This window comes from Cebus imitator, unplaced genomic scaffold (genome assembly GCF_001604975.1).
Source record: "Cebus imitator isolate Cc_AM_T3 unplaced genomic scaffold, Cebus_imitator-1.0 Scaffold28, whole genome shotgun sequence".
Lineage (NCBI taxonomy): Eukaryota > Metazoa > Chordata > Mammalia > Primates > Cebidae > Cebus > Cebus imitator.
In genome coordinates this window covers 10521358-10583330 of record NW_016107343.1, presented here as the reverse complement: position 1 = coordinate 10583330, position 61973 = coordinate 10521358, and the positions used below count along the sequence as shown (strand labels likewise).

At 42.6% G+C, this 61973-nt stretch overlaps 1 protein-coding gene across 1 annotated transcript; it reads right to left on the bottom strand.

The window, feature by feature from the left end:
* Window positions 1-7681: 7681 nt before the first annotated feature.
* On the bottom strand, window positions 7682-40415 carry CRTAM (cytotoxic and regulatory T cell molecule). The gene is made up of 10 exons (XM_017523575.2): window positions 40273-40415; window positions 30672-30818; window positions 27545-27697; window positions 25298-25441; window positions 23816-23977; window positions 18269-18349; window positions 16160-16243; window positions 12953-13099; window positions 12104-12190; window positions 7682-9054 (listed from the first exon to the last, which is right to left on the bottom strand). The coding sequence occupies exons 1-10, from the start codon at window positions 40316-40318 to the stop codon at window positions 8924-8926; spliced, it is 1182 nt and encodes a 393-aa protein (XP_017379064.1). The 5' UTR covers window positions 40319-40415; the 3' UTR covers window positions 7682-8923.
* Window positions 40416-61973: the final 21558 nt, after the last annotated feature.

Here is a 61973-nt window from a genome sequence, read left to right as displayed (position 1 = left end):
TTGGAGACCAACCTGGGAAAGATAGCAAGACTCTGTCTCTACTAAAAATATAAAAATTAGCTGGACATGGTGGCGTGTGCCTGTAATCCTAGCTAATTGGGAGACTGAGGCAGGAGACTCTCCTGAACCCTGGAGGGAGTAGGTTGCAGTGAGCTGAGATTGTGCCACTGCACTCCCGCCAGGGTGACAGAATGAGTAACAGCCTCAAAATAAAATAAAATAACAGCTTTATTGAGGCATAATACACATACTACACAGTTCACCCTCTTAAAATGCACAATTGAGTAGTTTTTAGAATAGCCACAGAGTTGCGCAATCATCATGACCCACTATCTCCAGACGGTCTCCCCAAAGGAAGCCCCACACCCATTAGCAGCCACTCCTCATTCCCCACCTCCCTCAGCCCTTCACAGCCATTTATCTCTTTTCTGTCTGTTTGGATTAGCGTATTCTGGACATTTCATATAAATGGCATCATACAACATGTATTTTGTGAACATGTGTCTGGTTTTTCTCACTTAGATAATGTTTTCAAAGTTCATCCATGTGACAGCATGTACAGCGCTCCATTTCTTTTTATTCCCAAATAATATTTCACTTTATGAATATATCATATTTTACTTATTCATTAACCATCTGATGGCGATTTGGGTTGTTTTCACCTTTGACTATCATAAATAGTCAAAAAGTATTTAAGAACTCATTTTTAATGTATTTAACATATTTCAATCGTTACTTTTTTTTTTTTTTTTTTTTGAGGCAAAGTCTCTCTCTGTTGCCAGGCTGGAGTGCAGAGACATGATCTCGGCTCACTGCAAACCCCACCTCCCAGGTTCAAGGGATTCTCCTGCCTCAGCCTCCCGAGTAGCTGGAACTACAGGTGTGAGTCACCACGCCCAGCTAATTTTTGTATTTTAGTAGAGATGATGTTTCACCATGTTGGCCAGGATGGTCTCGATTTCTTGACCTCGTGATCTGCCCACCTCAGTTTCCCAAGTGCTGGGATTACAGGCATGAGCCACCATACTTGGCCCAATCACTACTCTTTTTTAATGCTCAGCTTATCCCATCTTTGGGCACTGAAAGTCCCTGGAGGGTATACACAGATTGATTTCTTGGCCCTTTAACACGGTCCCAGAAGAGTCTTTGATATCTTCTTTGCTTTCTAGTATAAAACATTCTAGGCTCGTTGATGTGGTTTGGATATTTGTGCCCTCTAAATCTCATGTTGAAATGTAATCTCCAGTGTTGGAGGTGTGGACTGGTGGAAGGTATTTTGATCACAGGGGTAGATCCCTCATGAATAGCTTGGCACCATCCCCTTGGTAATGGGTGAGTTCTTGCTTTGTGTTCACTGAGATCTGGTTGTTTAAAAGTGTGTGGGCCAGGCTAACAGCTCATGCCTGTAATCCCAGCATTTTGGAAGGCTAAGGCGGGCAGATCGCTTGAGCCCAGGAGTTTGAGATCAACCTAGGCAAGATGGCCTTTGGTGAGAATAAAGACATTTTTGCAGCCTTAGTTTTTGTTTGTTTCTAACTGAAAATAAGACATAGAGCAGAAAACATAGGAAAAAATTAACTCTTTCTTTTTTATTTTTATTTTTTTGAGATGGAGTTTGCACTGTCGCCCTTGCTGGAGTGAAGAGGCACAATCTCGGCTCACTGCAGTCTCCACCTCCTGGGGTTCAAGCAATTCTCCTGCCTCAGCCTCCTGAGTAACTCGGATTACAGGTGCTCACCACCACATCCAGCTAATTTGTGTATTTTTAGTAGAGGGGAGGTTTCACCATCTTGGCCAAGCTGGTCTTGAACTCCTGACCTCGTGATCCATCTGCCTTGGCCTCCCAAAGTGCTGGGATTACAGGCATGAGCCACTGTGCCTGGCCTAAAAATTAACATAGTTTAACAGGTCTAGAGTAATTATCAATTATAACAAATTTGTTCTTGAACAAATTTGTTCAAAGCAATCATAGGAAGGAAGAGGTCTTCTCTTTTGGAAGGTACAACACTGAAAAATAGAACTACATTTTATGTAGATCAAAACCCCATTATATGCTGGGCACGGAGGCTCACACCTGTAATCCCAGCACTCTGGTAGGCTGAGGAGGGTGGATCACCTAAGATCAGGAGTTCAAGACCAGCCTGCCAACATGGTAAAACCCTGTCTCTACTAAAAAATACAAAAATTAGCTGAGTATGGTAGTGGGTGCCTGTAATCTCAACTACTCAGGAGGCTGAGGTTGCAGTGAGCCGAGATTGAGCCACTACATTCCAGCCTGGAAGATGGAGAGAGATCCTGTCTCAAAAAAAAAAGTTCTGAAATAGCAACTTAACAAAATCATCAGGTTTGCACATTAACTCTGTCTCTTTTCTGTGGTGTCTTTACCACAGTAGCTCAGAGCTCTTGATGGGGATAAAATGGCTGTGGTGATTCCAGGTATTATTCATTGTTATGACAACCTTTCGGGGGAAGGATAATTTTGTTTTTGTTCTAAGTATCTCTTTTTATCATTAAGAAAAAAATTTTCTGGACACTCATATTTCAATGGCCAGCATTGTTTTTTTATAGCCATGTCAAGATTGACCACCAGCACAAAGGTGGTACAAAGCGATCAAATTGTCTCCTTTCGGCTAGGAGGAAGCCCACCTTTCCTGAAGCACATGACTGCCTAGTGTGGGGAGAACACTAGAACTAAGTTATAGATCCATTAGAAAAGAGGAAGAAATTGGCAAATTATGATTGGGTAGGCCATGGTCCTGAATGGCTAGATATATTGCTAAGGAAGTTGGAGAAGTGTTGGGTTCAACAAAGCAAAACAGATTCCTTTATGAGATGGCTTTTTAGAGCTTTTGCTATGCTAATGTGCTTATCTCTATGAGGGAGATAGAGTGTTCAACATTTTTCAGACTTATTTAACTCCATAAAATTATGTTTTTTTCCTCACACAATACCTATGAACATTTCTAGGGCTCCGGCATTCTTTGTTTTATTTATTTATTTATTTTGAGATGGAGTCTCGCTCTGTTGTCCAGGCTGGAGCGCAATGGCACCAGCTCCTTTCACTGCGACCTCCGCCTTTTGGGTTCAAGTGATTCTCCTGCCTCAGCCTCCCAAGTAAGCTCGGATTACAGGCGCACACCACCACACCTGCCTAATTTTTTCTATTTTTAGTAGAGATGGGGTTTCACCATGTTGGCCTGGCTGGTCTTGAACTCCTGATCTCAAGTGATCCACCCACCTTGCCTCCCAAAGTGCTGGGATTACAGGCATGAGCCACCGTGCCCGGCCCAGCATTCTTCAAAATATATTTTAGGAAATGCTTGAGATGAACACTAAAGTCCTTCCGAGTTACAACATTCTATAATTATCTATAAAACCAGTTCACGTTTGTTGGGATGCAAGAAATCTGTAACTACTGTTTCTGAAGGAGACATTATATACTCAAATTGGGTAATTTGAGGAGATTTTACAAGTGAACTAGATACAAAGCTTTGGAGAAACCGCAAAGATAGAGCATAATCTTCCTAGGCCTGGTTAGGTGAAGGAAACAAGTAGATTTTAGAACCAGATATGGAAAGAAATACTTGACCAGAATTGTGACCTCCACTCAGGGAACACAGTCAGTCTCTAGCATGCGGTGCTCTCTGTTCAGCTATTGATTGGTGCTGTACATTTCCCCGCTGAATTCCAGAGAGAGGGCTAGAGAGCCCACTGATGCTGCCCAAAGTGTCCGTCTCCCAGGGTGCCCAGCAGACATCTCATTTCATCTTCATTGTCTTACTGGAGTCATCGTAATATAGCAATAGAAAAGGCACAGCATTGCTGGGTGTGGTGGTGTGAGCCTGTAGTTCCAGTCACTTGGGTGGCTGAGGTGGGAGGATTGCTTGAGCCCAGGAAGTCAAGGCTGTGAGCCATGATGGAGATGGAGCTATGGTTCCAGGCTGGGTTACAGAATGAGACCCTGTCTCAGAAAAAAGCAGGAAGGCAGGAAGGCAGGCAGGAAGGAAGGAAGGCAAGAAGCCATGAAGGAAAGAGGGTAGGAAGGCAGGAATGCAGGAATGCAGGCAGGCAGGCAGGCAGGCAGGCAGGCAGGAAGGCAGGAAGGCAAGCAGGCACAGAATCGAAGCCAGACAGAAACTGGATCGGCCTCTGGGTTCTACCCTTAGCTGGCTATATAATCTTTTTAGACTTCTAATCTGTTTTGTAGAGTTTAGAGGATCTCTTATGTATCAGCTAAGCATTATAATACCAACTTTGCAATATTGTTAGCATGATTAAATTAGAATACCCATAAAAAGTGTCTGACTAACAGTAGGTCTTTTATAAATGTCATTTTTCTTTTTTCTGTCTTCCCTCTGCTATTTGCCAAATATAAATTGAGAAATTACCACGGGGTAGACACTGTGCAAGTTAGATGTTCTTTGACCACAGAAAGTATTTGGCCAGCACATTAGGGTATGGTTCCACACCAGGCAAGATTAAATGACACATAAGGTCATTCTGCCTCCAAGAAACGGCTGGGAGAGGTGGCTCACACCTGTACTTGGGAGGCCAATGTGAACGGATCACTTGAGGTCAGGAGTTCGGGACTAGCCTGGCCAACAGGGTGAAACCCCGTCTCTACTAAAAATACAAAAAATTAGCTGGGTGTGTTGGTGCACGCCTGTAATCCCAAGTATTCGGGAGGCTGAGGTAGGAGAATCCCTTGAACCCAGGAGTTGGAGGTTGCAGTGAGCCGAGATCATACCACTGCACTTTAGCCTGGGCAACAGAGCGAGACCCTGTCACTCTTATTATGAAAGAAAGGAAGAAATGATGATTGGCCTTTTGGCTGAGATCAAATGTAAAGTGATCACCAGGAGACTACAATTACCTTAAAGATAATATTTATAACTCAGCTGTGCTTTGAAAAATTTTGTTTTGTGCCACATCAGGGTTCCCCAGCTATTGGAATAACTCAGGGACTTTATAAAATGCAGACTCCAAAACTCCACCTCGGGTCTGCTGAGACCACTCCTTGAGAACAGACGTGGAATCTCTGCTTTATGAAATCCTCTCAGGTGATTCTGGCAATTGGCTAAGTCTACTTATCTCTGCTTTGCATGTTACTGAACTGTTGGACCCTAAGTTTGGCCTCTTTAGTAGAAGGAACTGAATACATGGGAGCAGTCACAGTGAACATCCCTTAGGAAGACAAACTTGCAAACATAGACTCAAAGTAGACAGCATAGCAAGGCTTAATCAGCTGTGACAAGCACCATCTCTGAAGTGAGTGTGTTCTTCCCTCTGGACTGTTTTTAGAATACGAATGACTCGGTGAATGTTTTCTGACTTAGAGAGAGTCTCTGTCGCCCAGGTTGGAGTGCAGTGTGACTCAATCTCACTTCACTGCAACCTCCACCTCTCGGTTTCAAGCAATTCTCCTGCCTCGGCCTCCTGAGTAGCTGGGACTACAGGCGTGTGAAACCACACCCAGCTAATGTTTGCATTTTCAGTAGAGACAGGGTTTTACCATGTTGGCCAGGTTGGTCTTGAATTGCTGACCTCAGGTGATCCATCCATCTTGGCCTCACAAAGTGCTGGGATTACAGGTGTGAGCCACCATACCCAGCTGCAGTGCCAAATCTTGATGTCCTTACACTTTAATCTTGATGTCCTTCAAGTGAGGCAGTTAGGAGAAGTGGGATGAGCCAAATGGCTCTCTTAGAAAGCAGACCATTTGGCTCAACCTGCTTCTCCTAACTCCCTCACTTCGATTCTCTTCTGGAAAAATTTAGTCCTAAAGTCATTAGGTGGGGTACAGCAAGGTAGATACTCCCTGTGGTGCTGGTGGGGAAGCTGGTGGGGAAGCCTGGTGAGGAGGCAGTACATCTCCAAGGGCTGCCCAGCACACGGCGACCGGGCCTGCATGGTGAGAAGGGTGACTGCACAGCAGCGTGGGTGTGTCACTGTGTGCTGAAGGCTTCCACACAGTGGGATAGCCTGGTGTGGGGTGTGAGAGCCCAAGCTTGGCGAGGAGATTATCCATATGGCAGGGGCAGGAATGGGAACACACAATGAGGAGTCAGAGGCCGAGCAAGAAGAGGAGGACATCTTCAAGGAGAATGGAATGGTAACAAAGATGGGTGATCAGTTACATGCAGGAATTGAGCAAAAAAGGAAATTTATTAAGGATAACAAAAGCTGGGTGTCTCAGAGAAGGGAGTTACAAATACAGAATAGGAGAAAACACAAATTCATGATTTTCAATAGATAGATTTAAATATATGCATACATGTACACACATATATACATATACATACACACACATATACATATACACATAGACACAGACACATAAATTATCACACATTCCCTAGCTCTGTCCATTGAGAAGACTTGAGAACAATGATACCTCCAAAGCCATGAGTACACCCAGCATCTGCATCTTGGCTTCTAAATACCATTTTCTACTAAATGGAACCAGGGATTTTGGGGAAAAATCGCTGATTCCAGGGTTGGGACAGGAAAAGTTCAAGATGAGCCTGGAATACCTTGTACCAGAAAGCAAGAAAGTCCTAGAAGATTAGGCAGCACATGTCAAAAAAAAACACAGAAGGCAGCTTCTGCAATTTGATCATCAAATTAGCCATGAATTAATTTGATAGTAACGAATTTTAACTCGTTGACCAACAGAGGAAATCGTGAGCCCATATAGACAGAAATAAAAAATGAATAACTTGAAAGTTTGATGAGGAACAGGATATTGGCAGTTTTATGGTATTTCCTCATGAAATCTGGCAGACACTATCTCAATCATGTGATCAAAATGAATATCATCAATTATGGGATAAGTAAAATGCAATGAAATACACTTTTTTTTTTTTGAGATGGAGTCTCTCTCTGTCTCCCAGGGTGGAGTACAGTGGTGCGATCTTGCCTCACTGCAACCTCTGCCTCCTGGGTTCAAGCGATTCTCCTGACCCAGCCTCCTAAGTAGCTGGGATTACGGGCATGCATCACCACACCCAGCTAATTTTCGCATTTTTAGCAGAGATGGGGTTTCACCATGTTGGCCAGGCTGGTCTCGAACTCCTGACCTCAGGTGATCCACCTGCCTCGGCCTCCTAAAATGCTAGGATTATAAGCATGAGCCATAGCTCCTGGCCCAATGAAGTAAACTTAACGTCGCTTCTGTGACAGTCCTATGAGAGTTGTATAACCTGAATCTAACCATGAGGAAACAGGCAAAGCCAAATTGAGGGATGATCTACAAAATAATCAGCCTGTAATCTTCAAAACTATCCAGGTCATGAAAGTCAAGCCAAGACTGAGGAACTGCTCCAAATTGAATGAGACTAAAAGTGTGACTCTGAACTGAATCCTTTGGGACAATTGGAGAAACCTGAATGGAGTCTGAGGCCTGTTCTGGAAGTAGACGGTGTTTATTTCCCACTTTTGATGGTTGCATTGTGTTTCTAAGGAGAGTGTTCTTATTTGTAGGAAGCACATACGCAAGGATTTGGGGGCCGATGGGCATTGTGTCAGCTTACTCTTAAATGATTCCAGGGGGAAAAGTGTTTATTCTGTCTTTACACTTTTCTGTAATTTTGTGATTGTCCAAAAAAATTTTGTCAAGAGAAAAAAAAATCAGTATGGTTGGACCTGGTCCGTATCACAAATTACAGACTTATAATGTGTGTGTGTTATTTTGTAATTGGTTTATTCAGATTCCAACAACGAGAAATGTTCCACATAAATGCCAGAGTTTGCTGTATACCTTAAATAAAGTGATCAAAAAAGAAAGGCATGTCCCATATTACTTTCACATGTGAAAACAGGAAGTATAACTTGGTATAACCACTAGAAAAACAAATATATATTCTGCTTTTTATTAAAGAATTTTTTTAAAGCCATCCATTAGGTCAATAATCAGTAAATTAAACTCATCGTTTTCTTTTGCACATGTATTTGTCATGGAATGTCCAGGTAAAAATCTTGTCTGACAGACAAAGTCAGCTCATGTGATTTCATAATCTAAGAAATTCAAATCTTGGGCCTACCTTGAGCTCCTCTTTGTGCCTTGGGGCATGGGTCCTGGGGCCTTCATGCCCACCTGACCCATTTATTGGTATATATCACTCCTCCCTGACATTGCTTTGTGCTGGTTGCATCTTAAAAGTCTGTCTTGGAAGTAACTTTTTTTTTTTTAGAGTCTCGCTCTGTCAATCAGGCTGGAGTGCAGTGGTGTGATCTTGACTCACTGCAATCTCCACCTCCCAGGTTCAAGCAATTCTCCTGCCTCAGCCTCCAGAGTAGCTCAGCCTATAGGTGTACACCACTATGCCTGGCTAATTTTTATATTTTTAGTAGAAACAGTGTTTCACCATGTTGGTCAGGCTGGTCTTGAACTCCTGACCTCAAGTGATCTGCCTGCCTCGGCTTCCCAAAGTGCTGGGATTACAGGCATGAGCCACCGCACCTGGCCAGAAGTAACTCCTTAGGATCAGAGATCTTTAGGTACATTGCATACCAAATTAATTTATTTTATGACCAGAAAGAAAAATTAAAAAAAAAAAAAAAAAAAAAAAAAAAAGATTTAAAGCAGTTCCATTAGAGCAAAGCATCTAAAACATTCTGTTCCCTTTGAGGTAAGATGTTAACTGGTCACATTGACCCTGATCCCCAAGGCTTCGTAGAATCCTCCTGCTCTCAAGTAGTGTCAGGCATAATTATTTTTTTTTTCTCTACGAGTTTTATGTGCATGGTTTGGTCCTCATGTTGCTGCCCTAGCTCCGGGGCAGATCATTATTCAAGGACACCATTTTGCATTGCACTGCGAGGTCATTGTTAATGTCTCAGCAATTAAGCTCCTTCTTCCAGGCTGGTCCACTGAGGTGACACTGCAGGAACCCTGAAGTCACATGTTCTATTACAGAGAGCACTACACAATACTCTCTGGTATTTGGGTGAGCTTTTCTTTTAATTTTGAATGCTGTACATTTTCCTTCCTCTTTGCTTTTGCTTCTGAGTACAACTTTGTGATGTAGTTCATGCAACGCATAGGATGGGAAGCTGAAAGAAAAAACAAGTTAAAGACAAATATTTATTTTGAATAACATTGCACCCATTTACTTGAAACACTTTGATTGGATGTCATATTTTTAGGTTCATGTATTGTTTTATAAAAACCTAAAACTCTGCTGGGTGCGGTGGCTCACTCCTGTAATCCCAGCACTTTGGGAGGCCGAGGCAGGCAGATCACGAGATCAGGAGATCGAGACCATCCTGGCCAACATGGTGAAACTCCGTCTCTACTAAAATACAAAAAAATAGACGGGAGTGGTGGTGAGCGCCTGTTGTCCCAGCTACTTAGGAGGCAGGGGAATCACTTGAAGTCAGGAGGCAGAGATTGCAGTGAGCTGAGATCACACCACTGTACTCCAGCCTGGCTACAAAGTGAGTCACTGTCTTAAAGAAAAAAAAAAACCTAAAACTTACTGGTACATATAAATGGCCTGAAGGCGTTATTACACTGTTTCTGTCTTTCTTTTTTTCGAGACAGGACCTCGCTCTGTCGCCCAGACTGAAGTGCAGTGGTGTAGTCACGGCTCACTGCATCATCAGCCTCCCCGGCTCAGGTGATTCGCTGACCTTAGCCTAGCTAGAACTACAGGCACACACCACCATGTCCAGCTAATTTTTAAATTATTTGTAGAGATGAGGTTTCACTATATTGCCTAGGCTGGTCTCAAACATGGGTTCAAGTGATCCACCCCCCTCAGCCTCCCGAAGTCCTGGGACTATAGGCATGAGCCACTGCACAGGCCTACACTATCATTTTGAAAGTCTTACTACATAAACATTATACTGGTAAACCTGGAATAAAACATACAGATATTTCTGCTGTGAAATAATCTGTTGCTGAACACAACGCATTGCCTCAGCAAAACTGCACACTAAAAATAACAGGGCTTACTGCAAAAGCAGGGTTGGGGTAGATCGCGCAAAGCCCATGTAACTGTACAAAGAGGCTAGAGACGGCCCCAGAGAATATGTTTAATATGTGCAAAACAACACAATTAAAATGCTGAATTTGCGGGTGCTAAGGCAAGGAGGGTGAAAAGTGAAGGTTTGAGCTCAGAAGAAAGTGAACCCCCCGGCAAACCCCTAAAGATGTACTTTTCATGGGGAGGAAGTCCTTGAGTAATGCAGGTACTCATTTTAAATTTTCTTAAAGTTGGCTGGCTGTGGTGGCTCACGCCTGTAATCCCAGCACCTTGGGAAGCTGAGGTGGGTGGATCACCTGAGGTCAGGAGTTTGAGACCAGCCTGACCAACATGGTGAAACCCCATCTCCACTAAAAATACAAAATTAGCTGGGTATGGTGGTGCATGCCTGTAAACCCAGCTACTTGGGAGGCTGAGGCAGGAGAACCGTTTGAATCTGGGAAGCGGAGGTTGCAGTGAGCCAAGACTGTGCCACTGCACTCCAGCCTGGCAACAAGAGGGAAAACTCCTTCTCAAATAAATAAATAAATAAATTTGAACTTCAAGGGCTTCCGCTAAAGGTCATAATTCTACTCCCACTGTTTTGGTTCCTTTTGCCTAGGAAAAACAGCACAGGGAGCAACCCAATTCACACATGATATTAACATAATTTTCCTATCCGCCAGGTGAGTATGTGATGACCGGCATTTAGAAACAGGGGTTGCAACACAATTGACATGCTGTTTACACACATTTACCCCTCCCACCCCCAGTTTTCACACAGTCAATTCACTTGTGTTCCTCTCCCAACTAATACATCTATTTGTTTTTTCCATCTCACACTCTAGCAGGTCAAAACTTAAAGAGGCAGAGGTGTTATAAAAGACAAGCTTCCTACCAAAACTTCAGTAAAACCAATAGAATAGAGCGGCAAAACTCTCTGTATCTCTTGCAACTTCTGGCAGGTAGAATAATGTAGTTTACATGGAGGAAATAATATGGTTGGAAGTGGAATATTCCTGCTTTTCTATAGTCCTAGCTTCTGCCTTCCAGATCTTTAACAAGAATACAACCCCCCCACCTCCACTTCCCCATACACAATCTCCTTCCCATCTGATTCTCTTCATTTTCTTTGCATATTTTGTCTGAAGAATTGCAATGAAGTCATCCAAAGGACCTGAAACATGCCTTCTTGAATTAGTTAAGCCTGTATTCATTCATTTATTATCAAATACCCTGTGCTAGAATCTGAGGATACACAGTAAATCTGATTACTCCCACCTAATGGAGTATTGTAGTAGCTATATAAAAACACCAAAAATTACAATATGTAGGAAGAAGTGCTTCAATGACAAAGGTGCCATAGAATCCTCTGGTGGTCTAGGGGTATCCCTGTGCGTGACATCAAAGAGTCAATGGTATATCTTCTGCTACATGAACCTAGCTGCTACTATTTATTTTTGCAGTTGAGCTTCCTTAAGTTCTACAAGATGATTTAGGAGATTTTCTAGTGCTAAAAAAAGAATCAAAATTTGATTCTTCTCCATCTTTTTAAGGGCAACTAATTCATTGTGATGGTTAATTTTAAGTGTTAACTTGGGTGGATTAAGAAATACCTCAAATCTGGTAAAGCATTATTTTAGGGTGTGTCTATGAGGTTGTTTCTAGAGGAGATTAGTGTGTGAGTCTAAGTGGAGTAGGTGGGCATCGAGATTTGCTCTTGATGTGAGGGGGCACCAAGCAATCCACTGGGGGCCGGAAAAAAACAAAATCAGAGACAAGGCAAGCACATTGATCTGTCTGCTGGAGCGGGAATACACTTCTCACCTCTTGTCCTTGGACAGCAGAACTCTAGGCTCCCTGACCTTTGGATTTCAGGACTTATATCAGTGGCCCCCTGCATTCTCAGGTCTTTGAACTTGGACTGAGCCAGGCTACCAGCATCGCAGGGTCTCCAGTTTGCAGACTTTCTATGCAGGCACTTGTCAGCCTCCATAATCTCAGGAGCCAATTCTCCTAATAAATCCCCTCTCATATAGATATATATATTCTGTTATCTCTGTCTCTCTGGAGAACTCTGACTAATCCATTAATGAACCTCATTGTTCAAATCTTAGGTCACACAGTTGACTTACATTGGCCATTTTTCTCTTGAGATGATGTTTCTTCATTATTTGACCTTGATCTGTAACTTTCTAGTGTGTGTTCTGAAACTTCGTTTTCTGCAAGAAAAGAAAATCAAGTGACTGATTTCTGATGCCACAGACATGTAGAAATGTATGTTTGAATAAGATAATACCTCTGTTAATGTGCAATAGTATACCATGCCCCTCCCATAACTCATGCCCTCATTAATTCAACACATGGTGTTTTGATTCCTGTAGGCACTGTGCTAGGCCGTCATGGGACTTTTATCCTGTGAATACAATTGTCTATCACTTAATGCCAATTTCTGGAGCTATGCTAGTTTCTATTGATTATGCACTTTTTTTTTTTTTTCTTTTTTTGAGGCAGTCTCATTCTGTCGCCAGGCTGGAGTTCAGTGGTGCCATCTTAGCTCACTGAAACCTGTGCTTCCTGGGTTCACGTGATTCCCCTGCCTCAGCCTCCTGAGTAGCTGGAACTACAGGCATGCGCCACCATGCCCAGCTAATTTTTGTATTTTTAGTAGAGACTGGGTTTCACCATGGTGGCCAGGATGGCCTCGATCTCTTGACCTCGTGATCTGCCTGCCTCAGCCTCCCAAAGTGCTGGGATTACAGGTGTGAGCCACCGCGCCTGGCTGATTATACACTCTTATACTATAGTCCCTGAAGATTCACACTTGAATTTACTAGAGAACAAACACTTGCTTATTTGAGTGACAGCACTTATCAAATAGATTATGCAGTGTCTGACAGAAAGCTTTAATGGACAGAATTTCCCTTTTTTTAGCCATTTGTTCTGGCATCTTATAGCCTCCATCAAGTTTCCTGCCCACTCACCTTTTTTCCATATGACATGTGCTTTCCGGAGCTTCATGATGAAGAGCTGGACTATGATGAAGAGTATGAAAATGAGGAAGGACACCAGTGTGAGCAGCAAAATGCCACTTTTCTTCCTTGCCAATCCTACATACTGAGGATTTGCTTCTATAAGGAAAATGTAAAAGAAGTTTAGATACATTGGTTTTTTTATTTGTCTTTTTGTTTTTGTTTTGTGTTTTTTTGGTCACTGGAGAATATGTAACAATACTTCTACCTTTATTTATTTCTTTATTTAGAGATGGAATTTTGCTCTTGCTGCCCAGGCTGGAGTGCAATGGTGTGATCTTGCAGGTAGAGACTGATCACTGCAATCTCTACCTCCTAGGTTCAAGTGTTTCTCCTGCCTCAGCCTCCCAAGCAGCTGGGATTACAGGCACCTGCCACCAACTCCGGCTAATTTTTGTATTTTTAGTAGAGACAGGGTTTCACCACGTTGGCCAGGCTGGTCTTGAATTCCTGACCTCGTGATCCACCTGCCTCTGCCTCCCAAAGTTCGGGTATTACTGGTGTGAGCCACCGTGCTCAGCCAACAATACTTATACAATGTGATATAAGCTAATAGACAGCTCAGGTGAAGAGATGAGAAAGAGCTTACCCTGAAGGTAAAGAGACTTGCACTGTTCATTCTCTGAGAACAAGCAAACAAGCATACAACAAACAAGGCAATTATGTGTGACAATTTGAAAAGATTTTTTAAGTTACGTAGTTATTGGACTAGTTATTTTTTATTTCTAGGAAAAGCGTACGAGAAAATCAACTTAAATTATACTCAGGGGATTCAAATTATCTGTAGAAATGATTTTTAGCAAAGTATAGTTAAGTAGCAAGACAGATTATTAAGGAGTTTAAAAATTATCCAAATAAAATGAAAATTTATTTATCTTGGTTAGGTTAAATATGGCCCTACAGGAAGGCATTTGGGCTAAATCAGATGAGCTCTTAAAAATATTTCCAGCCAGGTACAGCGGCTCAAGCCTGTAATCTCAACACTTCGAAAGGCTGGGGTGGGAGGGCTTCTTGAGGCCAGGTGTTTCAGACCAGCCTGGGCAACACAGTGAGACTCTGTCTCTACAAAAAAAAAAATTAGCCAGGAGCAGTGGTGCACACCTGTAGTCCTAGCTACTTGGGAGACTGAGGCAGGGGCATCACTTGAGTCCAAGAGTTTAAGGTTATGGTGAGCTATGATTGTGCCACTGCACTCCAACCTGGGGGCAGAGTGAGACCTGTCTCTTGAAAAAAAAAAAAAAAAAAAAGGCTTTCTAAACCTAGAATTCTGATTCTACAGGCTGTAGTTTTGCTAAATGTCCTGGTCACCTCATCTCAACCAACAAATAATTAAGGAGGACCAGCTATGTGTAGGACTTCATTCTTGGAGCTGCAGAAGGTACAGTTCCTATGCTTTGGGGATTAGTTCTCTGTATATGTAAGCAAATTAATAAAAACAAACAAAAGTAAGATATGTCAAATTCTACCTCCATATGTATTTATATCATAGTGTGTTCAGGGGTTCAGAGGCAAGAATGGTCTCTGAGGGGTGAGCTGGTCAAAAAAGTTTTCAGTGAGGATATTGGCCTTGGAGGAGGAGGAAGGAGAGGTGAGATGAGGTTTCCTCTTCCACCAGGGGCAGTTAGGATAAACGAGAACAGGGCGATTGAGAAAGAATGATGTACTGGGCGCAGTGGTGTGTGCCTGTAGTCCCAGCTACGCGGGGGGCTGAGGTGGAAGGATCGCTTGAGCCCAGGAGTTGTGGGCTGTAGAGCACTATGCCAATCGGGTGTCCGCACTAAGTTCGGTATCAATATGGTGACCTCCCAGGAGCGGGGGACCACCAGGTTGCCTAAGGAGGGGTGAACCGGCCCAGGTCGGAAACAGAGTAGGTCAAAACTCCTGTGCTGATCAGTAGTGGGATCCCACCTGTGAATAGCCACTGCATTCCAGCCTGGGCAACAAACATATCGAAACCCTGTCTCTAAAAAAAAAAAAAAAAATCAAAAGAAAGGATAAAAGAAAAAGGATGATGTTTTCAGAGAAAATATACATCTCATAGAGACTTTGTAGATACCAGACTGCAGAAGTAGGTAATACATGGCACCTAATTAGATGTTTGGGACTCCCGTCTGTGTTGTAGCCTTCAGGAAGCCGCAAAGGATTTTAGAACACAGGTATGCAGAGTGGAAAGAGATAGTTTGATGGTAGGGTGTTAAAAGTGAACCAGAATAGGAGAAACTGAAGTTATAATATCCCATGCAGGAGATGATAAGAGCCTAGATTGGGAAGTTAGCAATGATAATGGGCAAGATACCTGAAAGAGAAGACTCAAAAGTTCTTGGAAATTGACTGATTTTATATTGTGTGTGTGTACATATGCATATACATATACATATTTGTACACATACACACCAGTGAAAGAGAACACTAAGGTTTGGGGCCTGTGTGATGCTTTGGACAAGCTTATTTAGAGAGACCCTGTCTCTAGAAACAAAACAAAACCAGAAAAGAAAAAGAAAAAGAAAAATCTTCTTTTTTTTTTTTTTTTTTTAATTGAAACAGAGTCTTGCTCTGTCGCCCAGGCTGGAGTGCAGTGGCACGATCTTGGCTCACTGCAACCTCCATCTTCCAGGTTTAAGCCATTCTCCTGCCTCAGCCTCCTGAGTAGCTGGGATTACAGCTGTGAGCCACTAATTTTTGGATTTTTAGTAGCGACAGGGTTTCACCATGTTGGGCAGACTGGTCTCAAACTCCTGACCTTGTGATCCACCTGACTCAGCCTCCCAAAGTACTGGGATTACAGGAGTGATAAATCTTTTGCCTGGTGGCTACAGGAACCATCTTGGGAATGAGTAAACTCTTTAAAAAATAAGGGAAGAACAAAAGATAGAGAAGTGAAATCAGAGTATACACATTTATAAAAAGTCAGAAGAGGAAGATAAGTTAATTGATAGATACAGAGAAGTAATGGTTAGGAGTAAATAACAGAACCAGGAAAAGTATATCAAGAAGCCAAGAGGTAACTAACTCAAGGAGGGACTAAGGAGTAATTAACCAATCACGTCCTAAAGGGCAGAAAGGTCAAGAAAAGGGAGGACGGACAGAGGCCATTGGACTTAACCGATTAAGAGGTTAAAATGTCTAGTGTTTATTCTAAATGCAGTGGGTGACACTTACCGGTGGCCAAATCAGGATCTTGAGCAGTTTGTTCTTTGTCTTCCTTGTCAATCTCTGATGTACTAGAATCTTCCATTCCTGAGACTACAGTGAAAGAAAATAAAACATGAACTAGGCATACATTATACACATGTGACTATATACAACTGTGGTTATATAAGTCTTCCCAGAGCAGCTTGGGAAGCCAAATTAAAAAACAGCACGGAGATCATTTTTTAACTATGGATTTCTTGCAAAAATAGTTGCAAATGGCTAGGCTTACTTTGCCTTATTTTTTTAAGGCGAATGTTTTGAACACTTACTCTGTGCCTGGCCTTGAACTCAGCACTTGGTATATATTCTTTCTCACCACAGCTCTGAGAAAATGGAGGTTTAGAGCAGTTACGTAAACTACCTAAAGTGGTGTAGCAAGTAAGTGGCCAATCCAATGCATAAACTCTGTTTTATCTAACTCTAGAACCCAACATTTAAACCATTATTTCATATTTCCATCCTGAATCAGGCCTAATAGGGAGAAGGCTTTAGGATGCTTTAAGATAACAACAGAACGCCGAGGAATGGTGTTCCAAGCTTTATTTATGGAAAGCCTACAGCCTGAAATGCAGAAAGCAATGATTTTTATGTTGAAATATAGCTTCAGTTATCATTCAAACCTCTGCTTGCCTGCCCATTAGAAGTGGGATGTACTATGATGTTTTTGCCAGACAAGATAAATTATAAAAAATAAGAGACCTTTTTTTCCCTTCAGATTTTACTGCTTATATTTCCAATTTTTTTCCCTTCTGCAGTTTTTTGCTTTTTAGCCCATTGCACAGCGCCACTATGTGGCTCCTGAGGGGAATGAAGCCTCCTAGTCTATTGAAAATGGGTATTAAAGGTAATAAAATCGTAGAAATGGAAAGCCGAAAGGAATTTTAGAAACCATATTTTTAAAGTCTTATGTTATATATGAAAAAGCAGAGCAGAAAATTGAGTTGTTCAGTGGTGGTGCAAGCCATTAAAGATAACTAGATTCTAAACACGTTTACAAATATTGGATTATTAAAGCAAGTGATGTGGCTGTTCCACTTCATAATATTTTCAATTTCCACTGCCCTTCAAAAAATTGTATGGTATATGTTGTATTTATCAGTGTTTAGAAATCTCAAACATTTACTTTTAAATATTATTTAGGATACACATTTTTAAAAATGTGATCTGATACTCAGAACTATGAACATGATAATGATCTGAAAGCCCTTATTCCACCAAATGAAATTATTATAGAGACACTACATGAAATGGAAAGAGAATATGTAGGAATTTATGCCTTTCTGAATGAGGCTAATAGTCTTGCTCAAAGCACCATAACCAGTTCTTTCTCTTTCTCTTTCTTTTTCTTTTTTTCTTGCTTTTTCTTTCTTCCTTGCTTTCTTGCTTTCTTTCTTAATTCATTGAGCAGCTGCTATTGCCGGATACTATGCTAGGTAAAATATAAAGTTAAATTAAATATATGATCATTGCCCCGAGTTAACCTCTAGTGAATTCACTGTCTAAAAAACCTGGAATTATAATCCAAGCTTTCTAATATATTCTGCATTTGTAATTCAATCCTATCATCAAAAATGAGCTGAGTTCTTGACAACTAAGTAACTGATGTGCCTTCAAAGGTGATTTTGTTATTCAATGACAACACGAAATCTCCAGCTGCTGCTTCTTTTCTCTTTGTTGATATCAAGTCAGTGTTTTGTGTTTGGTGTGCTGCAGATGAGAAAACAAAGAAACGAGTCTCCCTCTAAATGAATTCAATCTTATCCTTTACTGCAGAGGAAATTCAAATGTCACAACCATGGATGTGTGTGTGTAGATGTGCACATCTCTATCTCAAGCAAACTGTAACTGAACTTACAAGGCTTTATGTCACCCTGAAGCCCATCCCACTAAGTAAGTACTCCTATGCCTGATGTGGTTCTACTCCACGATGCTACAAAACTGGAGCCAGTTGGAGGGGGCCTGTATGGTTTTCGTAGAAATTAAAACAAAACATATTCTTAAAACTTAGAATAAGAAAAATGACCTTCCCAATGAGGCACGATTTTTAAAAGAAGTTTTAATGATTTTGACACTTACCAGTACTAGTGGGCTGCTGTGGATCTTGAGAGGGTAGAGAGCTTCTCTCCAGAGCATCTGAAGCTGTCTCTTCATCAGCAACTAGGAAAGGGGAAAAACAAAATTCTGCTACTATGGAGAGCAGTTTTACCCACATTGCGCTCAGTAAAAGAGATTGGAGAATGTATTTGGCGGCTCCCTCCTTGTAGAGGTTGTGCAGAAACCCCAGAACTGTGTGTTCTGAGGCACTTGCTCTGGTTTTTGAAACTGCATCCCGCTGAGTGCCCATCTGCTCACCTGCCTGGCTTAAAAGCACAGCATGCTGGACTTCTGTGTGGTGGCAGTGGTAGGCAAAAGGTAGTCACTGTTTCTATCTGTGTCCTTTTATCCATCAATCAATCCCGCTGTCTGTTTATCTACCCATCCACCTATCTATCTACCTGTTAGTTAGATGGCTCTGGAACCAGCCTCAGACTGGGTTGACTTCTACTGTTGCTATTTACTTGCTCCTGAATGAGTTGGACAAGATGCCCAAACTCTCTAACACTGTTTTTCTTTTTTTAATCTGTAAAATGGAGATACTGACAGCATTTACCCCTTCAAGGGTTTCGTGAGAATCAATAAGTTCATTTTATAACATGTTTAGGACAATGCCTAGCTATTTAGAAAGCACGATGCTAAATGTTATTGTACAATATTAATCAATGCTTAGGAATGTTTCCAGAGGATCAACTTAGCATGGGTTTCACCAGTCAATGAACAGACCCACATCCAGGAAGCATGTAACAGCTGTTCCTGTCACTTTATAAATGCTAATACTGACATGTCAGGCTGGGCACGGTGGCTCATGCCTGTAATCCCAGCACTTTGGGAGGCTGAGGCGAACCAATCATGTGAAATCAGGAGTTTGAGACTAGCCTGGCCAAAATGGTGAAAACCCGTCTCTACTAAAAATACAAAAACCTAGTTGAGAGTGGTGGTGTGTTCCTGTAATCCCAGCTACTCAGGAGGCTGAAGCAAGAGAATCGCTTGAACCTGGAAGGCAGAGGTTGCAGTAAGCCAAGATCACACCACTGTACCCCAGCCTGGGCAACAGAGTGATGAGACTCCTTCTTGGAAAGAAACAAAAAACAAAAACAAAAAACTGACACGTTGCAGGTGGGTCATGTTTTTATAAAATTTGTGAATGCTTCTTGGTATTTATTTAATCAAATACTTTTCCATGGTTTTGAAAATGTATCTGGTTAATCAAACATTTAAAATGTATGAAAAATATAAAAATGCCTGAATTGTGTGTAAGAGCTCTGAGAAAAGAAAGAATTACTAAGGGGGCTAGGCACGTTGGCTCATACCTGTAATCCCAGCGTTTTGGGAGGCCGAGGCAGGTGGATCATGAGGTCAAGAGATCGAGACCATCCTGGCCAACATGGTGAAACCCCATCTCTACTAAAAATACAAAACATTAGCCAGGCATGGTGGTGTGTGCCTGTAGCCCCAGCTACTCGGGAGGCTGAGCAGAATTGCTTGAAACTGGAAAACGGAAGTTGCAGTGAGCCGAATCATGCCACTGCACTCTAGCCTGGCAATAGAGCGAGACTCCGTCTCAAAAAAAAAAAAAAAAGAAGGAAAGAATTACTAAGGAAACATTATAGAGATGGTAGTATAGACTATAAAGCTAAAATCAACTCTGACTGCACAGATGCCAGAGGAGATTGAAGAAAGAGGAGAGCTGCTGACAATGAAAAAAGGGAAAAGCTGAAATGCTAGTCAATTAGAAGTACTGGGAACAAATCACAAGAAGAATATGGGGCTAGGCACAGTGGCTCACCCCTCTATTCTCAGCACTGTGGGAGGCTGAGGCAGGCAGATTCCTTAAGCCCAGGAGTTTGAGACCAGCCTGGGGGACATGGCAAGACCGCCATGGGCATGATGGTGCACCCCTGTAGTTCCAACTACTCAGGAGGCCAAGGTAGGAGAATCATCTGAGCCCGGGGAGGTCGAGGCTGCAGTAAGCTGTGGTCACACCATTGTACTCCAGCCTGGATGACACAGTAAGATCCTGCCTCAAAATTTTAAAAAAGAAGGAAAACATGGGAAATACTGGGGACATATAGAATAAAATTTATCAATAGTGATTAAAATCTTCTAACATAGTGTATACTATGTGAATTCAGAAAATTATGTTTATGTACAAAACGTGTTTTATCTATACATATTTAAAACTAGATTCTGAACTAACTTGGCTTTATCCTCTCAATTAACAAGCTAGCAAATTGTTGCATTTAGACAATGTTGTTTTGATTAGGTGGATACCACTACATGATGATCTACCTTCCTAGCTGGTCAGAATATTATAACCTTTATGCACTAGCTGCAGTAACTATTTAAATTACAATTAACTAAAATGAAATAATATTAAAAATTTAGGCTGAGTGCAGTGGTTCACGCCTGCAATCCTAACACTTTGGGAGGCAAAGGTGGGCGGATTACCTGAGGTCAGGAGTTTGAGACCAGCCTGGCCAACACAATGAAACCTGTCTCTATTAAAAATACAAAAATTAACTGGGCATGGTGGCGGGTGTCTTTAATCCCAGTTACTCGGGAGGCTGAGGTAAGAGTACTGCTTGAATCCGGGAGGTGGAGGTTGCAGAGATTTTGCCGTTGCACTCCAGTCTGGGTGACAAGAGCGAGACTCCATAATCACACCACTGAACTCCAGCTTGGGTGACAGAGTGAGACCATGTCTCAAAAAAACAAAACAAAACAAAAAACCAAAGGTAGCCTGTTGGAAAATCAATTTCTGTTGCTCTGTTCTCTTTCTCCATACATCACACTGTGGCTTTCTCAGAGGAAGACACTGCTTTCCTCAGGACCACCCTACTCCTGGTGCTGGTATGACCCTCCCTTTCCCCAGGTCCTTCTGTGCAGAGCATCGGAATGAAAGGGGTCAGGGCCCTTATGTGTAAACATGTTTTAAAGCATCCTCAGCTAGTGATATTTTTTTTTTTTTTTTTTTTTGAGACGGAGTTTCGCTCTTGCTACCCAGGCTGGAGTGCAATGGCGCGATCTCGGCTCACCGCAACCTCCGCCTCCTGGGTTCAGGCAATTCTCCTGCCTCAGCCTCCTGAGTAGCTGGGATTACAGGCATGCGCCACCATGCCCAGCTGATTTTTTGTATTTTTAGTAGAGACGGGGTTTCACCATGTTGACCAGGATGGTCTCGATCTCTTGACCTCGTGATCCACCCGCCTCGGCCTCCCAAAGTGCTGGGATTACAGGCTTGAGCCACCGCGCCCGGCTGCTAGTGATATTTTTTACGTAATTGGTTGAACAAAATGTTTGTAATATCTGTATGTCAATGTAGTAGCAGCTAGCCAAATGGAAAAAACAATGAACCAATGGAAGCCATCAACAGCTGACACTGCTATTTCTCTTTGAATACTATTTGGAGACCTGGCAGTGAGTACAGAAAATAGATCACAAATAAAACTCAAGTCTTAGCCTATTATTATTATTATTATTATTATTTTGAGACGGAGTCTCGCTCTGTTGCCCAGGCTGGAGTACAGTGGCTCGATCTCAGCTCACTGCAACCTCCGCCCCTTGGGTTCAAGTGATTCTTTTGCCTCAGCCTCTCGAGTAGCTGGGACTACAGGTGCTTGCCATCATGCCCGGCTAATTTTTGTATTTTTAGTAGAGATGAGGTTTCACCATGTCAGCCAGGCTGGTCTCAAACTCCTGACCTCAGGTGATTCACCCGCCTTGGCCTCTCAAAGTGCTGGGATTACAGGCGTGAGCCATCGCGCTTGGCCTTAGCCTATTATTAAAAACATCTTTAGCTATAATTTTGAGTCATGTAGAGCTATAGCCATAAAAAGGGAGAATGGCCATTTCCCCCTTCATAGTCATTTTTGTAGATGGCTTGAACAATTGCTGAAAATTAAGAATGCATTTTTTTCAACATTGTTGGTTCTCCTATTGAAGAATCTGAATGTCTTTAGGAAGCTTTTAGATATAGCCTCATCCCCCACATGCCCTGTGCTCCAATTCTACTGCTGGAGGTGGAGGTGTGGGGTGGGGATGACTCACAGAGAGGGGCGGGGGTGGTTGTGTAAGGTTACTGTACAGCTCGGTCTGTGGGTCCCTGCATCTTGCGGTACAGCTTCTGCAATGACGACTTTTGGTTTGGTGAGAAAGTGACCCGTGGAAAGCACGCAGTAGTCAGAGGGGACCTGTTAACCACAGCCACAGCCTCTATAGGGCAGCATGGCAGCTTTCCCACAGTGAGATTCTCCTAAGCAAGCTTGCCTTTCAGCATCAGCTATTTCATTTGATAAAAGAGCTTTTTCAATAAATGCATTGTCATCTAACAGTTTCCTTTTTCACTAATGTGAATAATTCCTTATATTTCAGGAATCTATTACACTGAGAAGTACCTTGTAAAACAATGAAACTCAGAGTCCTACTAATTGCACACATCCTATAGGATTCATGCATCTTAAAGGATACCTCTTGGCTCAAAAGAGTTGTGTACAGTTTTAAGATTATTTCTTCGACTTTTGGGGAAAGAATCACAGAATAGAGGTTCTGAGAACGGAGGCAACTTCTCTTCACATTTAATATTGGATGTTTAAAATGGTGTTCAACTCAGAATATTAACATGGTTACACTAAAGTCTTCAAAGCAGTTATAACAATAAAATAGACCGGCATGGTGGCTCACACCTGTAATCCAAGCACTTTGGAGGCCAACGTGGGCGGATCACCTGAGGTCGGGAGTTCAAGACCAGCCTGACCAACATGGTGAAACCCTGTCTTAAAAAATAAATAAAATAAATCTAAACAGGAATCATGTCTTCCTGTAACTGTGTGTTTCATATTGACATAAAATGATATTGATAATTTCGGTTTATTTCAGCTAGTATTATCTCCTTCTGGGTCAAGTACAAAGATGTAGTATGTTTCATTTGATTGCTCCACAAACACAACTGCAATAAAACTATTTAAAGTCATTATCAAAAAGCAAGCATGACACTATTTGCATATGGCACCATATTGCTAGGCTTTCTGCTGAACTGGGGTTCTTTTTTTTTTGAGACGGAGTTTCGCTCTTGTTACCCAGGCTGGAGTGCAATGGCGCGATCTCGGCTTACCGCAACCTCCGCCTCCTGGGTTCAGGCAAGTCTCCTACCTCAGCCTCCTGAGTAGCTGGGATTACAGGCACGCACCACTATGCCCAGCTGATTTTTTGTATTTTTTAGTAAAGACGGGGTTTCACCATGTTGACCAGGATGGTCTCGATCTGTTGACCTCGTGATCCACCCGCCTCGGCCTCTCAAAGTGCTGGGATTACAGGCTTGAGCCACCGCACCCGGCCAGAACTGGGGTTCTTTTGAACGTTGGAACAGTTGAAATTCTGTCACTCACCAGGAGAAATTTGCTATTAGGAAGAGTTTTGTTGGCAGTAATCTCACTCTGAAGGACTTTGCCCACTGCATTTAATTTTGTTTGACAGTGTAATATTAAAGTAAATCAAAAATTATTAAAGACAATCATTAGTTCTTCTTACCCAAATCTTCAAACCGGAAGCGTGCTGCTAGTTTTCCCCCTTGCAGACCTCCGTGTCGGATAATGCAATCCACCGTTGAATTTTTGCCATATGTGTGAACCATGAGAGTGCTGGTAGAATTACATTTCTTCCCATCAGTTTCAAATTCATGGTGGGTTCCACCTATGTAGCAATTTAAAGACGTTATGGGTATGTAATGCTATTGGATGAGATTGGTTCTATTAGAGGCCAATGGCCTTGATTTCATGACAAACATTAGATTTCTAACCTCATTCTAACCTCAGCCAGTTGCTTTGTATATGCTTGGCTCTCATCACAAAGGCAAATAGATGTATGACAGTAGATGATGAGTTTCTACAAACTTTTCAGTACTGGAAAAAAATTCAAAGCTTAAGAAGATCAGCTTGATGTTGCTACAAAACACAAAGACCCAAGACCTTATTCTGGTTAAATGAATAAGATGAATTAAAGGGGAAGTCTTATAATGAAGTAGAATTGACACTACACTGGGAATCAGGTCTGGGTTTAGGTCTTTTCTCTCTAGAACTCCATTTGGCCCTCAGTGTTCTCAGCTGTAAAGGGTCCTTTGCAACTCTAAGAATGTTGATTAACCAGCCAGGCACAGTCCCAGCACTTTGGGAGACCGAGGCGGGTGGATCACCTGAAGTCAGGAGTTCGAGACCAACCTGGCCAAATGGTGAAACTCCGTCTTTACTAAAAATACAAAAACTAACTGGGTGTCGTGGCATGTGCCTGTAATCCCAGCTCCTCCTGAGGCTGAGGCAGGAGAATTGTTTCAATCCAGGAGGCAGAGGTTGTGGTGAGCCAAGATTGCACCACTGCACTTCAGCCAGGGAGACAGAGTGAGACGCCATCTCAAAAAAAAAAAAAAAAAAAAAAAAATGTTGATTACATAGATATCAAAGATAAGGTAATGCATATTGAAATGTAAGCAAACTTACTGTTAAAACAGTACCCAAGCACCATAATTAGTTGTCCTATTTCAAAGGCTCAACCTTTAGAGGCTTTGCTACAAGAATATTTTTAATCTGTCCTCGTGAGTATGGCACAATATAGTACTAAACAATATCGGGAAGACCATATCTGTTCCAATTACACGTATTATGTTAAATGTATTTTTGATTTTGTGTCGGGGAAAAAGTTTACGCTCAGAGATATTATACTTCTGTATTATACTTATTTTAGAAAATTTTGTGAAATTTTAAAAAGTCATCATATTTCACTTTAGATTTTTTTACCTGTTTTAAACAAAACATTTTCTTTATCTGTGATTAGCCTTACAAGATTAAGGCATAATATTGATTGGTTCTAAGAATAACTTGTCTGGAAAAGAACTAATGAAATATTAAATGATGTCTTCTGGCGCCTCCTGCCACCAGAGGGTGCCAAAACATTTAAAAATCCCCTGGAAATTTGAGTAGGAAGAAAGAAAGAAGAAAATAGAACCATTTCTGCACTTACTGGAGACCTCCATGCCATTCCCAAGTAGCCAGGTTATCTGCGGAGGGGGCTTGCTTCTCAAGGTGGAGCACATGAGTACAGCATGTTCTTCTCCATTTTCCTTTCTGATAACTGAAACTTCCAGGATTGGCTTGACAGGAGTTGCTAGAAAAAAATTGATATTTCTGTGTTTAATTAGATATGAGTCTGCATATCTCAACAAAGCACAGAGCCTAATAATCTGTAGGTGATTGTTGTAGAGTATACTCTAATTAATGAGCATGTATATATATATGTGTGTATATATATATATATATATATATATATAGAGAGAGAGAGAGAGAGAGAGAGAGAGAGAGAGAGAGAGACGGAGTTTCCCTGTGTCAACCAGGCTGGAGTGCAGTGGCATGATCTCGGCTCACTACAGCCTCTGCTTCCCAGGTTCAGGCAATTCTCCTGCCTCAGCCTTCTGAGTAGCTAGGATTACAGGCGCCTGCCACCATACCCAGCTAATTTTTGTGGTTTTAGTAGTGACGGGGGTTTCTCCATGTTGGCCAGGCTGCTCTCCAACTCAGGACCTCAAGTGATCTGGCCGCCTCCACCTCCCAAAGTGCTAGGATTACAAGCGTGAGCCACCACGCCCATCCCGTATTGTTAACTTAATCTCTTCCAGAATAGTCAAATGAAAGGGCTTTTATGTGCCTGCAAAGCTACTTTGGCTGAAGTCAGAATGTATATTACTCAGCATGTCATTAGTCTCTGAAAATTCCCAAACAAGCAATGTGGCAACAATTCTTAAAATGTGATCTATGACTGTATTTGGTGGGTACAGCACTAGATGAGGAAGAGAGATGTGAAATCTAGTACCACTTCTGCCACCAACTAGTTGTAAGAACTTGGGCAAGTCCTCCAGCTTCTTGGTATACTACTTTTCTTATCTGTAGCATGAGGGAGTGGACTCTTTCAGCTCTAAACTTTCGCGAGTCTATGACTCAGCTCAAGGAAAGCTTCTTCTGTCCCCTCCTAACATTAAAGGTGCATTTCTCTTATAAAGGGCACGTTTGTCCTTTTTCTTTATACACCTGTCTTGGAAATACTTTCCCGTTAGGCTTACTTCTTCCTCCTTCCGTTCTACTTCCACTTCAGTCCAGAACTGAACTCTTCCCCGTTTACTTAACTCATCCATCTGCCATCAAGACCTGGTAAAGGCACTTCTTAACCCCAAATATACATTAGATGTGTTACTTGCTGGCAATACAAAGATGAAAAAGACATGACCCTTCAGGTGGCTAGCAGTCTGGCTGTAGCTTCAGCCCTAAACTGTTAATGAATAGATTATGTGTTGAGAGCAATGACAGAGGTATGCATGGGGTGCAATGAGACCCCTGAAGGACACACAACCAGCCGAGCCAGGATGTGTGCTCCCTTACAAGGAGAAGACAACGCTGAGCTGAGTTCCCTTGGTTCACAAAACCCCCTGAAAGCCACCCCTTCTCAGCTATTTTCCCATGAGGCCTTCACTGCATGGCAGGCACCACACTGCAATAATTCAACAAGAGATGTCTAAGACATTCATTCGGGTGATATGTGGGATGACGTTACTTAGAGATCAATAAAAAGCAATGTTTTTAATTGATCTGTTCTGCCACATAAAGCAAAACAAGTAAGGATAGTAAGACACATACTGGACACGATTGACCATCTGTAGAGCTGAGTAAGTCCTAGGCAATTAGGAGGCTGTCACTTCCTATCTGCACCTCCCAATTCCACCCTCCTACAGAAAAGAGGAATTATTTGGCAGAGAGGATTTGAGCAGATTAAGCAGTGCAGCTACATCTGAATTCATTCTGTCTTAGGATTTGCTGTCACGAGGTTCCACTTCATTTACATACACGTTTTATTTCCCGAGCTAGTGTGCAAACTCCTTATGGGCAGAGATTGTGCCTAATTCATCTTTGATTCCCTAGGGCCTCACATGGTGCCTGGCACATAGTCGCAGCTCATCAAATATTAATTCTCTTTTCTTTTAGGTCCCTGGAGAGAAAATTTAGTTGCCGTCAAAGACAAATTTCACAAGTTCACAGTTCAATCTAGGGCTTGCTTCTCAAAATGCTCTCTTCTGTTTCCTTTCAATAAAAGATGGCAGAGGTGTCCCAGGCAATGCCTTGCTCTAGGCAACATTTTTAAACTAAAAGGTTAAGTTTTAAAATGTTATATCGTGTTCCTATCCATATTGCTCCCATGCTGGGTTTACTTGCAGGTACCTACCCAGCACAATCACTTTCACTTCCTTTGTGCTCACGGAGTCGCTGTAATGCAAACACTTGTACACGCCTTCATCTTGCAGGGTCACATTAGGCACACTGATGGAGAGCTGATTGGCCGAGTAATGAAGAAGCTGGTACTTGGAATTTTTAAAAGCTGTACAACAGGGAAATAGAGTGTCATGAGGAAAGGTATACGATGAACACGGATTGATCATTCACAGGAGTAGCTTTTGATTTTTAGACCTGTTTTTTTTTCGAGACAGAGTCTTGCTCTGTTGCCCAGGCTGGAGTACAGTGGCATGATCTCGGGTCACTGCAACCTTTGCCTCCCAGGTTCAAGCAATTCTCATGACAGCCTCCCAGGTAGCTGGGACTACAGGCATGCACCACCACACTTGGTTAATTTTTTATGTGTTAGTCGAGATAGGCTTTTACCACTTTGGCCAGGCTGGTCTAGAACTTATGAGCTCAAGCAATCCACCCACCTCGGCTCCCCAAAATGTTAGGATTACGGGCGTAAGCCACCATGCCTGGCCTGTTTTCACACTTTAAAGGCACAAATTGAGCTGCCTTCCAAATTCAACAGTCAGTAGTTGATGCCTCTCAAAGTTACTTTAGGAAATGGAATATTTTGATAGTGAGCTGTGTGACTTAAACAAGTTGTTTTATTTGTGCCTGTGGGAAGGTAAAAACACTATGCAGATGAGGGATTCAGGTTGCAGAAGTAGTTTCTATTTTAAAAATATTTTTAGGCCCGAGGCAGTGGCTCATACCTGTAATCCCAGCACTTTGGGAGACTGAGGCAGGCAGATCACCTGAGGTCGGGAGTTCAAGACCAGCCTGACCAACACGGAGAAACCCTGTCTCTACCAAACATACAAAATTAGCTGGGCATGGTGGCGCATGCCTGTAATCCCAGCTACTCGGGAGGCTGAGGCAGGAGAATCACTTTAACGAGGTAGAGGTGGCAGTGAGCAGAGATCGTGCCATTGCACTCCATCCTGGGCAGCAAAAGCAAAACTCCATCTCAAAACAAACAAACAAAAAAATTTAATGGAAAATGCCATTTACATCTTTGAAATCTGATTCATTTGAGATTATCCGGTCACAATGCGTGTGAAGAATGGAAGGTAAATGCATTAATAAATGCACCAATAAATGCACCAACCGATAAGTGTTTTTTATTTTGTATTTTAAAAGTTTGGAAAGTAAATGCCTTGATAAATGCACTAATTGATAAGTGCTTTGTATTTTTTATTTTAAAGTTTGTTATTATCTGAAATTTCCCACAGATTCTGACTTCATCCTTGCAGGCATTTAGCCAATGGCAAAAAATACTTAGCTCCAGAAAGTTCCAGCCGATATCAAGTGTTTCTCTTGATGGTGTAATGACCTGGGATTCCTATCTAAGGTCAAAACTCCTTTAGCAAATCAGAGGCTCCTGACATGAGTGTTTTCATCTGTTCATTTTTGTTTTCCACTGTTAAGATGTATAATATAAACAAGTCTACGATAGATAGCTAAGCCTTGAACAACTGATCAAGGAAGGTGTTCCTTATCTGGAACAATATGTGCCCTGGGGCACTGATAGTATATGAATTAGAATTTAGGGGTTCTCAGTCTCTGCTCCATTGACATTTGAGTCAATAGTTCTTTGGTTGTGGGGCTGCCCTGTACATTGCAGGATGTTTGCAGCATCCTTGGCCTCGACCCACTAGATGCCAGAAGCACTGCCTGCTTTCTACATGCGACACAATCAAAACTATCTCCAGACTGTCCGATGTCCCCTGGAAGGCAAGAGCAGTAACTGAGCTAGATCAAGCCATTCTGCTGCAGAAATCCAAGAGTGTCCCTCTTCTCCCAGTTTGCCAAAACCAAAGCCAAAACAGCAAAAAGCATTATTTCACAGAATTATCTCTATTTAAAATTTTTTTCTCTCAGAACTTTTAACAATTAGTGTTTACTTCTACTGGAATCTAGTATTACTAGTTGTTTTAGCTTGAAATAATATATTTCTTTATGTTAAAATATCAGTATCTAATAATGCTTTCAAAGCACATAACTTTTTTTTTGAGACAGAATCTTGCTCTGTTGCCCAGGCTGGAGTGCAGTGGCACTATTTCAGCATCCCTGCAACTGTCATCTCCTGGATTCCAGTGATTCTTCTGCCTCAGTCTTCCCCAGCAGTTGGGAGTATAGGGGTGTGCCACCACACTCAGCTAATATTTTTGTATTTTTAGTAGAGACTGGGTTTCACCATGTTGGCCAGGCTGGTCTTGAACTCCTGACCTCAAATGATCCCCCCCTCCTAAGCCTCCCATAGTGCTGGGATTATAAGCATGAGCCACGCTGCCCAGCCAGCATATGACATGTTTTAAGAGGCTCTGCTTTATAAATAAGAATGAAATGTGCTGTTTTAGACTTTTCCAAGTATTTGGTGGTTAAGAATATTAAATGGAAATAGAAAATGATCTAGGGTTTCGTAAAACCCTGCTTAAAGTCAAAGGGATGAAACCAAGAGATTTTTTTAGTCTTTTTCCATCTCAGACGTCTTGCACTTTCTTCGTGTGTGTTTGTGAAGAGAAAAATGACTGCCCTCATTTCCACTGTAATACCTCCTGTCTATTTCTGTTGCTTAGAAATCTTGATTTTATGTTAAGACCACCAGGAGAAAAAGAGCTATCTGGAAGGGAGCTTTGTAATGTGCCTTTGAATTGCACGGATGGAAAACGGAGCAGCTGGCTTCCTATGTGGGATGGCGGTGGCTGCATGAGGACGGTGCCCCCAGTCCGTTGGCTGCCTGTGGTTTATTGTGCTGTGGCTGTGTGATGGTTACCGAGAGCGAAAAAGTGATGTGAGTGTCGGGTGGGGACATGGAAATGTGCTTTGTAATTTGAGCCCCCTTTAACAACCATTCCAGTGGGGTTTCCATTTCACAGTTCCTGCCCCGCAGCAAGCAGCCTTGTCTAAAGCAACAGGATTCGGAGGTGTGATTCACGTGTAACAGTAGGTGGGCTGAGCCCACCCCTTGGGTGACTCATGCAGGCTTTCTCTCCCACCAACCTGTCCCACTGGAAAATCCCTCAGTTTGAAGTCTGGTGGCATTTCTTTCTCTTTCTTTCACTTACCAGGATACTCATTTAAAAAAATGGTGAAGCCTGTGGGGGTCAGCCACTGCAGGGAGGAGGTCTTCTTCAGATAAGTGACACACTTCAGCGTGAGTGTCTGGCCTTCCTCCACGGTGATGGTTTCTGTGTGGTTAGCCAGAGAGGCCTCTGTGGAGGAAGAGAAATGGGGGTGATCAGGCTGGGTGTGGGGTAGCACACTGTCTCAGGGATCTTGTCTCGTTCATTCATTCAATCACGTATTATCTATTTCTTTTAGAAACCAAAAAAATTAGCAAATACAAAAAAAAAAAAAACTGTGAGTTAAGAACTCAGAGTAGGAGCAGTAATGACGCCTCTTGAAGAAGGGAACCCTGGAACCAGGTCTGAAGGAAGGGGTAGGATTTTGATGGAAGAAAGGGAAGTTCAAACTACAGTTTGACAGGTGTGGGGCACTTGCTCTGCCATATGCCAGGAACTGTGCCAGGCCATTTACCTGTATTTAATTTAACTTTTTAAATATTTATTTATTTATTTTTGAGACAGAGTCTCGCTCTGTCACCCAGGCTGGAGTACAGTGGCGCAATCTCGACTCACTGCATCCTCCACGTCCCGGGTTCAAGCGACTCACATGCCTCAGCCTCCCAAGTAGCTAGGATTACAGGCATGCACCACCATGCCAGGCTAGTTTTTGTGTTTTTAGTAGAGATGCAGTTTCATCATGTTGGTCTGGCTGGTCTCGAACTCCTGACCTCAGTCTCAGTCTGAGGTCTCAGTCTCCCAAAGTGCTGGGATTACAGGTGTGAGCCACTGTGCTCGGCTGGAATTTAATTTTCAAACTAATCCTAGAAAGGAAGAACTATGCTCACTTTACAGACCAGGGAACAGAGGCTCAAGGTCACAGAGATCATGGAGCTGGGATCTGTACCCTGGGCTGTGGATGCCAAGGCATGCTTATGTAACTACGTCAGCCTATCTAAGCCACAAGACCCCAGAAAAGTAAGCCTTTCTGGCATCAGCTTATAAAATAAGCATCTAGTACTTTCAAGTTGTATGTCTAGGATTCTAAGAAAGAATATTACTATCGGGGTGCTCTGGTGAACTATGGAGTTGCCCCTCGGGGCAAGTAGCTAAGCCCCACCTGTCTGAGAGCATCTCCGCCACAGGGTGGATGATCTAAGATCTCATTCAGTTCCATATTCCATAGCCCAGATTTCTCCAGACAAACACAAGAGTCTAATTTCTCCAAATCACAACCCCCTGAGAATGATGAACAATTGGTTCTAAGCAGGTGCACATTTATCTCCCCAAGAAAGAAGTTGATGGAAAATAAACTGGCGTTCCTGCTGATTTGGCATGCTTATTGTCATTCATTATTTCCTCATATTTTAAATTATTTTTCCTGAGGAAAAGACAATTCTTATCAATGAAGGTATAAAACACGTTTAGAAACAGAAGAATGCCATGGGGTTATACGTTACGAATAGCAAACGTAACAAGTTTTACTGAATCATCTTAAACCTTAACAACGACGATGACAAAGAAACCAGGAGAGTTTATTTTTTTGTGATAATTTCCAAGTATGAGGAAAAGTGCTTTGGAGAGCTCTGGGAATTAATTGGTGTCTACTTTTTTGTTTGTTACATTCCTAGGTCATTAATTTGAATCTTGCCTCTAGCAGAAATAACTCAGAATTATTGTATTGTATTCACGTAAGCTTTCATGGGAAACCGTTTGCTTGAGTTCTAATGGAAAAACACCCATATCATCCACCAATACCATAATGAACAACAAGGAGGCAATACAAAGAGATCTGTGCTTTCAAAAAAAGCATTGAGGCATAAGGCCAGAATTCTGCTTAGGTTTGGCCATTTGGAAATATTCTCATCTGTGACACCAATCCATAATTGAGTAAGTAATAAGAATAATGTTAATAGAGAATGACAATAGAATTTCTTCTAAGGGATTTTGCTGATAATAAAGATTTAAAAAGCCATCAAGTCCCTATTCTGTGTCCTCATGACATCCATATCAGCCAGTGGTCCTCCACCTTGGCAGTATGCTAGACTCACTCAGGAAGTTTGTGTCCTGCCCTCCTCATTCACTACTAATTAACTTGGAATTCTTGGTGGGGCCCCCACATCAGTTCTCCTGACCCCACGCCTAAGTGTTCAGAGCATCCTGTTCCCAAAGCACACAGTTGCAACACAATGAATAAAATTCCAGAGGCCTGTGGATGCTCCTCAGATACTTGGGACCAACTCTCTGCTGCTTCAAGAACCACATGGAACAGGAAGATGAGTGTCCATCTTACTTTCAAAGACTTCCAGAAGACACTCTACCATACCACTGTGTCCAACCCCTTACGCCCTTAGTCGGACTGGGCCCTCTGAAGATAAATGTCTTTTCCATAGCATGGTCAAATAATTTAAAAAGCTACACCTTTAGTTTCATTATCATTTCTTCACCATTTCCCAACAGCCACATGTGAATATGCTGTAGTTTGTCGATGTCCTTCCTAAAATATACCTCTCTGCATGGGACAGGGGACTCACATGTCATCAGAGCTGGCTAGAGCATAGGGGGACATTCACTCGCATCACCACTGATCCTCTGGACTCCCTTGTTCTATTAACCCCAGGGTTTCACTCTTGAGCTGTAACATCTTACTAGGCCCCTATTTAGGCAATCACCCAAAACACCCAGATCTTTTTCAGATAATTTGTGTCACATCACATCTCCCTATCCTGTGTTGATGATGCATTTCATCTTGGAACCAAAGTTCAGATTTCATATTCTCCCTAGATCAGTCTTATTTCGTAAGTTTGGACGGAGGGTTCAGGTTTTCTGAGAACATTTTGGCTCTTGATTGTGTTATCTGTCAATAGACCCCTAGGCTTTGTACCATCTGAACTTGTTGCAGAGGGGAGCAGTTTATAATCACGTCTGTGTCCCTAACCTGGGTGGAATATGATGCAATGGGTAACTCACATGCACACGAGCCAAATTGACTGGGTTAGAATCCTGCTCCTCCACTACTAACACCACGAACTTGGGAAATATCTGTGTGTCAGTTACCTTCCCATAAAAACAGGAAAAACAACAGTATTCATCTCATGGAGTCGTTGAGACAATTTAAAAAAACATGTAAAAAACCTAGTATAGTACTTAGTCCATGGTCAGCATAACATGCTGCTCTTACTTGGTAAATAGTGCATAATGATTATTTGAAGAGCTGAACTGACTCTTGCTTTACAAAGGAAAGTGGAAAGTGTCAGTGTCAAAAGACAAAGCCCTGTAGCTCTGCAGCGCTTCACTAGGGACCTCCTTCCCCAGTGTTACGGTACTATTTATTATTAAACATTCCAAGGTTCTAGTAGACATTGAGGAAGAAGCAGTTCCAGTCACAGTAATTGGAACAGTTCAAGAGGATTAAAGATTTTGAGGAGCAAACTATGATAATGAGTTCTTTTTATTTTGGACCTTAGATTTCAGCCAAGGGTGTAATCATCACTTTTCTGACAATCAGTAAGAAGTTCAAAAGACATTTCAAACCTAACACGTACGACACAGACTCTTGATTCTCTCCCCCTAAATGTGTTATTTTAGATTTCACCATCAGCAAATAGCCCAGTTACTCGGGCCCAAACCCAATCACTCTGTAAAGAATGTGTCGTTATTCCCATTTCACAGATGAGGATATCAAAGCTCAGAGGTTAAGTAGTTTTTGAGCCAAGATTTGAATCTAGAACGAATTTCCACAGCACTGCGATGCTTCTTGTTTTACTCAATTACTCAGTTCTTGTGCACTGTCCCGATTCCTATAAACAGACTGAAGTTTCTAGAGAATGACGACGTTTTATATTTCTCTAAAATTCATTCCTTACAGAAACTATTACAATACGAGCTTGAAATTTACTGGCTTAATGCCAGTTTTCACAACAGCACTATAACATAGTTAACTGATAGATACCTTTGCTCTCCTGTTGCTAACAAAGATACTGAGAAACAGGAAGGAAGTTACTGGAAGAAAGTTACACATTGAATCAATGATAGAATAAAGACTAGTGTTAAGAAACATGCCCTAATTTCCTCCTTGGGGACCAGACATTGACATGTTTTGCCAGTGTCCTTACCTTTGGTAAAGTGATGGTCTGAACAGAAAGCCTGCATTGGGTAAGATGGGGGTGGTGAGATTTATCTGCAGCCTGTTTAGGAATAAATGTCTTCCATTTTAAGGATGTATGATATCATTTGTCTCTTTCTTGGTATGCGTGCTTATGAATTAAATAGTGTAATTTAACTCTTACAACATTTAAAAATTGTGACGAAACATAGTTTGGTTTTTTATTACACGCTAAAGTACTGTATGTCTTAAGATTAACGTCTGCACTTGCTGCTGAGAATTCGGTATCAGACCGCTAACCAGACTGACCACACCATAGATGCCTGAGTTTCACATGGAAAAGGCTGCGTTTGAGGCATAGGATTTTAGCTGTTTCCTTTACTCTTTGCACCAAGGCTTGCTTTTGGCTTTACAGGTCTGCTTATCTTGCAGTATTATCATGTAGACCCCATATTCGATTTAGAAACAGGAAATCACTGTAGAAAGGAAGAATAGCCCCAGTGAGAAGCCACAGACTCACCCAGCTTTGCTTACACTGTAGTGCTTAGAAATATGTTTCAATGTCTTTAGTTTTGTTAAAGATGGAAGAGCAGGATGCTGTGCCTAAGTTTTGGTGGTATATTTTCCCAGGAAACGTTCCCTACGATCTTCTCATTGCCATTGGAAACTAAATTGGAACTTCTTTTGAATTTCCTTTCACTTAACTTTGGAGTCAGACTTTCACCTTTGTTGTCAGAGAGATGGGGTGTGAGGTATCTTCCTTGCTTACCACTTCCTCCTCTGCAGGCTCTAAAGACGTGTACATCCCCATTCACTTTTAAGCTTTCCTATTGGACCCTGAGTTCCGTACACCTACTGTCTAGCCCTCTCTGAGCTTCAGAGTTCTTATCTGCAAATTAGCCCTGGATGGCTCCCCACGTGCTGAGCATACAGAGCTTGACAATGAGTGATTGTGGTGTTTCTCCTGTGAGGTCAGCACTTCCTACTGGTAGGTCATGTTTACGGAATGGATTATTGACTTCCGGGCTTTGTCATTATCTCTGTGACTGAATTCATCCATCCATACATAGCCATATGTGATGAGATTGCTGGCTGATCCTGGGGCTATCGATTGTGACTGATTTATGTGTGGAAATGGAGCCTGTGACCTTCACCTTCGTCACCACCCCGAATCCCATGAACTAATTGTCCTATCAGTGGATGGCTTTACACCAAATCACATGTGATCTACTCCCAAACAAAAGGACAAGCAGCAGTAACAGCCACCTACCAAAGTGCACATAGACAAAACCAGTGCAGTTCTTAAGATTCTTTGGTTTTTCCCAATACTTTGAAAGCTTGCATGTGTAATCTTTACCTCTACTATAGATTATCATGGTAAATGGAGAAAAGAATAAAATATTATTTCCCTTTCTTGCTTTAGTAGCTAAATTTTTACGTGCAATAAATTTAAAACCAGAGCAGAGCAAGCCTGTCCTGCAAGGACTCCAAACTCTACATGTCCCATTGGAACTCATTATCTCTATTGCCCCCATGCTCCACCCATGTCTAACACAGATATACCACCTGCCCCATTCTAGAGTTCCCTTATATTAATGTCATCACCAGATATTTGAGAGGTGCCCTAAACTCTTCTTTCTCAAAAACATGTCTTTAATCAATTTATTTCCCTTTTATCACTGTTATTGCTGCGTTAGTTAAGTTCTTCATTTCTTTCCTGGACCATTGCAATAACTTCCTTCTAGTCTCTCTTCTCTCTAATTCATCATCCTCATCTACTTCTAGGATTACATTCTAAAAACATGAATTTGAGGCTGGCATGGTGGCTCACGTCTGTAATCCCAGCACTTTGGGAGGCTGAGGCGGGTGGATCGCCTGAGGTCGGGAATTCGAGACCAGCCTGGCCAACATTGTGAAACCCTGTCTCTACTAAAAATTGCAAAAAAGTAGCCAGGCATGGTGGTAGATGCCTGTAATCTCAGTTACTCAGGAAGCTGAGGCAGGAGAATCGCTTGAACTTGGGAGGCGGAGGTTGCAGGGAGCCAAGATCACACCATTGCACCCCAGCCTGGGCAACAAGAGCGAAATTCCATCTCAAAAAACAAAAAGCATGAATTTGATTATGTCTCTTCCTTCATTCAAATATTTGCTATGGCTTCCATGGCCTATGGGAATCAGGCCCGAATTCAAGCCAACTTGACTCCTGTGTTCTCCTCCCTTGTCATGTCCTGATACTCCTCTTCAGATAGTCCTTGTACATGGCCACTTGCTGTTTCCAGAAAGTTCTAGGCTCCAGAAGATAGTGTGTCTTTGTCTATGATGTTCTCTTGGCCTAGAATGCCTTTCTCATCTCCTTCAAGACTCAACGTTAAGGACTCAACTCAAGACTCAACTTAAAGACTCAACTCAAATTACACAACTTTTGTCAAAACTTCCAAAACAGGCCTTAGCCTCCCTCTTCTCCATAATGTCTTTCCTCTAGTTTCCCAAAGGCTTGAGATACACCTTTATTATAGCACTTAGTACATTACTTTATAATTAGTTGCTTACCGGTGTTTTTCTGTAGATAGATTACAAACTCCTCATGGAAAAGTTGTTTGCCATTTACTCATTTTAGCATAATGAAGATTTTTGATATTGATTGAATTAATGGATAAAAATGAGTAAACGTATCTATTTCAGAATAAATATTTTAATAGGTTGCTAACTTTTCTCTTTAACTCTTATATCAAATAACAAAGACGAGGTCTACATTAAAGCCATAGACATGCAATACATCAATTCTCACATCAGAGCCCTAGTTACATGACTGTTATGAGGTATTAAGGAAAAATGTGTTTTAATTCAGATCATTACCAAAAAAAGATTTTTATTATTTTTAGATTGAATCAATAGATAAAATTGCAGGTATAAAAATAAATCAGACTTGTCAGAATCAAATTATTTTTAGTACATTTTAAAGAAGCTGTCTCAACATGTCATCTAACATGTGACTTTTTCCTGGGCAAATGAAGTATAAAAAGAACTGCTCAATTTGCAATTTTTCTCTGTTTTCTGCATCCTACCCTCCACAAAACAACCAAAATAGAGGGTTCAAAATTCGTTGGATTTGACATTTTCGTTGTTTACAATGTAAGTTAATGGGATGAATTTTGAAAAATGATTCACTTTTATTGTGTCTGTGTTTTTTTAACCAATCCTAAGACTATTCCGGGAGTAGCCTTGAAAAGAGGGCAGGCTCTGAGATTATGTGACTTTTTTTTTGCCATAAATTTTTGGCAGCCATAGAAGTTACACTGTAGAAGCAGTCACAGTGATCTTCCCATCATTTAATTTGCTAAAATCAGCTGACAATTTATAGCTTTGCCAAAATTGATGATGTGTGGCCTTTTTGCTGACAAGAAAGCAGCAGGGTCAACTACTCTCCTAATTACATCTGTGATGGGCTTGAGCAAGGTTAGGTCGGGGCGGCAGCCACTGCTCAAATGCCACTGAGCTCAGATGCCCTCGAGGGGCCCCTTGAACGAGTTTTCAAATTAGGACTCTGCAATATTGAATCCTCCAAATTGTGCAGTGGTTTTCAAACTTTTGATCCACATTAATAAACACATTTTCTATCACAATCTAGTACACACACACATACACACAAAAACACGTTAATTAAAAGTTTCATGAGGCTGGACGCGCTGGCTCACGCCTGTAATCCCAGCACTTTGGGAGGCCGAGGCGGGCGGATCACGAGGTCAGGAGATCAAGACCATCCGGACCAACATGGTGAAACCCCATCTCTACTAAAAAAAATACAAAAAAATTAGCTGGCCATGGCAGTGCACACCTGTAGTCCCAGCTACTCACGAGGCTGAAGCAGGAGAATTGCTTGAACACAAGAGGCGGAGATTGCAGTGAGCTGAGATCTTGCCACTGCACTATAGCCTGGGCGATAGCGCCAGACTGTGTCTCAAAAAAAAAAAAAAAGTTTTATGAAATAAATAATTTTACTATCTGCTTCATAGGCTGATATTTATGTTGACATATTCTAGCTTTAAAACTTGGACAGGTTACCTAACTATTTCTCCTTTTTTTTAAACCTACCTTTTACCCCAATTTTCTCATCTTTAAATTGGGGATATTACTTCCTACTTCAGTACTTTTGCTATAATTACATGAAATTAACATAGAGTACTCAGCACTGTGCATGGCACAATAAATACTTTTCCTCTCTATAAAAATAGTATTTAAATAATTTAGGTTTACCTTGAAACATAATTTTTGCTAGTTATTTAACAAATGTGTTTTTATGAGTTATTTTTTATGAGGCAATAACTCAAAGCCTGAAAAAGTTAAGGTCAGTTAAAGGCTTTAAACTTTGGAATAATTAAAATCATCCTAATTTTAGCTGTCTAAATGTACTCTTTCTGAATGTATTAGCTATTCTTTAAGCCACTTATTGAAGAAACTAATATTATTCATTACCAAAATTGAATACCTATTAAGTGCCTTAGGGTACAGGGACCAAAAAAAGAAGGCACTAATTGAGGTATATGAAACAGGGAATTGAAGTACTATATAAAATAGGAAATCTAGTTTTTTAAAGTAGCATCCTTCAGATGCCATTCTAGATTGAATGTAGATTTAGAAGGATAGGTGCCTTTCATGAAACGCAGGTTCAATATTTGGAAACAAACACACAAAAAGCAAAATTTTTGAGTGGCTTTATGAGTGATTTCCTTTGCATGAATCTGATACAAGTTGTAATCAGAGACTGAGGGACAAGAGCCACTTCCTACACCCCTGCCCCCACTTTGGGTAGAAAATAATTTGACCCGCTCCAAAAAATAGAAAACTGTTTCTATCCTTAATTTTCATATGCTACATTAGAATTAAACACTAAAACCCAAGTTTGAAAATTATAGTAAAATGTACAGTATATCTTATTCTTTAAAAATAAACACAAGGTTTTCATTGGTACCATTATTACCTCTGAGCTAAATAAGAGTTGTACAGTGCTTTGTCATTTTCAAAGTGCTTTCACATTTGAAATTTGATCCTTCTAACAATCCAGGGAGTACGGTGGATCAAACGTTTTTATCATTTTCATTTCAAGATGCAGAAACTGAGTTTCAAAGAGATTAAATCATGTGGCTAAGATTTATATAGCAAGGAAATTTTAAAATTCAATACGGATGCTCTTTCAACTAGTATACCCTTAAAAGACAGAGCCTAATAAGCTTGTTACATCTTGCCATAACATGGGACCCACAGAGACACACACTGTAAGGATCCCTTCTATACCCTTTAGCCATTCAACAAGAGATGAAATAAATGCAGTAGCATCCCTCAGATGTGTGATTTGAGCATGGCTTGGAAAGTATTAGCAGTCACCTGAGTTGTCTTCTACAGTGGCTCCTCTGTGAAAGCAGTTGACTGACTGATGGGTAGATTTGGCAAAACATTAAGTCAGCTGAGCAACAACAACAAAAAATAATTCTAAGTCCTTACCTTGTAAATGGAACCAAGCCAGCAAGCTGAAAACACTCCACCACATATTGTGCTGTGCTGCTGTGACGCTTTGTCAACTTCCTCTAGCTTCTGTGACAAATGGAGTTGAATAGTTTCTTTTGAAGGGGGAGAGGCAGTAGCTCTGTGACCTCATGTGTATCAACTCCTCCATCTGTCTGGAAGCCCCCTCTTAGTTAGCTGCCCCCAAAACACCTCCCGGTGGAACATATTGGGGACCACATGTATTTTCTTGATGGGAGAGAGGTGTGAGTGATGTGTTGATGACAAAAATTGTTTTACCACAAGTGGGTAGTATTGGTAAATCAACTAGTTGCAAGGTTTTTAGAGGGAGGAAGAGTGGGAGAGATACTGTAAAATGTCCCTGTCTAGTGATGTCATCCTTATTTTTACTTTTCTAGTTTATTAGATAATTAGACAATTTTTGCTCAATTTTTGTAAATATTTTCTTTCTAATGCTGACATCAATTTATAATTGTTATCAGGGATGAATTCATCTATTCATATATATACTCATTTTTGAAATCTATATATCTGTCTACCCACCTATCCACCCATCTTTTCATCTATCTACTCATAAATCTTTCCACTCGTCCATCCATCCATCCATCCACCCATCCATCCATTTACCCATCTACCTATTCATCCATTCATCAACCCACTGACTCATGTATTACCTGCCCGTTCATTCTCCCTCCATCTACCTCTCCATCCACCCATCTATCCATCCATCCATCTGTCCATCACCTATTCATTCATTCACCCATCCATCTATATATACATGCATACACTCATCCAGCCACCCAACCACCCATCCCTCTACCCACCACCCGTTCATCCATCCATCCACCCACCCACTCATCCATTCACTCACCCATCTATCTATACATATGTACATCCATCCACCCATCATCCTTCTTTCTATCCACCCACTCATCTTTTCACCTATACAGCATCTAGTATGCACTTTTTTGAGACATGCTTAAATAAAAAACATAAATTCCTTTTTTTAGGAGAATATAATCTAGTTGGGGAGATAATGTACATATGAAAAATTTTGGTATTTAATTTTCATTAATTGCACAAACTGAGATAGCTGTAATTTAATTTTTCCAGGGACACACAGAAAGGATTAGTAGGCTTATGTTTAGAAAACAAAGATCAGTCTGCAATGCCTGAAAATTTTAAAGAAAACACTACTTACTAGTTCTAATTGAAATTTGTGTTAATATTCTGATAAATTTGATGATAGTTTGGGTAGGAAAAATCTTGCCCATTAAAAATGTCTTTCAAATATTTTGTTGGCTAGGCACAGTGGCTCATGCCTGTAATCCTAGCATTTTGGGAGGCTGAGGTGTGAGGATCACTTGAGGCCAGGAGTTCAAGACCAACCCAGGCAACATAGCAAGCCCCCATCTCTACAAAAAAATACAAAAATTAGCTAAGCACGGTAGCACATGCCTGTAGTTCCAGAAACTTGGGAGGCTAAGGTGGAAGGATTGCTGGAACCCAGAAGGTTGAGGCTTCAGAGAGCCGCGGTCACACCACTGCACTGCAATCTGGGTAAGAAAGTGAGACCTTGTATCAAAAAAGAAAAATTAAAAAACAAAAAAACCCAAAATATTTTGTCTTTCAAATTTTTTCGGTTTTTCATTTTTCTCCCCTTTGCTCCTAACATTCCATCCAGGAACTTCTAATTTTTATACTTGCCCTCAGTGGAAGAGAACAGTTTACCCAGGGTCACACCTCCTCCATAGGGCATCCATGAGGGGATCTCAAGGTCCTTCTCCCTTGCCTTGAAGTGCAGCAACTCTGAAGTTCCCCACGGGATCAGAATCAGCTGAGATCTTTGTTGCAACTGCATCTCAGTCCAGCTTCTATCAAGTCCCCATCTTGCTTCCTTCTTGTCACCAAGAGTACTTGCCTATAAACTTCTGCACACAAATCTCTGTCTCAGCGTGTTTTCCAGGAACCTGACCCACAAAAGCATTTGACATGGGCTGTCAATGAGTGAGTGAATGAAAGACTAAACGGACTCCTTATTTGAGGTGTAAATGCTACTCTTTTTGCTCAGAAGTCTAGAAGGATGTTTGACTTACAGTTTCCCCAGAGCATTAAAGAACAGCTTGCTTTAAATTGCACTTCGGGCAATGGTGAGTGTATCCTTTTCATCCATGGATGCCATATTCAGCTGGTTGAAAACCTTGGCAAATGTCACAATAGTCCACTGGACTCGGATATTAAGAACGGTTGGTGGAGGAAACGCTACAAGGTGGACTTGTGGAAGACTTACACTGTGCTTTGCAGGGTCCCTGCTCTCATTGCCCCCACTTCAACCTACAGCTCATGGAGTATTCAACGGGAGAGGGCAGCAGATTGTGGGTGCTCACTGAGTTGGGGAGAAAAAGATGAGGTTGGAGGGTCTACCTGTTTTCTCATGGGAAAGAGTCTACTGACCACCTTGTATGGGGAGACCTTACAACTGAGAGCTGTTTGTCATTTTGATCTCCATTTTATGAAATCTTCATCTTCTGTTTCAATACTAATAGGAAGTAACACTTGGTGGAGTGGCAGAGAGGGGACAGATTTTCGAGAAATAAACAAACATCCAATCTATTTCTCATCCTTACCCTGTCAAGCTGAGTTTTGGGGATGAGGGAGGCGCAAATGTGAAAAGGAAGAATTTATTAAATAGGCTAAAGATGAACTGTTTTAAGGGTCAGAAAACAGGGGATTTCCCTATGCGTAGAAGCCACTGGGTTTTTTTGTTGTTGTTGCATTTACAAAAGGGGCCTACACTTTCTTCTTGACCTTTCACAGCTCCTGTGAAGAATCGTGGCCTTTCCCAAGGTCAGAGTGGCTGAGTAAGAGCAATGCCTTCTGGGATAAGGTTCCTCCATACCATGCTTGTAATCTATACATAGGATTGTATTTAGGAGTAGGGGAGGTTAATCTTTAACCTCCAGACCTGGTCAGTGGCGCCAGCCAGTTCTTCCACTAACCTCATCTGGCTGACTTTGAACTTTCATTTCCTTCTTTTCTCCTAAGCACAGGCTGAGGGAAGGGGGTCTTCCTCATTTTCCCCCTTTGAGAACCTCACTTATTTATTAGTGAGGGTTTTTACCCTCTTCCTCACTATCCCGGTCATTTGATGATACCGATTGATAATGATTCATGTAATATGCTTGAGCTGAAGATTTTGGTGAACTATGGTAGTGACTAAACCTTTAATTGTTCGAAGGAATACAGGCAATAAACAGGGGAACAACAAGCATGCACCTATTACCAGCACCACACCTATTATGAGGGTTTTAAATCCTCCTAAAGCTGGGAACCATTTTCCAAACATAGATCCGGGGTTAAACCCATGCCAAACTTGTACCGGCACATGGGCTACCTTTGTCATATCTCTTAAAATATTTTCAACTGCCTGGCCTTGATCATCTATATGCAGGTAACAATTGGTTAAATTGGATTTTCCACAAACTCCTCCTTTGGCCACCAGCTAGCAGTCTAGTGCTAGTCGACTTTGGTAAATAGCATTTCTCATTTGAGTTTCTTGCCGGGCCAAAAGGGTTAAAGCTTTACCAGTTTTATTGGTGATTATTTTTAAGGCAGCTTATAATCAGATAATGAGGTTGATTGTATGAACTGGGGTCTGGTGTCCTCATGAGCTGTCCTGTACCCATGTAGCAGGCCCATAATACTGTATGATCCTTTTAGGAGGCCATCTGTCATCTTTCCAGTTTCCTATAGACACACTTCTTGGTTCCCAGGGAGATGTATAAATGGGGCAGCCTAACAATTTGCCTGTCTTGACCGGCAATAAGAAGAAAGAGGGTTTAATGGTGTCTATGACACAGCTGCTGGTCCATTTCTCAGGCAGCTGCACGTACGCTCTGTGCCCGCCTATCCAGTACAACCCAGCTGGAGCTGTCCAGTCTCGATGAAGCTGGGATGATTCCAGGCATCTTGCAATTTAGGGAATTTAAGGAGAGGGTTTTTCTCTGTGTGGTTTGAATTCCACCAAGTGACTGTATCTACTGTTTCATTATAGGCAACTAGGTCTCCCTACCGGGACGGTGAAGTCTTTTTCCTCTCTTGCTAGGCAATACTGTCCAATAATTGAAACCTTTAGGACTCAGAAGCTGTTGGTTTGAATTTTTTTGGACCGAGGTTAGGTCTAGGACGGGATCAGAGGGCAGTAACTCTCAGGCTTCCCATGGCCACTGGTCTCCCATTGTAGATCCCCCTCACACATAACAAAAAGTAACATTAAGTGAGTGGGCTACATTTTCAGTTAACTGGAGGAACAACTTTTTCATCTTCATCGGGAGTTCTGGGACTGGTTCATTTACCTCATCATAAAAAGTCTGACACTCAGGCACTGGACTGGAAGTACGGCTTTGGATCTACACTTAAATTAAGATATTTACCATGGGGTCCAGTTCCTTCCCATTAGTTCCTAGCTTTACATATTCTCCTTTTTTTTCCAGTGGGGATCCTGTGGATTTGTAATTATTACCTCTAATGGATTGCAATGCCCAGTGGTACAGAGAACATTACTCCAGGGAATATTACTTTTTCTCTTTGTCAGATGGATGGGGTCATTTTTATTATTTTTCCAAGTGGCCCAGATAACACATGATTAGTAAGTACATTCACTACACCAATATGTTGTCTGGCACATATACTTTTGCTCTACTGCATAACCCTGCTCACACCCACGAGAGCCACACCCCTTACCCATAGCCGCACAAGCATCAGATTTTATGGTAACTGCTTAGGGATTCCTTTCTCCTCTGTTCTAGCAATGAACTTACTTGAGGTTTTCCATGCCACAGTTGTTAAATGTTTTACCTCAAAAATTGTGCACGTGGGGGCTCTGATGGGTCACAGCAGACATCTGGCTGTCCATCCCCTGGGCTGCACACTTTATATTGGGTGCCGTTACACAAACAAGTTCCCTTCTGAGTTCCTGTATATTCATAATAGTGTAGAACGAAAGGACGGTAGTGATTTTTTGTCCTACCTCAGTGACCTTACGTAGACACTGAGAACAGTCTCCAAAGTCAGGTAAAGTTCTTACTACATGAGTCCCAATTTCAAGGAGAAGGAGCCCCATGATGAGTTTCCTCATGCTTCGGCCGTGCATGGACCAGCCAGCTTCTGGGATGTGGCTGGGGCAAGGCTTGCCGTCTTTCTCAAGGTGATTTTGCAGCTGTCAGCTGGGTCTGGTTGCACCTCCCAAGTTTCAGCCGCTGCAGGTTTTACTCGGCTGTGATGAATCCAAGCTGGTAGTCCTTCCACCTTCACAGCTGTGGGAGAGGTCAGGATTACGGTCAGGGGCCCCTTCCACCGGGGCTTTAAAGGGGTGATATTCCAATCCTTTATCCACACTCAATTACCTGGTGGAAAAGGATGAACTGGGGAGAATATATAAGCTCACTGGGCATCTTTCAAATATTTACCCAGGCTGAGATGGTTTGGGTAACTTTTCCTAAGGCCTGTAGCTGTCTCTGCAATTTAATTTCACCTAACTCTCCAGGAGTTCCTGGGAGCCCTTGTAGTATAGGAGGGGGTTTATGTTAGAGTATCTCATAAGGGGAGTACCCTGTTTTCTTAGAAGGAGTGCATCTAATTTTAAACACCATGGGAAGTGCCTATACCCACTTTAACCCTGTCTCCTGGCACACTTCCCGTAAACTATTTTTGATTATCTGATTTATTCACGCCACCTTCCCGGAACTCTGTGGTCGACAGGCGGCATGCAGTTTCCGAGTGATTACCAACACTTGCTGTCTTATGAACCAAGTCAGCCACGAAAGCCGGCCCGTTGTCTGAGCCGATGCGCAAGGACAGGCCAAACCTAGGAATGGGATCTTGAAGAAGCACACGGGTTACTTCCTAAGCTTTCTCAGTTCGAGTTGGGAATGCTTCTACCCACCCAGAGTATGTACATACCAGAACTAGCGGATATCTATGACCTCCACACTTGGGCATCTCAGTGAAGGCCACCTGAAGATCCTCAGAGGGAGCTGCTCTATAAGACTGTAAGCCAGGAGGGATCGTTGGACCCTGCTTTGCATTGTGTTGTTGGCAGGTGACAAATTGTTGTGACACTGCCTTTGCTAGAGCTGACAAATGTGAAATGTAGAAGTGCTGGCCCATTAACTTTTCGAGAGATTCGGGCCCAGATATGTAGTCTCATGTACGGCTTGCACAACAGCTGCGGCACTGCTATTTTTTCATCTGGCAACTGAATCCACCCTTCCTTTATTGCCTGTTCCCCTTCATTCCGAAAAAAGTCTTTTTCCTTCTTAGAATAGGTAGGCACCAAATCAGCCATTTGGGGGATTAGGGGGACCGTTACTGCTGCTTGGTAGGGAGTGGATGCTGCTTTTCAAGCTCCTGAGTCAGCCCGGGCGTTGCCCAGGGCAACAGCGGTGGAGACCCATTGATGTCCCCAGCAGTGCATGACTGCCACCCGTTGGGGCTTCCAGACTGCCTCTAATAGCCGCAGAATTTCCTGCCGATAATCTATTTCTTTTTTCCCCTGAGTTTAAGAGTCCTTTTTCCTTGTATAATGCCCCATGTACCTGGAGAGTTAGAAAGGCATACCGAGAGTCAGTATAGATGTTCACAGTCAGTATAGATGTTCACTGACTGTGTTTACCTTCACTCAGCTCCAAGGCCCATGTTAAGGCAGTAAGTTCAGCTTTCTGGGCTGAGGTTCCTTGTGGCAGTGATTTAGCTTCCACAACTATATTCAAGATTACCACTACATATCCCGCATACTTCTCTCCGAGGGAGTTAATGAAACTGCTTTCATCCACGTGCAGCTCCAAATCAGCAGTTGTCCAAGGCTGGTCTCAGAGATCAGGCCTGCTAGAATAGACTGAGCCTAACACCTCAACACAGTCAAGTTTCACTGGGCTCTCTGATGTTGGGAGCATGGTAGCAGGGCTTAAGGTGCTACAGACCTCAGTGGTGATGCAGGGGTTTTCACGAAGCAAGCTCTGGTACTTAGCCTGGCATTTGTCAGCCAGTGATGTCCCTTGGTATTCATTAGAGTCACCATTGCATGAGGAGACTTTATGTTCAGATTCTGCCCCAGAGTTAGCTTATCTGCTTCTTGGGCTAACAAGGCAGTTGATGCTAGAGCCCTTAGACACGGAGGCCAGCCCTTTGAAACTCCATCCGGCTGTTTAGAGAGGTAGGCCACTAACATTGGTCAAGATTCCATGGTTTGGGTTAGCACTCCAACAGCCATTTTTTGTTTTTCTGATACCTATAATGTAAAGGGCTTTGTCAGGTCAGGTAATCCCGGTGCTGGAGCAGACATAAGTTTTTCCTTCAGGGTGTGGAAAACCTGCTGCTGCTGGGATCCCCATTCAAGGGGTTCCTTTTCTCCCTGCTTTGTGATTTCATGCAGGGATTTGACCAGTACTGCAAGGTTCGGAATCCACAGTCTACAGAGGCCCACCGCTCCCAGGAATTCTCTTACCTGCCTTCTGGTTTTGGGTTCTGGCAGGGTGCAGATGACCTGTTTCCTTTCTGCCCCTAGGCTGCTCTTCCCTTGTCAAATAGTGAATCCCAGATACCGTACCTGCTGCCTGCAGATCTGAGCCTTTTTATTGGACACTTTACACCCACAGTCCTTCAGGTGCTGAAGTAAGGCACCTGTTCCCTTAGTATACCCAACTGCCGTGGGGTGTCCCAATAAAAGATTATCAACATACTGGAGCAGCATGCAGCCTAGGCTTTTGGCAGGAAACTTCTGGAAATTCCAAACTAGTGCCTCCCCGAAGATGGTGGGGGAATCTGGGTGTACTGGGTAGTGACATCTGTTTCTGGATTTTCCCACTGAAAGGCAATTAGCTATTGACTTTCAAATCTAGCTTGATACTGAAGAAAGCATCTTTCAAATCCAAGCAAGTGAACCAGCTATCCTCAGCCGGCAACAGTCCTAGCAGTGTGTATGGGTTAGGCACCATAGGGTGCAAGGTCACGGTTGCTTGGTTGACCAAGCGCAGGTCCTGCATTGGTCAGTAGTCCTTGGTTCCCAGCTTGGGGACAGGTAGAAGAGGCGTGTTCCAAGGAGACTGGCAAGAAACTATAAAGCCATAAATTTTACAGATGTCTGAGATAGACTGGGATGCCTTCAAGAGCTTCCCTTGGGACCGGGTACTGTCTCAGTCTGACCGGGAATGCCCCTGGCTTTACTTCAATAACCACCAGGGCTTGGTTTACTACCAACCCTGTGGGATTGTCCTCTGCCCAGACCCGTGGCCATAGCTTAACTAGAACAGGAGTTAATTCTCATCCTGGTTTAGTCAGGAAGAGCCTCCATTCCTCCTCCCAAGGGCCATGGTAATCCCTGCTCCAGGCAGTGTTAGCTGCAGGGAGTCCTTATTAGTGAAGGTGATGGTAGGTCTTAGTTTGCTTAGCAAGTCTTTCCCCGAAAGGGGTAGGGGGCAGTTTGGCATGTACAGGAACTGATGTATAATTTCATGGCCTCCCACCAAACAGGTTTGTGGTAGGCAGAAAGCTTGCTTTTCCTAGACTCCAGTTACCTCAATTATGTTTATTGTCTTGCTGGACAAAGGGGCCACGGGTTGTGTCACTACCAAGTGCTCCTCCCCAGGGTCAGCCAAGAAATTAATGTCCTTGCCCCTCACTTTCATCCTGACCGTGGGCTCTTTGGGGGCATTCGAGCCTGGTTCCCTTCAGCCTAATGCCCCCCTCTGCCAAGCTAAACAGGGTAGCCTCATCTTTTCCTGAGACTTCTTGTTTGGGATTACCTTGTTCCCCTGCCAACTGAGGACACTTATTTTTCCAGTGTCCCATTTCTTTACAATAGGCACACTGGTTGCACTGCAGACATGATCGATCTGACTGGGTGTTATTCCCAGGGCCCCCCTTGCCCTGCCCTTTTGAAGGGGTTCCTCTGATAGCTGCAGCCAGCAAATTGACGCTTCACCAGTTTTGTCGCTCCTTCTCTTGGCAGCTTACTGCGTTTCTATTCACAAACACCTGACGATAGGTTATTTCCAACAACTGCACAGTGCTCATGGCCAGGAACCCATTCTGTCTTTGTAACCTTTTCCTGATATCATCTGCGCTCTGAAGAACTAATGTTAAGTTCACCATGTGCTGATTCTCAGGGTCCTCGGGATCAAAGGAAGTATCATGCAGAAGTCCTCACACAATCTTTCATAAAACTGGGCTGGACTTTCATCTTGCCTCTGCTTAAGTTGAGATACTTTGTGTATATTTGTGGCCATTTGTTCTCCTTTTCTTACTCCCTCCAGTAAGGCCTCTCTGCATCAAGTTAGCCTCTGCATGTCCTCAGGGGTATTTGGGTCCCACTGAGGGTCAGTTCCTGGCAACTGGGTCCTCATATACTCCTGGGGATTCTGGTAATCAGCTGGAACATACTCTTCCAGCCATTTAGATGCTGCCTAGAGCACTCTCCATCTCTCATGAGTGTTAAAAAGGTACATGAGCAGCTGGTGACAATCAGCCCACGTGGGATTATGAGTTTGGATAACAGTCTGAAGCAGGTCAATTAAAGCTTGTGGTTTGTCAGTGTAAGATGGGTTACTATTTTTACAGTTTATGAGGTCAACCAAATAAATGGTATATATGTGAAGACACACCTTTCTATCATGTGGCCATCCTCATCTACTCCAGTATACCACTGTTCTCTTAGAGGCATTTGTACTCCCACCTTGAGTCATAACCGGGCTGCCAATGGGGGTGATTTTTCTGGGAAGCAGGCTGCTATGGGAGGAGTGCCTCCTGAAGCCGTGGCTCCTTTTCCTTCCACTCTGGGTGACTTGGGAGTGTTTGGATCCTGTGGAGGTGCAGAAACCTCTGGCTCTAGAGTTGGGGACCTCTCCTCTGAGTAAGGAGGGGGTACCATCAGAGGGGATGCCATTGGAGGGGGTGCTACTAGCAGAGTCTTCTGGTGCTGAGATGGCCAAGACCTTAAGAGTCTGTGTCCCCTGGAGGGTGGAATGAGATCTTTCGCTGCCTGTCAGTCCTTGGGCCACTAGAACTGCAGCTGCCTGGCCCCTTAACCACTGTGGGGGATTTAAAACCAACTCTAACCAAGAATCTACGTATGGGAATTGGTCAGGGTGTCCTGGTTTCCATGTAACCTTGCACCACACTTTGGAGACAAGAGACTTATCCAGGCTGTCTTCCGAGGGCCAATCTGCCTCTAATGGTGGCCAGGCCACTTCACACAAAATTCTAAGTCTTCCTGGCGTCATGGTGGCACTGTAATCTCCATTAAATCCCTTTTTGAAATTCTTTAGCATAGCTTCCAACAGAGCAGGTTTGCTCTGTGTTTTACCCAACTCCCTAAAAACAGTAGTACCAAAAGGTAGAAGGGTTTCTCACTGACTTTGCCCGATGTTACTATTCGGGACTCTCTTCACTTTCGCTTCAGACCGGTAGGACCGTCCCCCTTAAGGGAGTGTTTCAGATGCTGCTTGGCATTGGAGAGTTAGCTACTCCCCTAACAATGCCTGAACTGAGAGGGCACCTCCTTCGGCCTCCTGCAGGTAGTCCCTGATCCCAGGCGGCCCCACAATGTGCTCGGGACTTATGGCCCAATCTAATGGACCTGCGGTCCCCACACTTCACGGCTGATGAGCCCAATTGGGCCCTTCCACACTCACGCACACTCACACACCTCCCACCACCCAAACTCTGAGAACACAAGATTATTGAGACCAGTTACAAAGAAACAAAAATCAAGCTCAAAGTGTGGAAACAGATTGGCATGTCATGGGTGATTAGGCCATGTTTCCACTCAGGGGGGTGGGCAAGTTTTCCAAGACAAGCCCTACCGTGTTTCTGACATCTGGACAATTCAGACACCCGCTCCTTCTCTGTGTTCAGCCACTGGGTGGATCCACACCGCAGGGGTCTACTCTGCTTTGCTCTGGTGAGGCTTTCCACCCGGGCCAATGCCTACCCGGGGGCACTCTCAGGACTTGCGTCATCCAAGTGGGCTGGAGTCCCTCGCAGGGACAGTCCACAGGGCAAGGCAAAACTGCCTGGGAGGCTGTCCTGGCCATCCGTCAACTGAAACTTGCTTCCCGGTCAGGGAACCAAAATGAAGCCGGAGCAGCTGCAAACAAATCTCTCCAACACCGAACAGGGAAGGAAATGGTAATTTTATTTGGCCAGTAGATGCATCAGGCAAAGATCCCTCAACAAAGGAGCTCCCGAACAAGAAAATCCTGCCCCCCCACCTTTTTTTTTTTTTTTTTTTTGAGATGGAGTTTTGCTCTGTTGCCCAGGTTAGAGTGCAGTGGCACAGACTTGGCTCACTACAACCTCCGCTTTTCCGAGTTCAAGTGATTCTCCTGTCTCGGCCTCCTGAGCAGCTGGGATTACAGGTGCCCACCACTGTGCCCAGCTAATTTTTGTACTTTTAGTAGAGATGGGGTTTCACCATCTTGGCCAGGCTGGTCTCAAACTCCTGACCTCATGATCCACCCACCTCAGCCTCCCAAAGTGCTGGGATTACAGGGGTGAGCCACCGTGCCCAGCCCAATCCTGGCCCTTTTAAAGGCTCACAATCTAAGAGATCTAAGAGGGGCACATGTGAGAGGGTCGTGATTGATTTAGCAAGCGTGAGAGATGTGACCAGATATCGGTCTTTGGTGACTAAGAACAATACCTTCTGGGATAAAGTTCCTCCATACCGTGCCTGTGATCTACAGATAGGAATGTGGTTAGGAGTAGAGGGGTTATTATTTATTTATTTATTTATTTTTTAGACAGAGTTTCACTCTTGTTGCCCAGACTGGAGTGCAATGGTGGAATCTCAGCTCACCTCAACCTCCGCCTCCTGGGTTCAAGCGATTCTCCTGCCTAGCCTCCTGAGTAGCTGGGATTACAGGCATGCGCCACCACGCCTGGATAATTTTGTATTTTTAGTAAAGACAGGGTTTCTCCATGTTGGCCAGGCTGGTCTCAAACTTCTGACTTCAGGTGATCTGCCCGCCTTGGCCTTCCAAAGTGCTGGGATTACAGGTGTGAGCCACTGCGCCCAGCCGGGGGGTTTAATTTTTTTTTCCTTCTTTCTTAAAGACATATACCAGAAGAGGGGGGTTTAATTTTTAACCTCCAGACCTGGTCAGCAGCGCCTAACTGGTTCTTCCACTGACCTCATCTGGCTGGCTTTTAACTTCGATTTCCTCCTTTTCTCCTAAGCACAGGCGGAGGGAAGGGGGTCTCCTTCCTTAAGAGTAAGAGGTGGACTCACCTGCATCTCCCAGAAGGTGCCTCAGATAATTCATACTCAGTGTCGGGGTTTTCTGAGCAGTCTTGTAAAACTTACACAAAGTGACTGTCAAGTTTCTAAGTCAGAGCAGTAGCCTTTGAAATTAATTATCGATTCAGACAAAAGTTTCCTAGGAGCAGTAGGAGCTTAGTGGGATGAGCACGGGAGTGAAAAGCAGACAGGCCCAGGCTTGTCACCTAGGCCCTGTCACTCACCAGCAGCTGTTTATCCTTAGCACATTACTTGCCTGTTGCAATCAGTTTCCTCACCTGTAAAATGGGAAGAATAATTACAGCCTGAGGTGACTCTCCAGGAATCATAAGGCAGGAGCTGAGAAAGTTGCATTGTATCGTTTTTAAAAATGAAGAATTAAAACGTTTGCCTGACATGACACAGTGAATCAGTGATAAACACACACACACACACACACACACACACACACATTTTTCTTTATGAGATTCCTTCGAGGGACTTCAAATTTTTATACTTGCCCTCAGTGGAAGAGAACCAGCTCACCCGCAGCCACACCTTCTTTATGGGGCACTCATGGAGGGTTAAATTAAATAAATAATAATACCCAGAACACCCAGCACCTTGGCACAAAAAACATCCTCCATAAATCTGCAGCCCTCATGTGGCTGGAACAGCATCTCATCCCAACAGGAACCATGGTAGGTTAGTGTGCTGGGAGGAGGAGAGGGACCATTCAGTTTTTGTTCTTAAGCCTCCTGCCTAAAAAACCTACCCTTGTGAACCTGGGCTTTCGTGAGGGTAAAAACTTTATTTACTCTAATGAAATAGATCATTCTGAAAACAACCCAAATATGAGGGGATTTCAGAAGGCAATTGTGGTTTTGGAGAACATACCACAGAATAGCAAGGGCCAGCTTCAGGCCCCAGCTCATGGAGCTCTGCCTGGATAAGTGACCAGCCCTGTTGTCTTCATCTGTAAATGAGATTGGATGAAAACTGTGATTTCCAAACTGTATTCTGAAGAACACAAGTATCCCCAAGATGATGCCTCAGGCTTCTGCAATACTTTCACTGAAATTTCTTTTTCTTTTTTTTTTTTTTAAGATGGAGTTTCACCGTGATGGCCAGGCAGGTCTTGAACTCCTGACCTCAGGTGATCCACCCACCTCGGCCTCCCAAAGTGCTAAGATTACAGGCATGAGCCACCGCGCCCGGCCTTGAAATTTGTTTTAAAAAACATTTCCTCCTGTATGAGGTGCCTGTGTATCTAAATTTAAAAACAAAAAACAAAACAACAACAACAACAAAAATTTTCAGTGATTAGTCCGGGCTCTGGAACCAGGCTGGCATGGTCCTGCTCTCAGCTTCACACTCATGAGCCATGTGACTGTGCGTGAATCAACTTCCTCCTTCATAAATTGGGAATAATAATTTCTACCAAGTAGAGTTGATGAGAAGATTTAAGAAGCTTACACATGTGAAGTACTTAGAAAAGTACCTGATAAATACAAGCACTCAAATGCTGGCTGTCACTTTACCAGCCACTGGATGTCACCAATCTATGAACTGTTAAACCAGGAAAGATTAACCACCAGAGAAGAGGCTACAAATTGTCACCACACCCAGATAGACTTTTCATCTGTTATTTTAAGGGTAACTCTGAGAGACCACCTTTATCTGCATAACAAGACAACTTTTGTTTGCAGTGCAGTTCTGCCCTTCACCTTTCCATAATTTATTATTCCCATTTTGTTTCAAAAGAGAATCACTTACAAACTATTGTCAGCTCTTTGTGCTCATTTAATTCCCCTGAAAATCATTTACCACCCCTCAAAATTGCCTACACTCTCACTTCTTTCTTTCCTATAAAGAGAATATTTAAGCCTCAACAATCTGGGCCTTCTTAGAGTCTTATATTTGTGAAACTCCTATGTCTGAGGTTAGCTAATTTGTATGCTTTTTCTCCTGTTAATCTGTGTATTGTCCATTTATTTAGCAGACTTGAACTTTCAGAGGAGGTGGAGAAGTTCTCTTTGCTTTACAGATTTGGCATAACTGGCAGGATATTAAAAATGCTCTGCTCCTCTGGAAGCTACAATTGAGAGAAACTACAGCCTGATAAAGCTGGGAAAAGGTTAAGAAATTCTTATCAGGAAGTCTCTTGGACCTTTACCTAAGGGATCCAGTCGAGCAGACAGTAAGAGTCACCTCTTGTCTCCTTTTCTTTTCCAAATTTAAAACAGAAGATTTGTTTTTAAATTAGTGCTTTGAATTTGTGACTCTTGTAGACTTATTTTAGAGTTATTATTGATCTGTAGATACCTATAAATGGTCTTTGCTCTTCTTGTTTTTATATTTGGTGTGGTTTGTCATAAGGAGGAAAACCGTAATAAGATTCTCTGTCTTGTTTTTATGTCTTCAGAAGCTTGGCTTTGTAATCTGCGAATCTATTCTCAGGTATCTGCCACCTCAAAGGGAATGCATTCTCAGCTTTATGCCAGGCGGCCAGCCAGTTGTCTGAAAGTCCAAAATGTCTGTTTATCTGAATGTGTCAGCTCTCAAGAAAATTTGTCTTAATTGTCTCAACCTTCATTGTCTTATTAACAATGAGGATCTTTGCTGTCTTAGGCTATCTTTGAAAGAGACTTTAGATCTTGAGAGGGACTACATATAGCCTCTATAAAACTCAATTATTACATTGATTGGTTTTAAATAATAACAATTCTTACTGATTTTGAGTCACAATTGAAGTAGAAATACCTTTTTCTGAAATACAGTTTGTCTTTCTCCGTCCTCCCACTTTTTTTTTTTTTTTTTTTGGGAGGGAGTCTTGCTCTGCCACCAGGCTGGAGTGCAGTAGTGCAGTCTCAGCACACTGCAACCTCTGCCTCCTGAGTTCAAGCCATCCTCCTGCCTCAGCCTACCGAGTAGCTGGGATTACAGGTGTGCACCACCATGCCCAGCTAATTTTTGTTTTAGTAGAGACAGGTTTCACCATTTTGGCCAGGATGGTCTCGATCTCTTGACCTTGTGATCCACCTGCCTTGGCCTCCCAAAGTGCTGGGATTAGAGGCGTGAGCCACCGTGCCCAGCCCAGTCCCCATTTTTACTAAAGACAAATCATAGTAGGACAAATTTGTTTGTAAAATAAGTGTTAGTCTTATTGTACTTAGCATGAAGATTTGCATAAGGTCAGCAAGAATAATTATTTGCCATATAAGCTCTTTTTAAAATTGGCTTTAATAAAACTTTATTTCATAAGGAATCTCAGCTTAGATTTTTCAAAGCCTTAAGCCCAGCCATGGATTTATCTGTGCCTGCAAATATCAGTATGAATCGGATAAATTCCTCTCCTTGAGATTCCAAGATAACTTGGGGCTCCTGGGCTTGTAAGAAAGTGACATTCTTTACTTACCACAGGTCCAGAACCCTGTACAGGGACTGAATAGACAAGATTTGAGGCCAGTTTTTACCAGGGGCTTTTATTGGCTCTAATGTCAACTTTGATTCCTTAAAGCAGTCTGTTTGTAAATGAAAGTATGCCATTGCCATCAAAGCCTTGGTAAAATAATCAGTGTCTCCAACAATGTCCTATTACAAAAGCAAACATTCTTATTACATGTTGGCAGATAACTATACTGTCACAAGTTAAGAATACTCAGAAATAGTTTCCAAATTCTGGAGAAATCAGGTTGAGAGAAAGAAATAGGCTCCAAATTTCGCTCAGTGTATACTTTACTCAAATGATATAAGCTGTAAATAGCTCAAAAGAAAAACCAAACTTTTCTTGACTCTAAAAATAAAATAGAATCAGCAAATGTTTTAAACAAAAAATCATAAGGGATAATTTTAGTCTTCTATTAGTTCAGTTCATGTATAACTCCTGTTCTGCTTGATACTGAATTAGCAAACCTCATGAATATATTAGCTCTCCATGAGAGTACTGAAAATTTGTTTTTCCCCCTCTATTCCAATGACCATGGGAGCCAAGCAGCATCCAAAGGAAAATCATCTCTTTTTGTTTCATGAAACCATAGGCAAAAGTCTTTTGATTTTGCAAGATGCTGCCAAATGGACTGCATGGGGAAATGAATGAACGTTTTCCATCCCAGCCAAAGCAAAATATGGTAAGAAAATAGACACTAGTCACCTTGCTTGGCACCTGATATTGACCTGGCAAGGCTCAAATTTGCCCCTGTTGGTCCCTGTCATCTTTGATCCACTCAAGGTTGGGAGAGATGACCTTCAACCAAGAATCAGTAGGTGATCTGTGGGCAAGATGAAGAGCAGATGGTCAACCTGTGTCAGACCTGTGGAGCTTCTACTAACAATTCCTTCAGGGTTCACCTAATGTGACCCCACAAATAAGGATGATTCTCCAAGTTAGGCCTGCTGGACTTCCATCAAAAATTCCTTCAGAGATCACCTCCACTTATACAAACAAACATACAACAAAGACAAGACAGACAGAAGGCCTTCAAGCCAAGATCCCTAACCAAGAATCCCAAGTATTCTTTCCAAACTAACCACCTACTCTCTTCCTGAGAAATCTCCCCAAACCCTTTCTGATTGAGAAAACATCTCCTGAACCAAGACTCTTCATACTATTTAGAGAGAGCCAGCCAAGCCTCTTAAAGGAGCTGAAACAAGACCCCAGAAAAAGCCAAACCAATCAGGGGAAGAAAGGAGATACTAGAAGCACCTAGAATACTCACCAAATCAGACACCATGTGATAGGACCACAGACAGACACCTAATGATGGAGTTGCAGTTATAGGACTTCTCCCCAGAACTTTTTTCCCATTGCAATGAAATCCAGCCACCATGGATTGGCAATGCCCTGCCAGTGAAACAGTGCCAGAGACAGCCTCTAGTCCAAGAGAATTACACAGCTTCTAGAGCTGGCCTCCAGATACATCGCCGGTGAGGGGGCTACCAAACCACAAGCAGGTAGTCAGAAGGGTGATCCTGGATGAGCCCCCAAATTTGTAACCACCCAATGGGTTCTTCCTGCTCACTGCACAATAAAGACCATGGCATTGCAGTAAAGAAAAAGTTTAATAGATGTGAGGCCAGCCACACCACAGGGGAGACAAAGTTATTACTCAATTCAATCTCCCCCAGAATTCTGAAACCGGAATTTTAAAGAAATTCGTGTGTAGAAGGTCAGAAAGTAGGGAGTGTTGATTGGTCAGGTAGAAGATGAAATCATAGGGGGTTGAAGATGTCCTCTGGTGCTGTCAGTTCCTGGGTGGATGACACAAAACCAGATGAGCCAGTTTATCAATTTGGGTGGTGTCAGCTGATGCATCAATCAATGCAAGGTCTGCAAAATATCTCAAGCACTGATCTCAGATTTTACAACAATGACTCCTAAACCATAATTTCTTTTTTTTTTTTTGAGACGGAGTTTCGCTCTTGCTACCCAGGCTGGAGTGCAATGGCGCGATCTCGGCTCACCGCAACCTCCGTCTCCTGGGTTCAGGCAATTCTCCTGCCTCAGCCTCCTGAGTAGCTGGGATTACAGGCATGCGCCACCATGCCCAGCTGATTTTTTGTATTTTTAGTAGAGACGGGGTTTCACCATGTTGACCAGGATGGTCTCGATCTCTTGACCTCGTGATCCACCCGCCTCGGCCTCCCAAAGTGCTGGGATTACAGGCTTGAGCCACCGCGCCCGGCCCTAAACCATAATTTCTAATCCTATGGCTACTTTGTTAGTCTTACAAAGGCAATATAGTCCCCTGACAAGAAGGGTTTTTGGAGGGGAAAAGGTTATTATTGTCTTCGTTTCAAAGTTAAACTATAAACTAAGTTCTGCCCAAAGTTAGCTTGACACAGGCATGAACAAGGACAACTTGGAGATTAGAAGCCAGACAAAATTGGTTAGGTCAGATCTCTTTCACTGTAATAATTTTCTCAGTCATAATATTTGCAAAGGTGGTTTCACTGCTATGGAGAACTTTTGTTTTCCTGTTTTGTCTTACTAACTATTCTCTCTTTTTGATTCTCCATTTATCAGGGGCATGTAAGTTGTCCCACCTCCCTTTGCTGTAGGCAGACAAACAAAAGGCTGGGAGCCTCAAAAACATAGCTGAACTAAAATGTGGGTTTACATCCATTTGTGGCTAGCTAAGCTTTCCTTTCTTTGGCTGTCCTATGAGAATAGTCTGGATCTTGGAAGGGTCACATTGATTAAAGCCATAAAGGGGGTTATTAGTTGAGTCTTGAGTCACTTATTGAATATACGTTTGGTTTAAAATCTGGGTTTATATTCAGAGCATGTTAAAAACGTGGTTTTTTTTGTTTTGTTGGTTTGCTTTCTGCCTTCTCATTTGAACTAAAAAGGTACTTTAGGCCAGGCACAGTGCTTCACGCCTGTAATCCCAGTACTTTGGGAGGCCGAGGCAGGTGGATCAACTGAGGTTGGGAGTTCAAGGCCAGCCTGACCAACATGGAGAAACCCCATCTGTACTAAAAATACAAAATTATCTGGGTGTGGTTGCGCATGCCTGTAATCCCAGCTACTCAGGAGGCTGAGGCAGGAAAATTGCTGGAACCCAGGAGGCGGAGGTTGCGGTGAGCCGAGATCACACTATTGCATTTTAGCCTGGGCAACAAGACTGAAACTCTGTCTAAAAAAAAAAAAAATTAAAAAAAGTTACTTTATGCTCAATAGGAGACAATTGATTGTTAATAACCCTGAACCTCTAAAAACTTTCAGTATTTCTCTGTACCTGTCAATTTTCTCCCCTGTTTTACCTAAGAAAACATCCCTCTTAAAATGCACCCTCTAAGGATAGAAAAGCCAGGAAATGAGAATGTTTGCTGTTTGCCCAGATAAAACTGGTAATAATATACTTAAGAGATTTTTTTAAAAAAGAGCATTATGCTCAGAAGTCAGCTTAATTAAAAGGTGATATTCAGACAATACATATTTTTAAGGCTTCTCTCTTGTTTGGATCTTATTTCTCCCATGAGAACTTCTTAGCCAAATTATCCCCCACCCCCCACTTTTTTTTTTTTTTTTTTTTTGAGTCAGAGTCTTGGTTTTTCACCCAGGCTGGAGTGCAACCTCTGCTTCCCAGGTTCAAGCGATTCTCCTGCCTCAGCCTCCTGAGTAGCTGGGATTGCAAGCAGGCACCATCACGCTGGCTAATTTTGTATTTTTAGTAGAGACGGGGTTTCACCATATTGGCCAGGTGGTCTCAAACTTTTGACCTCAGGGGATCTGCCTGCTTTGGCCTCCCAAAGTGCTGGGATTATAGTCATAAGCCACTGCGCCTGGCCTTTTTTTTCCCCTTTTTCTTTTTTGCTAACTAGAACTTCATTGGAAAACTTCCAAACTGGCTCCTCTAAAACTTGTTCTACCAGTTACCACTTCTGTCTTTCCTTCCTTTTACCACCTTTGATCTTCCACCCAGTTCTCTTGATACATTCCCCTTCACCTACCTCTTTACATAGCCAGAACCAAGCCATCTGGGTTTACATGTTTATTTCTGGCACAGTGAAGTATTTTCTTTCTTCAGGAAGAAGATTGTTTTTGGTCCTCAAACAACTTTCAAATAAACTCCCAGAAACAAAAAAATTCAAAACAGACATTTTGCTGATTTAAGCTTAAACAAATCCCAAGTACACTGATTCATTTTCTCTGGATGTGCAAGCACCCTTTACATACATCACAAAAGAGCAGAATGGGTTTGGGAATCTATCAAGCAGAGAACCGCTGAGAAACAGCCAGAAGGCTAAATATAGCCTGGTCTTTTGTCAGATATGAACATTAGCTGTTACATTTCCTCAGGAAGCAAACCCTGCCAAGGTAGTAGACATTATGTTAATGAAAATCTGTATTCATGTCCTGGGCACAAATTTGCATTCAAGGCTTAAGATCGTATTAGCCTAACATATAATTACTTCAAAAAATGGGGTCGGCCAGGCATGGTGGCTCACGCCTATAATCCCAGCACCTTGGGAGGCTGAGGCAGGTGGATCACCTCAGGTCAGGAGTTTGAGACCAGCCTGGCCTACACAGTGAAACCCCGTCTTTACTAAAAATACAAAAAATAATAATAATAATAACCAGGTGTGGTGGCGGGCGCCTGTAATCCCAGCTACTCAGGAAGCTGAGTCAGGAGAATCGCTTAAAACCAGGAGCAAAACTTTGCCTCAAAAAAACAAAAACAAAAACAAAAAAACTGGGGTCTGTGGCTTTTAGAAGTGCAGATCCTAGTTCGAGCTGAATGTGCCCTCTCTCTTACCCAAATTCTGACTCTTTGGATCATTCTTGCTGCATCTCCTTGAGGTGGATGTTGGGTAGCAGTAAGCCAGTAAGCCATGAAGGCACCGTGGAGTTCAGGGCACGATATTGAATAGTTTAAGATGAAGGAATGTGAGAAAACAACAGGAGCAGGAGGGTGACTTTGGCCATTCCCCCCGCCCCACCCTTCTCCCCTGAATCAGGTGATAAAACCTAGGAAGAACTATAATCTTCCCTGAAGCAGGTCATGAGAACTTCATGTGAAAGGTGCCTTCCCTAGATCCAGAGAAAACTAGCACCCTCTTCCCTGAAGACAGAGGGACACCCAGGGGAATCTGAACACACAGACCTCATTAAGTCCTCGCAGTTTATTACCATCAGATCACGCTCTTAGCTCTATCGTATTTCTCCATGACTGTCTACTCTTCATCAAATTTTGCAGTTAAATACTGAGGTTTAACTGGTTTTCTTCAAATCTTCATTTCCTTATGAAGGCTTTTGTGTCATATGAAGGAACACAGGGAACTTCACCCCCAAATATGGCTCCCTGGTATAATGAGTATCCTGGGCTTTTGTTTGTTTGAGTCTCGCTCTGTTGCCCAGGCTGGAGTACAGTGGCACGATCATGGCTCACTGCCGCCTAGAACTCCTGCGCTCAAACGATCCCCCCACCTCAGCCTCCTGATTAGCTGGGACCACATATGCGCACCACCACAACTGGCTAATTTTTTTATTTCTTTGTAGTGACAGGGTCTTGCTATGTTGCCTGGGCTGATCTCAAACTCCTGGGCTCAGGCGATTCTCCTGCTCTGGCCTCCAAGAGTACTGGATTACAGGTGTGGGCCACCACATGCAGCTGAGTATTTTGAATTAAACGCCCTCAGAGATCAACAGATGCTAGAAGAGACCTTTCCCCTATCTACATAAAGACTGGACAGACCCACCAAGGAGAACAATTGCTTTTCCTTCCCCCATCCCCTGTCTCTCAGTCCTCTACCTGTCCCAAAGTGCAGGGTGAGGTTAGTCTCATACCTACCAAAGAAGGAAACAATTACTTCTGGTCCCTTCTAGGGGTTTTCATGGACTGAACTCACATCACAGTCAGGAAGACTAAAGTCTGCCAACAAACCTGGACAGACTTTTGTC

What these genes read in the sequence shown, in the direction of transcription:
- CRTAM (XM_017523575.2), bottom strand. Translation starts at nt 40,318, where the DNA reads ATGTGGTGGAGTGTTTTCAGCTTGCTGGCTTGGTTCCATTTACAAG. An exon ending in GAATGGCATGGAGGTCTCCA is followed by an intron (nt 23,978 to 25,297) that starts GTAAGTGCAGAA and finishes ATTGCTACATAG; the next exon opens with GTGGAACCCACCATGAATTT. An exon ending in TCAAGAGAAAAATGGCCAAT is followed by an intron (nt 9,055 to 12,103) that starts GTAAGTCAACTG and finishes TTTTTCTTTCAG; the next exon opens with CTTCCCATCCTATGCGTTGC.